The following is a 72,089-nucleotide window of genomic DNA, read 5'->3' on the forward strand; positions in this document are numbered from 1 at the left end:
ATATATTATTCCGATAGGTAGAATATGCATAGTTGCGGTATTTGAGTAATATAAAAACTTTTCGTACATTTTACGACATAAGTGACCCAGGAGACACTATTAGTTGATTTTAAGGAAAACCAAAAAGGATCTCTTTATTTTTAAGTTAAAAGAAGCAGAGAGTTTATGTTCCTTTATATAATAGACGAATATGTATTTCGATTAAATGAAGTTTTATTTAATAAATCCCGGGTAACCCAGGGGACACGTTTTTAGACAGCACAACATATTTAACACCAAAAGTTGTCAAAATAATAAAATTTGTGCGCGGCCCGTAATCGCATACAAAACTTTAATCGTTCTTGTACGCTAAATGTCTGAAAAATAATCATATTTAAAAGATTTATTTTTTAGAAAAAAATCTTTCTCCATGACATGAAAAAGTTGATCGACCCCAGACGATGATGAAGACTTTTGGCTGTGTACTTATGTTTTTGAGATCTTATAGATACACACTTTTCTCAAAATATTGTCTTTCTTTATGGCGATAGTTACTCATGACATCAGTAAACGATGTTTTGGGTGCCATGCTGCGGTATATGGCATTGACATGGAGTGTGGTGGGGGAGGCTTGTCAGGCTTGTCCAAAACACCTGAAATTCGTGCGAATATCATTTTTTTTCATTAAATTATTTCGTTTCATGACTAACATGTAGCAGCGTACATTTAGTCAAGTCCAATGAGAACGTTAATGGGTGCCGGAAACGCCTAAGTGTTGTAACTAACCCTACGACAGAATTCTTAAAGCTAAAATACTATGCTAAGTGCTAATACGAATAATATATACTATTCTAGTAAATGTAAGATTAATTTGAAAGTGATAAAGGACACATTCTCATATGGATCTACCTACACTTTGTACCTGTACTTTGTTTAATTTGTAAAAAAAGAAGGTTTGTTAATTGTAAGATAAGATAAGATTTCTTTATTGTCAAAGCTGTGTTGGTACATAGGTCTTATAAATATTACAGAAGTCCATCAGCTCCCTTGCTTGTGCTTCAGCTTGTGTATCCCTTTTAATGCATTTTATTTTTAATTTTAATATTTTTTTTATCATCATATTTTTACTATTTTGTAATGTGATGCTGATGTCATATGGGTTTTTAGGACCTGAAATAAATAATTTTTATTTTATTTTTTTATTTATATTTATACCCCCTACCTACTACCCCCATATTTGTCTAAGTAAATATTCTAGAAGTACACCATGCTTTTTAGAGTTCCGTCCCAAAGGGTAAACACGGAACCCTATTACTAAGACTCCGCTGTCCGTCTGTCCGTATGTCCGTCTGTCCGTCTGTCTGTCACCAAGCTGTATCTCATGACCCGTGATAGCTAGGCAGTTGAAATTTTCACAGATGATGTATTTTTGTGCTATAACAACAAATCCTAAAAACGGAATAAAATAAATATTTAGGTGGGGCTCCCATACAAAAAATGAGATTTTTTTTGCCTTTTTTTGCGTAATGGCACGGAACCGTTCATGCGCGAATCCGACTCGCACTTGGCCGGGTTTTTTTTATCATCGTATTTTTATTATTTTATAATGTGATGCTGATGTCACATGGGTTTTTAAGACCTGAAATATTTTTTTTCATTTTTTTATTATATTTATACGGCCGTATTTGCCTAAATATTTTAGAAGGAAGCTATGCCGCTCTTTTCCACTCACGGAAATGGCTTAACAGACTATAGTTAAACATGTAACACAGTTTTGATCTATAATTCAGCAGGGTTTTTTTTTAAACTGGCCAGTCCACGCGAAAGACATCAAAATATAACATTTAATATTATGAGCTCTAAATAGATGATTTTATTGATAAATACTAATTACAACTCATTTGTGGCGACTTTTAATAGCACGTGATATTATAGCATTTTGATGATGCCATATGCAAAATTTTACTTGTAATGTGAAAATTAATGAAGTGAATAATTATGAATATAAAAGCTGTAATTGTGGATGTGCGTGCACGCATAACTAAACCTGCCAAGTGTAATTTGGACTTGCGCCCTAGGGGTTCCATACCATCACACAATATTTACAATGTTTTTTTTTTCGTAAGTCCGAATCACGCTTGACATGTCTTTATGATTTGCTAATATGTAGGGTATTTTTCTCTATTATCATCATCATCATCATCATCATGATTGGACCCATTACGGTTCATAAGATGACTTACTTTTTTATAAGCCCCGCCCCATATCATTAAATTAATTTTTATTTCTATTATTTTATATTAGAGCAGCAATAGAAAAAGACTCAGAGAAAATGTCATGGCCAACTATACATATAAAAAAATCCTCTCTCTGTGAAGTACAAGGGCAACACTAAAAGTTTTTAGAATAGAAAAATTGTAGTGGGTAATGAGATAGTCAATATTTTTTATTAAATGCTTGCTTAAACACTTTTGACCCTGAAACCTATACCTGAAATAGATAAACCAAAATTCGAAATATTGCTATCTGCATCTCTATATATCGCTCCAGTCCTGCATAAGTATTAGAGTGATAGAGAGGCGGATAAAGAAATTACGATTTTCGTTTTTCGCAGTAGGCCCTCTGACTTTTCAGTTATGGAACCCTGAGAAAAGCATGAATTAGCGAGGCCAACAACACTAGAAAAACTGCGGTACAGATTATTTCATATTTCATTTGACTATTTAGTGGATAAATGGCCACCACCATCACTGCAGCACTGGCAACGTTGACGTTCGGACACTTTCTGATAATAGCCCTAGCCCTGGTTGGGTTCCTTTTGGTCTGTGTTATAATTGTAAGAGATGTGGTCCATGTCCATGCTGCTTATCGTTGTTTATGCAGCAATGTTCACCGCCAAGGACCTGGTCAGTAATTTGTATATTTGCCTTCTCATGGAGATACTGTAAAGTAAAGTACAATAAACCTTGACGGGTATAGTTTGCTTCATAAGAGCTGGATGTGGCTGCGCTACGCGTCGGTGACATTGGCAATCAATCGCGCTTATTGGGGCTTTACAAAGTTAATATCAACGCCTACATTTTGCCTAGCGCCGCCACTGAGACCGGGCCGCGTAGCCAACATGCCAATCGCTTAAGCTCCGTAGCGACCGAAATGCAACTGTCATTGTCGCACTAATGGACTAATATGAAAAAGTGATAGAGAGACGCAAAGCGTTTCGTTGTCGAAGCGATAGCGATTGTAACCTTGGCTAGGCTGGCTAGCACGAGATGTACAGTGAGCTGAGATATTGGATAGAGAAATTATGAATGAATTCATGGATAAAGACACCATGCATTTTTACGGCTGATAGAACATTGAAAGGTCATCATTTTCATATAAAATCCATGTCGGCTTGCGTCGATCTATCTATACGGCCTTATTTGCCCAAATATTCTAAGCATTTCTTGCTTTAACATCGGAAACGAGAATGACGCTGCCATATATTATTCTGCACAAATACAGCTGAGTGTGATGCTGGGATCAATGGTTACTTTTATTTTTGTGCATTAGTAACCTTTAACAAAAGGTTATAACCTTAAAGGATTAGTGTCTTTTAACTTTTTTTCAGAATCTTTATTTTGTGTCAATTATTTACTTATTTTTTTCTTGTAACTCTTGTTTGTTATAAGTCTTATTAACTTTTATTTTTATAGGTATACTACTTTGACTTTGAGCATCCAAACGTTACGTACTGGAATCGTAAATACATGGAGTACCTGAAAATTACTGCCCAGAGATACAGCCGTCGAGACCCCATCCATTACGTAAACTTTCATTTAAAAACCTTAACTGTTTTTGGGAACGACATTGTAGTAAGTTGACTTTTATTTATATGTCTGCAATCGCTACGATATATAGTTACAAGTGTATTAGCCGGCATTATAGTATTCCAAACGTAACCTTTAGGGCTGATTTAGACGGCGCGCGAACTCACATGCGATTTTAGTTTCATTGCGGACTGTAGGTTACGTCCAATTCAACCGACCAATCAAAACACGCAATGTATTGAAACTCGCATGCGCACCGTCTAAATAAGCTCTAACGTAAACCTCTTCAGACGTTGTGGGTTCACGATGCTGCGTTTCATTCAATTCATTCAATGTTGCGTTTCAAAAAGAGTTTTTATGATTATTTACTTTACAGATGACTATGAATATGTACGAGTTTCTGAGCAATGAGTACCGTCCCAGCATGTTCGTCATGCGTTTCAAGATTTGCGATTGGTTTACAGATCCTAAATACGACATGTTTAAGCCTTTCTCCATAAAATTTTTTAATGCCTCATCTTGTCCGTTTCCAAAGGTGACGTACCTCTTTTATTATGTCATAAAAATCTCAGCCACTTACGCATCATACGTAAAGGGGCCCACAGATTACCAGTTCGCCGGACGATATCAGCCTGTCAGTTGTTCGGAGCCGTCAAATTTTGCTTTTAACTGACAGGCCGATATCGTCCGGCGGACTGGTAATCTGTGGGCCCCTTAAAAATTCAGTGGCGAGCGTCCTGGGGCGCTTTAAGACCATATCGTTAATAATAGAGACAACTTTACGTAGCCTTTTTTTCTGGTATTATTACAGCTCCATACAAAACTTTGTTTACGGAGCTTTTATGGGATTAGGTCTTGCAAATCGGTTCAATGCGTTTTTCTCAAAGTCCGCTTGTCAAAGTCAAAGTCTAAGTTAAACTTCCAAGGGATTTGATCAGCGTCCAGTAAGGCCGCTTACATACATTTGCATTGTTTAATATAGACGGCGCACACTTCTCTGATCGTTTCACTCGAGCATTCACTCAGTTAGCACTCATGGTAGTGTACTGTTGACTTCAGCCGATATTTTAACAGTTATTTATCTTTCAGGGAGAATATAATTTCTTGAACTTCTCCATTCCGAATCTGCCGATGCTCTCGACGTTCCCTTTGCAGAAGGGCCGCTTATTCATGAGTATGGTGCGCGGTGGCGAGCAAGTGGCAGAAGCATACCTTGATGCCATCATCAAACATAAGTTCCTATAAATTTTATAATAAGTCCACGGCCGATTTGGCCACGGCAACTGCTTTCAACTCCGTTGGTGTCTCTGGTGTGCTCGCAAGTGGCTGGCGTAGCCGATCTTGTTACTAAGAGTTCGCGAACATTGCGGGCATGTGAGAACACCATTTATGTATTTGTGTAAAAATTATGTATTGCCGCGGGTGGTCTGGCTTGCTTAATAAATACTTACCTACTTATGATGTATATCTATATTGTTAGGTTTAGTTTTATGACATTGATTGTGTGTATTTAATTTTTACAATTTAATAACGAAAATAAACTACTGCGTAAGAATAAATAACTTCAAAGTACCTACTTAACTATATACCAAAGAAAAATATTGTTAGCCACGTGCCACCTTACATTGTAACGCACTTGAGTAAATAAAATAAATGACGTATTTACTTTATCACGTTGTATAAATTGATATAGAAATAACATCGGTTCCATGGTGTAATGGTTAGCACTCTGGACTTTGAATCCAGCGATCCGAGTTCAAATCTCGGTGGAACCTGATTTTTTGCACTATTTATTGTCTTTTTAGATTACGGTACGGGAATAAGTTATAAAAATATTATTATTATTTAATAAGCAGGCATCAGGCAGTTATAACGACATAGACAACTAAGTAATATGGAACTTATTTTATTTGAATTTTTTACAAATTTATAGTTTTCCGATTTTCCCTGTACTTGTCGTGTAAGACGATATTAACTTGCCAAATTTCATAGTTTTAGGTCAACTGGAAGAAACGTCGTAATTTCATAGAAGTTTGACGTTCAGAAACACTTGCACGTATGTGCTATAAAAACTGCTGCAAAGTTATCTTGGTCTGACTCTACTTCTACTACAAATTGGCTGATATCCAGAGTATCCCAAAGGTCTATTTAATTGGAAAACCTAAACAAGAAACTCAAGAAATCCTTGTGCTGGAGTCACACAGAAACTTAGCAGCAGAAGTTGCTAAGCGGTCCAGGTGTTCAAAATAATCTTGACGCGACTTTATTGTTAAGAGAATAAGAGCGTGTCAATGTAATTTTGAACATCACGCCCCCTTTACTTCCAAATTCTGCTGCTAAATTTCTAACGTACATTTCTACGTTCTTTCGTTCCAAAAACAACAAAATAAGTTTTTGGCAAAAATTTCATTTTTGGTACAAGCTTTTATCACTGACTGTACTTTTCTTACGACAGACAACTAATATTCATCGAGACAATTCTAAAAACCCCTAACACAATTAGGTTGCGTTGTTTCATCACAGAGTTCCTATGGCCACCTCCTGTCTCCATCATCAGATCAGTTCGACAGTACCATATTATTGTATTGTCATCAGAACTATATACAGCTGCCAATTTTCATGGCGCTACGATCCTTGGAAGATGGTTAAATTAGTTACCTTAGAATCCGTTACATAGTTACATACAGGTCGACGTTCCTATGGCCACCTCCTGTCTCCATCATCAGATCAGTTCGACAGTACCATATTATTGTATTGTCATCAGAACTATATACAGCTGCCAATTTTCATGGCGCTACGATCCTTGGAAGATGGTTAAATTAGTTACCTTAGAATCCGTTACATAGTTACATACAGGTCGACGTTCCTATGGCCACCTCCTGTCTCCATCATCAGATCAGTTCGACGGTACCATATTATTGTATTGTCATCAGAACTACAGACAGCTGCCAATTTTCATGACGCTACGGTTCTTGGAAGATGGTTAAATTAGTTACCTTAGATTCCATTACATAGTTAGTTACATACAGGTCGACCTAATAAAAGCTTGTTAAAAAGCACATGAGTCACGAGAAGCTTAAGCACATAATAATTTTATAAAATGTGCTTACTTGTGTACATACTTAACATTTTATCAGAATCTAGAATAGGTCAGCAAATTTTTCCATGCATATCTTCTGCATGGCAATGATTATCATTGATATGCAGCAATAGCACAGAACCTAATGGAACGCCAGCAGTAATGTCCACACCAGGGATGTTGCGGATGCAGATTTTTTGACATCCGCGGATGCGGATGCGGATATTTAAAGCCTCACATCCGTGGATACGGATGCGGATGTCATGATTTGGTACTTAAAAAACGTCAAATATTACATTTTTTATTTAAAAAAACCGAAACGTTTAGTATTTGAGCAAGAATATAGGTGCGTTTTATTTAATAAACAGTAACTTGGCCGAATTTTCGGGATCTAGACGATTTCGTTATATATGTCGCAGTAACATAGATAAAGCCGTTATATAGTTATAACCCTAGGGATATAATTATATGTCGTAACATAGTTATACGAAAGCGATTCATTACTATCTTACTAGGAATATAACTATAATATGTCTTTAGTTTAGTGATATAGTTATATTACTGGATTAAGTTTAGTGAAATAATTATAGATACCTAGGAGTGCGGCGGTGCGGCGGAGGTATAGTTATATCCCTAGGGATATAATTTTATGCCGTATAGTACGTATTATAATCATATTCCTAGTAAGATAGTAATTTGTAGGTAAATAGGAGTGCGGCGGTTAGGTGCGGCGGAGGCGGAGGTCTAGTTATATCCCTAGGGATATAGTTATATGCCGTATACTACGTATTATAATCATATTCCTAGTAAGATAATCATATCTTACTAGCGGGCGCAGCACGGTTCCATTTTTATCGACTATCACTATGCGCGTCCCTTTCGCACTAACATACTTGTTAGAACGTGACAGGCATGGTGATAAGGGATAAAAACGCGACCGTGCTACGCCGCTAGGAATATGTATACGTTTCTTTATGTATATTATAGTAATATACAATATTTTCCGTAATATTGCTAAAAAGTATTACAACTAATTGCAACCAACAAAGTTGATTTTGTAATAAAAATAAAAACGAACATACTTAGTGTTTTCTTTAATTCCCTGGCAGATTTATAGCCATTTAACCACAGTAGTTTAGTGAAATACCGTATTATAATCCTACTCCTAGTAAGATATTACTAGGAATATGTACTTACTGTATCTTACTAGAAATTCCTAGTAAGATATTACTATCTTACTAGGAATATGATTATAATACGTACTATACGGGATATAACTATATCCCTAGGGATATAACTATACCTCCGCTGCACCGCCGCACTTCTCCCAACAATTATTTGACCAAATTTAATCCTGTAATATAACTATATCACTAAACTAAAGACGCCCATACAACCATTTCTAGTCGCCGTTACGACGCGGTGTTGACACATCTTGTGTCGACACCGTCTGTTTCGGTCACAATTCCAGTCGCAGAGTCGTCGCCGTGTCGACACAGTTACCAGAAATGGGGAAGGGTCGACACATGACACAAAGTGACATAAAGTGTGGTCGCCGTGTGCACACATTGTTTCGGGTTTGCGACTACTTTATGCCAAAATCATTCGTTCATTCGTTCATTTTGTTCCTGTCAAATGGAAACTGTCAGATGGAAAAATGCTTAAATAAAAATAAGTGACATTAATACGCCATCTCTGAAACGGATTACAAGACGTAATTATATATTGTTTGCATTTATATTACAATGGGACTTAAATTATTATGGGGAATTAAACTGCTCGAGTGATTTGATAAACTAAGTGTAATATAATCAACGCGCCACCACATTGTTTTAGTTTAGCCGGAAATGAAATTGTTTACTTCTCAGTGCCTGTGACATAACTATATTATTTGATGCATTTTTAGTACTTCGATGCGTATACTATACTTAAATAACAGAAATAACGCTTTACATACTACGAAACTTGTTAATTATGATGTATAAATATGGTTTAAGGCTGAGAAATATTGCAGTCACAAAGTAGTCGCAATGTTTCGACTTTGTGTCGACTCTGTGTTGACACATGACACGCGCTGTCAAAAGTAATAACAAAGTTACTGGATTTGCAAAATGGCTCCTTGTGTTCATTCGTTTTCAGATATTCTCAAAGTGTAAGAGCCATGCCGTGGAATAAAAAAAAGTTAATCCTCATATCGCGATTAATTTAGTCGACCTAACATAGATTGAAATTGCATTAATCTGAATATTAATCGAATAAATTATCGATTAAATCTCGATTGAAAGTTGACAGGGGGACATTTTTGTACGTAAATGGAATAGGATTTGCATGTAAATATTTCCCACCTTTTCGGGGCGGGGACAAATGGGAACACACAATTTTTGGATGTATTCCCATTTATTCCCGCAGGGAACAGATGGAATAGGATTTGAAAGTAAATATTTCCCATTTTTTCCCTCCTTATCGGGCTGGGGACAAATGGGAACACACAATTTTTGGATGTATTCCCATTTATTCCCACAGGGAACAGATGGAATAGGATTTGAAAGTAAATATTTCCCATTTTTTCCCCCCTTATCGGGCTGGGGACAAATGGGAACACACAATTTTCGGATGTAATCCCACTTATCATTTATCCTCGCAGGGAACAGATGGAATAAGATTTGCATGTAAATATTTCCCAATTTTCCCACCTTTTCGGGGTGGGGACAAATGGGAACATACAATTTTCAGATGTAATCCCATTTATCAACACAGGGAACAGATGGAATAGTATTTGCATGTAAATATTTCCCATTTTTTCCCACCTTATCGGGGTGGGGACAAATGGGAACACACAATTTTCGGATGTAATCCCATTTATCCTCGCAGGGAACAGATGGAATAGGATTTGCATGTAAATATTTCCCATTTTTTCCACCTTATCAGGGTGGGGACAAATGGGAACACACAATTTTCGGATGTATTCCCATTTATCTCCGTAGGGAACAGATGGAATAGGATTTGCATGTAAATATTTCCCATTTTTTCCACCTTATCGGGGTGGGGACAAATGGGAACATACAATTTTCGGATGTATTCCCATTTATCCCCGTAGGGAACAGATGGAATAGGATTTGCATGTAAATATTTCCCAATTTTTCCACCTTTTCGGGGTGGGGACAAATGGGAACACACAATTTTCAGATGTAATCCCATTTATCCCCGCAGGGAACAAATGGAATAGTATTTGCATGTAAATATTTCCCATCTTTTCCCACCTTATCGGGGTGGGGACAAATGGGAACACAATTTTCGGATGTAATCCCATTTATCCTCGCAGGGAACAGATGGAATAGGATTTGCATGTAAATATTTCCCATTTTTTCCACCTTATCAGGGTGGGGAGGGGACAAATGGGAACACACAATTTTCGGATGTATTCCCATTTATCTCCGTAGGGGACAGATGGAATAGGATTTGCATGTAAATATTTCCCATTTTTTCCACCTTATCGGGGTGGGGACAAATGGGAACACACAATTTTCGGATGTATTCCCATTTATCCCCGTAGGGAACAGATGGAATAGGATTTGCATGTAAATATTTCCCAATTTGCCCACCTGTTCGGGGTGGGGACAAATGGGAACACACAATTTTCAGATGTAATCCCATTTATCCCCGCAGGGAACAGATGGAATAGTATTTGCATGTAAATATTTCCCATTTTTCCCCACCTTTTCGGGGCGGGGACAAATGGGAACACACAATTTTAGGATGTATTCCCATTTATTCCCGCAGGGAACAGATGGAATAGTATTTGCATGTAAATATTTCCCAATTTTCCCCCCCTTATCGGGGTGGGAACAAATGGGAACACACAATTTTCGGATGTAATCCCATTTATCATTTATCCTCGCAGGGAACAGATGGAATAAGATTTGCATGTAAATATTTCCCATTTTTTCCACCTTATCGGGGTGGGGACAAATGGGAACACACAATTTTCAGATGTATTCCCATTTATCCCCGTAGGGAACAGATGGAATAGCATTTGCATGTAAATATTTCCCAATTTTCCCACCTTTTCGGGGTGGGGACAAATAGGAACACACAATTTTCAGATGTTATCCCATTTATCCCCGCAGGGAACAGATGGAATAGTATTTGCATGTAAATATTTCCCATTTTTTCCACCTTATCGGGGTGGGGACAAATGGGAACACACAATTTTCGGATGTATTCCCATTTATCTCCGTAGGGAACAGATGGAATAGGATTTGCATGTAAATATTTCCCATTTTTTCCCACCTTATCGGGATGGGGACAAATGGGAACACACAATTTTCAGATGTACTCCCTGGCGTGACAATGTGACGTAACGTGACAGGTGCGACATTTCGACAAGTCTCATTGTTGCTGACGTCACAGGCATCCATGAGCTCAGAGATGGGCAAAATGTAATCGACTAACGATTAACGATTAAGACTACAAGAATTAATTGCGACTGACGATTGAAAACGACGACTGATCAATCGTAGTTGTATAGAGTGCAACTAATTTAGTTGCAACTAAATTAGTTGCCGATTGATTACGGACAACTAATTTTTGTAATCGACTAATTAGTTAGACTATTTTTTCCGCGACTAATGTTAGAAGCAAATTAAATGGAAAACCTCGGTATGGCTATGTTGACAGCCTGCAGATTAGGACATCTTAACGCATGTATAAAAATGAAATAGCACATGTGCTACTTGCGATATTTTGACCATTTTTATGGAGTGTAAAATTTCTCTTATCTAAGGGTAAATAAAAATTGGGTACTTTGTGCATTGACAAACAAATTAGACGGCATAGATAATAAACAACATACAGATGTCTCATGCAATAAATAGAACGTGTTTTTTTTTGCATCAAAATGCAATAAACAACTTCCAGGTAAGTAGGATTATCCCATTGTTTTGTCGCCGCGTGTAACTAAAAAGAGTTTTATTATTGACAGCGACAGCAGAATATTGATAATTTCTTTGTCTAAGATTTACTCAGTACCGTAAAACGGGGTGAGTAGGTTTTGCGGGGAGAGTTGGTTTGAGAGGGGGGTGAGAAGGGATTTTAAGGCTACTGCTACAAAAATAATGTATTCCAATTTAAAATGGGGCTATAATACGCATAATAAAAAAATCGATCTAACAATTTTTCAAAATCACCTTTGTATGAAAAACCCTCTCACCCCAAATACGAGGCACTACGAGGTGAGGTGGGTTTTCCTCTTTATCGTCAAAGTTATGAAATGGAACTACCCAAAATAAAATACAAACTAAAATACAAACGTCCGAATCACATTATATACACCATTCAGTTTTCACATGTAAAAGTAAAATTTTATCGAGGTTTGAAAGTCAAATTTCACCCAACTCACCCCATTTTACGGTATCGTGTACAACTTAATTATTAATAATGCACCAATCTTCATTATTGTTTGCGACTTGTAAACATTGCAGTTTTTCGCTATTTATCTTTATCTGTATCCATAATATAACGATATATACTACACATATATCGTTATATTATTGCCCATAATATTACATTGTCATTCAAGCATTTTAAATTAAACGTGTATACATAATTTTAGCTCAATCGGTTGAAGGTATCTGCTTCGAAAAAAGCTGCAAGATTCTACCCAAACCAACACAGGTACAACATATAAGTACCTCCAATGTACATACATAGGTACCAACTTTTAGTTACATATTTCAAGTTAAATAAAAAATGCAAAAACCAGCGATGACATAGTTTTAATATAGATTTAACCGTGAAATTTAGTCGATTGAAACTAGAACTAATTTAGTTGTTAGTTGTACATTCTTACAACTAATTTAATCGCAACTAAATTATGACGATTGATATTTTTAATCGATTGATTAGTTAACTAAAAAAATAATCGATTAATGCCCATCTCTGCATGAGCTACGGTTATCGCTTACCATCGGGCGGGCCGTATTCCTGTTTGTCACCATCATTGTATTATTTTTAAAAACTTTATTATATCGGCAAAAACAGGTATTTCTTTTGCGATGTTTATGATGATAATGATGGAAATTGTCACAAGATTTCAAAGAACTTTCGGTAATTCTTGAGTTCTGTGTCGGAATTTCGTGACAATTGTCGTATTTCTTGTGACAAATGTCATTAGCTTCGCAAAATAAGTACTTATTAACTGGCGATATAGTGGAGTTTTTTTTTAATAAACATGTTGGTGGCAAACAACCACACCGCCCGTCTGATGGTAAGCGATTACCGTAGCCCATGGAGGCCTGTGACTTCAATTACTGTGATGTAGACAATAGGGAATATTAGGCAAAGCTCTGCGTAGGTGGCACTAGTAGTACACATACAGTAAACAAACATGCGTCACTACGTCACTCACATATCGCCTATCGTGAAACACGACAATCGATTATCGAGGGTTCGGTTTCTGCCTCTCTATCACTCTCGCATATTCGAGCGATAAAGAGGCGGATAACTAAATTTCGATTTTCGCGTTTACCGGTAGGCACTTGTTAACAAACCGCCTTGATGCATCAATGTCATATTTTATTGTCTTTGAAAACTTGTCAAAAAACAGTTTAAGGCACAGTATGTATAAGTTAGTCTATGAATTTACTGAGTCGGTAGTGCTGCACTCTGGCGGCAGAACATTGCAGTAATATACCCTATTGTTGGACCTGTCACGTCCTAAAACCTATAAAACAATATTCATGACGACTTTTATGACAACATGCGTAGCCGCCATCTTGGATTATAAAATGGTCATCATTTTCGAATTCTGCACTCCCTAAAACCTATAAATCGACATCCGTGACGACGCAAGTTATCTTTATTTTCAGATCTAACCAATTGCTACAGAATACAAAGGACAAAAAAAGAAGCAAGGAGGTAATGAAACAAGCAAAAATACTGATGATTCCTCGACGCAATTGGATGATTCTTAAATTGTGTCCAGATTTTCTTGTCATAAAAGTTTTTATTTTTCACATATAACTCACACAAGCTCCGTGACATTTCGACCTTGTAATTTTTTTTATGTTTTTGTTTATATATGCGTATCTCACTAGAATAATATAATCCAGGTATGTTTATGTTTGATGGTTGAAATAGTAACTCTAAAAATTATATTTGTGTCTTATATTCCTGCCGAAGACTTTTATTTTTCCTTTTCCTTCTACACAAGTTAGGCCAAGTAATAAGAATTTAGGGCTCTCAATTTTATCTTGACTTCTACATCAGTAAAGCTACGAGGCCATGTTTGGTATCGTTTTCGTATAAATTCACAGTACCAAATTTAGTTATGGTATCACATTGACACCATTCCGAAGTAAAAACATATAAACTTATTAAAATACTTTCTTTTAAACTCCTCTTCACGCTTAAACTGCTGAACAGTTTTAATTTAAAGGTACACATATATTTTGAGTCCCGAGACAGGACATAATAAGTTATGTCAAAAATCATCCTTTAAAGGTGTGAAATGTGGTGCAGGGGGGAATTCAGAATTGAATTCTCGAAGTTAATAATTACTGTTTAAGTTTAGGTTTGAAGTCATGTTTTTTTATCATTTTCAACTAAATCAAAGATGTAGGATTGTAGACCATCCCAAATTTCATATAAATCGGTTCAGCGGTTATTGATTGTCCGTACAAATTTTCACGCCACTTTTCACACCTTCAAAAGATGATTTTGGTTATAAGATCTATCCTATGTCCTGTTCCGTAAGGGAGAAGAGATCAAAATAAACAAAGGAGTACGACAAGGGGATCCTCTTTCTCCAAAAATATTCTCTGCAGTGCTTGAGGGAATATTTCGTAATCTTAAATGGGATGGGAATCCCAAATACGGACTTAAAATTAATGGTACTACCCTTACACATTTACGATTTGCAGATGATCTAGTGCTGATAGCAAAAACAGCTGAAGACCTGCAAAATATGCTAAAGGAACTAGCTTGCGAGAGCGAGGCCATGGGGCTTCGAATGAATGCAGAAAAAACAAAAACAATGACCAACTCCAAAAAGACACCTATAGTGGTAAATGAAGAAACCATTGAGTATGTCGATGAATACATATATTTGGGACAAACAATATCCATGGATAACCAGATGGAGAAAGAGATTGCTAGAAGAACAACAAACGCATGGAAACGGTACTGGTCACTGAGAGAAGTAATGAAGAATAAGGAAATTAATATAGCCACGAAGAGGAAGCTATTTAATACATGCATTTTACCAGTCTTAACCTATGGCAGCCAAACTTGGACTTTAACTAAGAGCAACCTAAACAAACTACAAGTATGTCAAAGGTCCATGGAAAGAAGTATGATTGGAGTTAAATTGAGAGATAGAATTAGAAATAAGTTGATTAGATCTAAAACACGTGTAGAGGATGTAACCATTAAAGTTAAATCACTCAAATGGAGGTGGACAGGACATATGATCAGAGGCAAAGAGAAATGGAGCAAGAGAATTATATGGTGGTTCCTGAAAGATAGAAAAAGAAAACAAGCACCACCAAAAATGAGATGGGAAGACGAAATTGTAAAATTCGCAGGGAGACAGTGGACTAGACTAGCGAGAGACAGGGAAAAATGGAAAGGGATGGAAGAGGCCTTTGCCAAACGGCATACAGACCAAACCGATGTTGTCTGAAATAGTAATGAGTTAAATTATATATTTTGATAAGTTATGTACAATAATATGTAAACTCTTAAACTGTAATTTGTCTGAATAAAAGGCTTATATTATTATTATTTGTATGTCTTTTCCATATCTCGGGACCATGGGGTCCCGGACCTTTGGGAGGCGTACGTGGGGCCGAAGCCAACAGCGCAGAGGCCCTTTAAGACACTTTAATCTAAAAGCAAGGGATACACGTGGCGGATACCATCCCCGAACGCACAATGTGATACATCAAGAGATGGTCCCCGCCAGGTGCAAAGACTATTGCAGTGCAGCACTTTTGTGCTGCGATGGGAACTAAGGTCATGGGCTATAGATTTGAAAGTTGGATGGACTGGATAATGGGCTATGGGAGAGACTAGCGGACACCTGCCGTGACAATCAGTCTCAAAATTGTATAAGACAGGTGGTGACTCGCCAACTCATTGAGTGGGCCCCGCAATGGCCGCACGCACAGTGCGACAACAGGGCAACACTTTGGAGCGGCTGTGAAGTTGTCGAGAGGTGAGTCTGCGGTAGCCAGATCCCGGTAATCCGTTCAAGGGCCGCCGGCGTTATGACATTTTACACTTCCAACCTGGAGCATAGGTCCCGCTCTTGCGACTCCACTCTGGCCGGCCAATCAAGGCAAGCACAGAGGCGAGGGCCAGATGACAGGGCCCTCTGGAATAGGGGTCCGCGGTGTCGCCACTCACCGTCAGCTCGCCACAAGCTGCCCCCGCGGGGTTATTATTATTATTATTATATGTCCTGTTCCGGGACGCAAACTATTTCTATACCAAATTTCAACGAAATCGGTTCAGCGGTTAAGCGTCAAGAGGAGTTTAAAAAATACCGGCCAAGTGCGAGCCGGACTCGCGTATTAACGGTTCCGTACATTAAGTCCGCCTCGCGCTTGGCTGCACATTTCTAATAGGTTTTCCTGTCATCTTAATAATCGTGATAGGTAAAGGACTATTTTGTGTATTTTTTTTCAAAATTTAAGACCTAGTAGTTTCGGAGATAAAGGGGGGGGCAATGGTCATTTTTTGGGTATAAAATCAATTTGTTTACGTTATATGTCCGTCTTTGGGTCCCTAATTTACATATATGTACCAAATTTCAACTTAATTGGTCCAGTAGTTTCCGAGAAAATAGGCTGTGACAGACGGACAGACATACAGACGCACGAGTGATCCTATAAGGGTTCAATTTTTTCCTTTTGAGGTACGGAACCCTAAAAAAATTGTTTTTAAATTTTGTGGAACACGGCCTAGCACCTTCACTGATGTAGAGATCAAGATAAAATTGAGAGCCCTAAATAAAGTTTCAAGAGCGGATATCTCAAAAACTATTCAATATATGGAAAAAATTGACAAAATAAACTTGTAACAAATTAAATTAACTTTCATTTTCTATAAGTGGCCATGTCGCTACGATGCATAGTTTGCGAGATATAATCGAAAAACCGGAAAATGGGACCTTCAAAGCCCCCTCTCTCCCCCCCGCTCAAAGGCTACGGCCGAGGACTTTTGATATGTTCACCTCCTAACTTGTCCAAACCAAGTTAAGGAGCCAACAATTGTGTTCCGAGCATTTCCCTCTACAACTTTATTGAGCATTCGTTGCCTGACCTAGTAGCGTATTGCATTTCTTTAAAAACTTTTCTGTAAAAGGTTGACGGGTGTTGGGTGTTTATATGGTTTTGGTCGATTTTTATCATTCGCATCGCTCATGATGACTTACTAGAATTACGAGCACACGAGACACTAATAGTAGTTTGACAAACCTTGGTTTTCAAGAGGTATTTTATATTGACATTTGCTGTCACAAATTTGCTGTCAGATTAAGTCGCAAACCGCACGCAAAGTGCACACAAATGTGTCGACAACTTGTTACGGAAAAGTGTAGACACGGCGACGACACTTTGTTTCGAAACAATTCTAGACACATTGTGTGGACTCTGTTACGACACATCTGACATTTAGTTACCACTTTGATGATTCTGCGACTGGAATGGTTATATGGGCGTATTATAGTTATATTCCTAGTAAGATAGTAATGAATCGCTTTCGTAAAACTATGTTACGACATATAGTTATATGTTATATCCCTAGGGTTATAACTATATAACGGCTTTATCTATCTTACTGCGACATATACATGACAAAATTACCTAGCACTTACGCCGCCGGCGTCGCCGCTAATACGTTCCTGTTACTGACTTGGTCGACATCCGCATCATGCGGATGCTCCGCATCGATTTTATGCGGATGCGGATGCAGATGCGGATGTTGAAAATAATGCGGATGTTCCGCGGATGCGGATGCGAATATCCGCAACATCCCTGGTCCACACTATCGGAGCAGCGTCCGTCCGTCTACTATACGGCTCATATGCTCTACCGGACAAAAAACTAGCGATCCATTTTTATAGCATAGTTCCTCGAACAGACTCGATGCCAGACCCGACCGAACTCCTTAGCTATATCCAGCCTGACTGTCAATGCCTCACCTTGATTCTCAATGGCCAAAATTCAGCGGTACCCACCGGTCACTGATCAGATCAGGCAAATATAACGAGGTCGCATCGTCATTGAGTGACAAAAACGGCCCATATAATATCTGTATGTATTTGCAAATAATTGCACACGTGTAACCTTGGGCAGTAGATGCGAAACAGATTAAAATAAAACATTAATTACCTAAGTACTAAACTCACATTATGCCTATTTTAATCATTATGTGCAAGCAGGCGTAACAAAACTGAATATCTATCTGCTTTCAAAAAATGGCTATGTTCGATTCGGACCTGTGCCCTATGGGTTCCATACATCACACAATATTTAACACAGGAAACACTATACAGAGATTACAGAGAATAGAGAAAACAACATAAAGAGAAAAGAGAAAAATAAAAAGATGGGAAAGTAAAGTTGCCACGAAATGGCCTCATATCAGCATGATGCTGGTGACTCCCAGGGTGGATCTGCCGATCAGACCGTTATCAGATATCATTATCACACTTAGGTAAAAATTAACTTGTGTTTATGTGTATCTTTTAATTAATGTTATTAACTTAATCAACCAAATAAAAAACTGCCTTAATCACATAATAAATAATAGTACTAGGTACAGAAGACTCACTCTCTAACAAAACGCGTCTGTTACGATCAGCACAGATATGGCCGATAGGTGGCGACAGCGCCACGCGCGGCTTATGGCTTTCCCCAAAATTGGGGTGGAACGGATGTACTTTTAGCTACCTGTAGCAAAGCGACGAAATCGCGGAGTGAGCCACGCCTACCTTAATCCGTCCGGCCGTCCGCTCCGGCATAAAAAAAATTAAATTGTTCATAAAATAGAGCCCCCTGACAGACGAAGAGACGGACATCGTATTCTTAGCAACAGGGTTCCGACTTTCCGACTATTACCTTTCAGGTAATTGAACCCAAAAAGCACGGAACAGTGCGGTCACGGTCACTGACACTAGAAACAGTTCGGTAGGTACAGATTATGTCTGATTTCATTTGATTACTAGGTGCCTTTACCGAATGGAGTGAACACAGAAAACCCTGACGACTGGAAGCTTTCCGACTAGCCCTAGCCTTGGTTGGGTTCCTTTTGGAAGACTAATTATTTATGACTGTAGAAGATGTGGCTGCCGCTGCTAGTCGTTATTTACTCCGCAATGCTCACCGCCAAGGAACTGGTCAGTAATTTGTACTATAACTACCTATGAAACAAAAAATCTTTATTGTCAGGCAAGAGGCAACTATTGGCTCATAGATAACCATTTTGCCTAATAGCGCCGCCACTAAGAGCTCAGAAGGCTCAAGGAGTACCTATTCCTGTTTTCGTGGATCTACCTACCTACACTTTGTTTTATAAGTAGGTAGCTGTACTTTGTTTAATTTGTAAAAAAAATAGATTTGTAATTGTGTATCCCTTTTAATGTACCTATTAAATTTTTCACTTTTAATTAAAAAACATATTATCATATTTTTATCATTATGTATAGGTAAATATGATGCTGATGTCATATGGGTTTTTAAGACCTGAAATAATAACAATATTTTTATTTTATTTTTTTATGTATATTTACACGGCCCTATTTGCTTAAATATAAGCCAAGCTTGTTAGCATCAATGATCAGTTTTATTTTTGTGGCTTCAACAAATGTATGACTTTTTATTTTGTATGTTAATTACACAGCATTGGATGCATTGTGCATAAGCCCTTTAGGGTAGGCATTAGTGTCTTCCACGTCTGTTACCAGGATCTGCAATATTTGTATTTTTTTCCTCGTAACTCTGTTAAAAATCGTAATAACCATTTTTGTTCTTTTAGATATACTACGTTGACTTTGAGCATCCAAACGTTACGTACTGGAATCCTAAATACTTGGAGTACGTGAAAGTTACTGCCCAGAGATACAGCCGTCGAGACCCCATCCACTACGTAAACTTTCATTTAAAAACCTTAACTGTCTTTGGGAACGATATTGTTGTAAGTTGACTTTTATTTAGCCTTTCATCTGCCAAATTCCCGAAGAAGGAAATAAAATGGCCTTGTCTGCCAGCCTCCATTTTTAGGGTTCCGTACCTAAACGGAACCCTTATAGGATCACTCGTGCGTCCGTCTGTCACATCCTATTTTCTCCGAAACTACTGAACCATTTAAGTTGAAATTTGGTACACATATGTAAGTTTGTGACCCAAAGACGGAAATGCAACGTAAATTAATGAATTTTAAACATTTGGGGGGTAAATGAGATAATTAAAAAACAAAGTTTTGTAAATTATATCGTGTTATATATCGGATGAAAGAGCTTATTATAAGAATCACAAACATATTTTTTTTATAATTTTATGAAGCTAAATAGTTTAGAAGTAATTTAAGAAATGATAAGAAAATCAAATTAAAATAATATAAAAAACAGAAAAATGAAGTAAAAAATAAATAAAACATTTTTTTAATGTCGTTGTATCGTTGTTAACACCGACTGAGTACAGAACTTGACCACACACATTGCTAATTTTTGACAGGAAGTATCGTTTGGAAAATTTTGATATTTGGGCAAGTAGTAGGCCAATGTCTGGCCTACAACTAGAAAAAAAATTAGAGGTGTCACTACACAACGACATTAAAAAACCCGGGCAAGTGCGAGTCGGACTCGCGCACGAAGGGTTCCGTACCATAATGCAAAAAAAAAACAAAAAAAAAAGCAAAAAGAAAAAACGGTCACCCATCCAAGTACTGACCACTCCCGACGTTGCTTAACTTTGGTCAAATATCCCGTTTGTTGTATGGGAGCCCCATTTATATCTTTATTTTATTCTGTTTTTAGTATTTGTTGTTATAGCGGCAACAGAAATACATCATCTGTGAAAATTTTAACTGTCTAGCTATCACGGTTCGTGAGATACAGCCTGGTGACAGACGGACGGACGGACGGACGGACGGACGGACGGACGGACGGACGGGCGGACGGATGGACGGACAGCGAAGTCTTAGTAATAGGGTCCCGTTTTACCCTTTGGGTACGGAACCCTAAAAATGTTTCATTTATTTTTTACTTAATTTTTCTTTTTTTTTATATGGCAACGGTTATTCGTTTTTTGAGTATCGATGCATACCTAAATAAAGAACACTATTTAAAAAAATTAAGCAAATCGCTTGAATACATCCCGAAAAACAATACATTAAAGAAAAAAAAAAATCATAAGTCAAAAACTGCCACTAGTAGGATGTTGATACTCAGTAAAAATATCCTTTACCATAAGAGGTACCTACTCACAAAAATAAACCCGAATCAAATTGATTTAAGGGCCAACTTACTATGGAAAATCGACTATGGCCTTTTGTTTTCAATGAGAAAAAAAAATTTTTTATGATTACCTACTTTACAGATGACTATTAATGTGCACGAGTTTCTGAGCAATGAGTACCGACCCAGCATGATCGTCATGCGTTCCAAGATTTGCCATTGGTTTACAGATCCTAAATATGTCATGTTTAAGCCTTTCTACATGAAATTTTTTAACGCCTCATCTTGTCCATTTCCAAAGGTAAAGTACCTCTTTATATTATATCATAAAAAATCTCAGCCACTTACGCATCATACGTAAAGTAGCCCACAGATTACCAGTTCGCCGGACGATATCAGCCTGTCAATTGTACGGAGCCGTCAAATTTTGCTTTTAACTGACAGGCCGATATCGTCCGGCGGACTAGTAATCTGTGGGCCCCTTAAAAATTCAGTGGCGAGCGTCCAGGGGCGCTTAAAGACCGTATCGTTAATAATAGAGACAACTTTACTTAGCTTTTTTTTCTGGTATTATTAGAGCTCCATACAAAACTTTGTTCACGGAGCTCTTATGGGATTACTTCGGTCTTGCAAATCGGTTAAATGCGTTTTTCTCAAAGTCCGCTTGTCAAAGTCAAAGTTTAACTTCCAAGGGATTTGATCAGCGTCCAGTGAGGCCGCTTACATACATTTGCGTTTATTAAATATAGACGCCGCACACTTCTCTGATCGCTTCACTCGATCATTCAGTCAGTTAGAACCCATGGTAGTGTACTGTTGACTTCAGCCGATATTTTAACAGTTACTTATTTTTCAGGGAGAATATAATTTCTTGAACTACTCCATTCCGAATCTGCCGATGCTCTCGACGTTCCCTGTGCAGAAAGGCCGCTTATTCATGAGTATGGTGCGCGGCGGCGAGCGAGTGGCAGAAGGATACCTTGATGCAATCATCAAACATAAGTTCCTATAAATTTTATAATAACTCCAAGACCGATTCGGTCATTCCGACTGCTTTCAACTCCGTTGCTGTCTACTGACTCTGGTGTGCTCGCAAGAGGCTGACGTAGCCGATCTTGTTACTAAGAGTTGGCGAACATTGCGGGCATGTGAGAACACCATTTATGTATTTGTGTAAAAATTATGTATTGCCGCGGGTGGTCTGGCTTGCTTAATAAATACTTACCTACTTATGATGTAAATCTATATTGTTAGGTTTACTTTTATGACATTGATTGTGTGTATTTATTTTTTACAATTTAATAACGAAAATAAACTACTGCGTAAGAATAAATAACTTCATAGTACCTAGTTAACTATATACCAAAGAAAAATATTGTTAGCCACGTGCCACCTTACATTGTAACGCACTTGAGTAAATAAAATAAATGACGTTTTACTTGATCACGTTGTATAAATTGATATAGAAATAACATCGGTTCCATGGTGTAATGGTTAGCACTCTGGACTTTGAATCCAGCGATCCGAGTTCAAATCTCGGTGGAACCTGATTTTTTGCACTATTTACTATCTATTAAGATAGCTACGGGCTTTAAATAAAAAAATAATACATATCATGATTTATTAAGTAAGTAGGCAGGCAGTTATGACAACTAATATGGAACTTATTTTATTTTTATTTTTTACAAATTTATAGTTTTCCGATATTCCCTGTACTTGTAGTGTAAGACGATATTTACTTGCCAAATTTCATAGTTTTAGGTCAACTGGAAGAAACGTCATAATTTCATAGAAGTTTGACGTTCAGAAACACTTGCACGTATGTGCTATAAAAACTGCTGCAAAGTTATCTTGGTCTGACTCTACTTCTACTACAAATTGGCTGATATCCAGAGTATCCCAAAGGTCTATTTAATTGGAAAACCTAAACAAGAAACTCAAGAAATCCTTGTGCTGGAGTCACACAGAAACTTAGCAGCAGAAGTTGCTAAGCGGTCCATGTGTTCAAAATAATCTTGACGCGACTTTATTGTTAAGAGAATAAGAGCGTGTCAATGTAATTTTGAACATCACGCCCCCTTCCAAATTCTGCTGCTAAATTTCTAACGTACATTTCTACGTTCTTTCGTTCCAAAAACAACAAAATAAGTTTTTGGCAAAAATTTCATTTTTATCACTGACTGTACTTTTCTTACGACAGACAACTAATATTCATCGAGAAAATTCTAAAAACCCCTAACACAATTAGGTTGCGTTGTTTCATCACAGAGTTCCTATGGCCACCTCCTGTCTCCATCATCAGATCAGTTCGACAGTACCATATTATTGTATTGTCATCAGAACTATATACAGCTGCCAATTTTCATGGCGCTACGATCCTTGGAAGATGGTTAAATTAGTTACCTTAGAATCCGTTACATAGTTACATACAGGTCGACGTTCCTATGGCCACCTCCTGTCTCCATCATCAGATCAGTTCGACGGTACCATATTATTGTATTGTCATCAGAACTACAGACAGCTGCCAATTTTCATGACGCTACGGTCCTTGGAAGATGGTTAAATTAGTTACCTTAGATTCCATTACATAGTTAGTTACATACAGGTCGACCTAATAAAAGCTTGTTAAAAAGCAGATGAGTCACGAGAAGCTTAAGCACATAATAATTTTATAAAATGTGCTTACTTGTGTACATACTTAACATTTTATCAGAATCTAGAATAGGTCAGCAAATTTTACCATGCATATCTTCTGCATGGCAATAATTATCATTGATATGCAGCAATAACAGCACAGAACCTAATGGAACGCCAGCGGTAATGTCCACACCAGGGATGTTGCGGATGCAGATTATTTGACATCCGCAAATGCGGATGCGGATGCGGATATTTAAAGCCTCACATCCGTGGATACGGATGCGGATGTCAAGATTTGGTACTTAAAAAACGTCAAATATTACATTTTTTATTTAAAAAAACCGAAACGTTTAGTATTTGAGCAAGAATATATAGGTGCGTTTTATTTAATAAACAGTAACTTGGCCGAATTTTCGGGATCCAGACGATTTCGTTATATATGTCGCAGTAAGATAGATAAAGCCGTTATATAGTTATAACCCTAGGGATATAATTATATGTCGTAACATAGTTATACGAAAGCGATTCATTACTATCTTACTAGGAATATAACTATAATACGTCTTTAGTTTAGTGATATAGTTATATTACTGGATTAAGTTTAGTGAAATAATTATAGGTACCTAGGAGTGCGGCGGTGCGGCGGAGGTATAGTTATATCCCTAGGGATATAATTTTATGCCATATAGTATTATAATCATTTTCCTAGTAAGATAGTAATTTGTAGGTAGGAGTGCGGCGGTGCGGCGGAGGTCTAGTTATATCCCTAGGGATATAGTTATATGCCGTATACTACGTATTATAATCATATTCCTAGTAAGATAATCATATCTTACTAGGAATATGTATACGTTTCTAGTTTAGTAATATTATAGTAATATACAATATTTTCCGTAATATTGCTAAAAAGTATTACAACTAATTGCAACCAATAAAGTTGATTTTGTAATAAAAATAAAAACGAATATACTTACTGTTTTCTTTAATTCCCTGGCAGATTTATAGCCATTTAACCACAGTAGTTTAGTCAAATACCGTATTATAATCCTACTCCTAGTAAGATATTACTAGGAATATGTACCTACTTACTGTATCTTACTAGAAATTCCTAGTAAGATATTACTATCTTACTAGGAATATGATTATAATACGTACAATACGGGATATAACTATATCCCTAGGGATATAACTATACCTCCGCTGCACCGCCGCACTTCTCCCAACAATTATTTGACTAAACTTAATCCTGTTATATAACTATATCACTAAACTAAAGACGTATTATAGTTATATTCCTAGTAAGATAGTAATGAATCGCTTTCGTATAACTATGTTAAGACATATAGTTATATCCCTAGGGTTATAACTATATAACAGCTTTATCTATCTTACTGCGACATATACATGACAAAATTACCTAGCACTTACGCCGCCGGCGTCGCCGCTAATACGTTCCTGTTACTGACTTGGTCGACATCCGCATCATGCGGATGCTCCGCATCGATTTTATGCGGGTGCGGATGCAGATGCGGATGTTGAAAATAATGTGGATGTTCCGCGGATGCGGATGCGGATGCGAATATCCGCAACATCCCTGGTCCACACTATCGGAGCAGCGTCCGTCCGTCTACTATACGGCTCATATGCGTCTACCGGACAAAAAACTAGCGATCCATTTTTATAGCATAGTTCCTCGAACAGACTCGATGCCAGACCCGACCGAACTCCTTAGCTATATCCAGCCTGACTGTCAATGCCTCACCTTGATTCTCAATGGCCAAAACCCAGCGGTACCCACCGGTCACTGATCAGATCAAACAAATACGAGTATAACGAGGTCGCATCGTCATTGAGTGACAAAAACGGCCCATATAAATCTGTATCTGTATGTATTTGCAAATAATTGCACACGTGTAACCTTGGGCAGTAGATGCGAAACAGATTAAAATAAAACATTAATTACCCACTAAACTCACATTATGCCTATTTTAATCATTATGTGCAAGCAGGCGTAACAAAACTGTATATCTATCTGCTTTCAAAAAATGGCTATGTTGGATTCGGACCTGTGCCCTATGGGTTCCATACATCACACAATATTTAACACAGGAAACACCATACAGAGATTACAGAGAATAGAGAAAACAACATAAAGAGAAAAGAGAAAAAGATGGGAAAGTAAAGTTGCCACGAAATGGCCTCATATCAGCATGATGCTGGTGACTCCCAGGGTGGATCTGCCGATCAGACCGTTATCAGATATCATTATCACACTTAGGTAAAAATTAACTTGTGTTTATGTGTATCTTTTAATTAATGTTATTAACTTAATCAACCAAATAAAAAACTGCCTTAATCACATAATAAATAATAGTACTAGGTACAGAAGACTCACTCTCTAACAAAACGCGTCTGTTACGATCAGCACAGATATGGCCGATAGGTGGCGACAGCGCCACGCGCGGCTTATGGCTTTCCCCAAAATTGGGGTGGAACGGATGTACTTTTAGCTACCTGTAGCAAAGCGACGAAATCGCGGAGTGAGCCACGCCTACCTTAATCCGTCCGGCCGTCCGCTCCGGCATAAAAAAAATGAAATTGTTCATAAAATAGAGCCCCCTGACAGACGAAGAGACGGACATCGTATTCTTAGCAACAGGGTTCCGACTTTCCGACTATTACCTTTCAGGTAATTGAACCCAAAAAGCACGGAACAGTGCGGTCACGGTCACTGACACTAGAAACAGTTCGGTAGGTACAGATTATGTCTGATTTCATTTGATTACTAGGTGCCTTTACCGAATGGAGTGAACACAGAAAACCCTGACGACTGGAAGCTTTCCGACTAGCCCTAGCCTTGGTTGGGTTCCTTTTGGAAGACTAATTATTTATGACTGTAGAAGATGTGGCTGCCGCTGCTAGTCGTTATTTACTCCGCAATGCTCACCGCCAAGGAACTGGTCAGTAATTTGTACTATAACTACCTATGAAACAAAAAATCTTTATTGTCAGGCAAGAGGCAACTATTGGCTCATAGATAACCATTTTGCCTAATAGCGCCGCCACTAAGAGCTCAGAAGGCTCAAGGAGTACCTATTCCTGTTTTCGTGGATCTACCTACCTACACTTTGTTTTATAAGTAGGTAGCTGTACTTTGTTTAATTTGTAAAAAAAATAGATTTGTAATTGTGTATCCCTTTTAATGTACCTATTAAATTTTTCACTTTTAATTAAAAAACATATTATCATATTTTTATCATTATGTATAGGTAAATATGATGCTGATGTCATATGGGTTTTTAAGACCTGAAATAATAACAATATTTTTATTTTATTTTTTTATGTATATTTACACGGCCCTATTTGCTTAAATATGCTATAATATTATATTACTTTGCTCAAACATAAAAGCCAAGCTTGTTACCATCAATGATCAGTTTTATTTTTGTGGCTTCAAGTGCTTCAACAAATGTATGACATTTTATTTTGTATAATTTATATTAATTGAACAGTATTGGATGCATTGTGCATAAGCCCTCTAGGGTAGGCATTAGTGTCTTCCACGTCTCACATAGGTCGGAAATCACGATTTAGGCCGCCAAAAATATTTTATTGCATTTTTGCGCTTTATATACGATTTCGAACTAAGAAAACATATTTTTAGATAATTACAATTATTATTTTTAAATTTAAGCCCTTTTTTCCAAAAAATGGTGATTTTGCTCCTCCTCGCTTGATTATTTTATATATTAATGATATATATTATAGTAAATAAATATGTATTTTCTTTAATTGAATATATAAATAATAAAATACACATGTATTTATACATATATATTATATTTAGGTATAAGAGTAACATATGTATTACAGAAACTAATAGAAATATACAAAGGTTGTTATCTAATATTATTACGATTGATACATTTGCTCAAAAAGATTAACATAAATAAATAAAACCCTCGCCACATTTAATCATCATCATATCTTAAAGAAAAATCCGCCTCATCGCTTGGGTAGCATTGATCATTCTCCGCTCTCGCCTTATGTGGCTCAGCAGAAATCAATAGTTGCATAGTTTCTGACACAAATAATTTAACTCGAGGTTTCGTTATCTTTCTCGTACTGCTGATAAGCGGATCGGAGGTCAGAAGCAACTTATGGTAAATGTCCAGATTGCAGTATTCTCTAGAAAACTTTCGGGCATGATATGGCCGAAAGTGTTTGTTTCGGGCTTCTGCAGCTTCCTCCGAAAGTTGTCCAAAGGGAACTATTAAGTTTTCAATAATACATATGTAATTCTGCCATGGATCAGTATTTTGTGCATTGTCGGTGTCATCGGATGCCACTCATATAAATTTATATAAAGCTTTGCCGTTTCCAGAGCGTATGAGCGGAGCGGCGGAGCTACTTTCCAACCAAGATTCATTAGATATCAGAAAATTTTCCACAATACGACGTGATCTAATCCATCTCTTTTTAAATTCTTATTCAAAATGTGAAATTTTACGCTTCATGTTCTTTTTTTCTTCATCTCCGTCACCTGAGCGCATAAGGAGATAATTTTCCAAAAAGTCCAATTTTTCAGCTATTGACTGAAAATTCTGTTCATTTAACTTATCAGACAGGTATTTTCAAGTCACAACTTTTAAACCAGAGGCATTTGATGAACCTAAAATAACAGAAAAGACATTTTAACGCTAATGAAAAAAAAACATAATAATTTGCTATTTCCGAAAAAATATTTTGAAACTCGATATTTTACAAAGTGCCCAAAAGTGCCCTCCAATTTTTTCATAAAATGTAAAGATATGTTTGATTTATAGAATGACATAAAAAATATCACTGGGACGGGCCCGGAAGTATAGTATTTTCACAATTGAATATGAAAAAATAACAAAATTTTCATCAAGACAAGGGTCATGTTTAGTGGGTTATATATATATCATAAAATAAATATTTCTAATTCAAAATAATTGAAAATAATAGAAACTTACCTTAATTTTTGATATCCATCACTTTCACTGACAAATAAACTCTACAAAAATAAATATTGGCTTAGAAATGTTTGCTTCGGATAACAGTGCTAAGAACCGCGCGTGCAATGTATGTGATGACTGAGTTTTGAGAACCTGGTAGATTACCTACGTAACTAATAAGGGTGGTGGTGGGGTGGGATTAATTCCGTGATAGTGTGGTGTTATTCGAGAACTAATTAGTTTTGCGATAAGCCGACTTTTAGAAAGTTGACTTTTGGCGGCCTAAATCGCGATTTCCAACCTATGTGCGTCTGTTACCAGGATCTGCAATATTTGTATTTTTTCCCTCGTAACTCTGTTAAAAATCGTAATAACCATTTTTGTTCTTTTAGATATACTACGTTGACTTTGAGCATCCAAACGTTACGTACTGGAATCCTAAATACTTGGAGTACGTGAAAGTTACTGCCCAGAGATACAGCCGTCGAGACCCCATCCACTACGTAAACTTTCATTTAAAAACCTTAACTGTCTTTGGGAACGATATTGTTGTAAGTTGACTTTTATTTAGCCTTTCATCTGCCAAATTCCCGAAGAAGGAAATAAAATGGCCTTGTCTGCCAGCCTCCATTTTTAGGGTTCCGTACCTAAACGGAACCCTTATAGGATCACTCGTGCGTCCGTCTGTCACATCCTATTTTCTCCGAAACTACTGAACCATTTAAGTTGAAATTTGGTACACATATGTAAGTTTGTGACCCAAAGACGGAAATGCAACGTAAATAAATGAATTTTTAACATTTGGGGGGTAAATGAGATAATTAAAATACAAAGTTTTGTAAATTATATCGTGTTATATATCGAATGAAAGAGCTTATTATAAGAATCACAAACACATTTTTTTTATAATTTTATGAAGCAAAATAGTTTAGAAGTAATTTAAGAAATGATAAGAAAGCCAAATCAAAATAATATAAAAAACAGAAAAATGAAGTAAAAAATAAATAAAACATTTTTTTAATGTCGTAGTATCGTTGTTAACACCGACTGAGTACAGAACTTGACCACACACATTGCTAATTTTTGACAGGAAGTATCGTTTGGAAAATTTTGATATTTGGGCAAGTAGTAGGCCAATGTCTGGCCTACAACTAGAAAAAAAATTAGAGGTGTCACTACTTCACAACGACATTAAAAAACCCGGGCAAGTGCGAGTCGGACTCGCGCACGAAGGGTTCCGTACCATAATGCAAAAAAAAAACAAAAAAAAAAGCAAAAAGAAAAAACGGTCACCCATCCAAGTACTGACCACTCCCGACGTTGCTTAACTTTGGTTAAATATCCCGTTTGTTGTATGGGAGCCCCATTTATATCTTTATTTTATTCTGTTTTTAGTATTTGTTGTTATAGCGGCAACAGAAATACATCATCTGTGAAAATTTTAACTGTCTAGCTATCACGGTTCGTGAGATACAGCCTGGTGACAGACGGACGGACGGACGGACGGACGGACGGACGGACGGACGGACGGGCGGACGGATGGACGGACAGCGAAGTCTTAGTAATAGGGTCCCGTTTTACCCTTTGGGTACGGAACCCTAAAAATGTTTCATTTATTTTTTACTTAATTTTTCTTTTTTTTTATATGGCAACGGTTATTCGTTTTTTGAGTATCGATGCATACCTAAATAAAGAACACTATTTAAAAAAATTAAGCAAATCGCTTGAATACATCCCGAAAAACGAAACATTAAAGAAAAAAATTAATAAAATCATAAGTCAAAAACAGCCACTAGTAGGATGTTGATACTCAGTAAAAATATCCTTTACCATAAGAGGTATATACCTACTCACAAAAAAAAACCCGAATCAAATTGATTTAAGGGCCAACTTACTATGGAAAATCGACTATGGCCTTTTGTTTTCAATGAGAAAAAAAGATTTTTTATGACCTACTTTACAGATGACTATTAATGTGCACGAGTTTCTGAGCAATGAGTACCGACCCAGCATGTTCGTCATGCGTTCCAAGATTTGCGATTGGTTTACAGATCCTAAATTTGTCATGTTTAAGCCTTTCTACATGAAATTTTTTAACGCCTCATCTTGTCCATTTCCAAAGGTAAAGTACCTCTTTATATTATATCATAAAAAATCTCAGCCACTTACGCATCATACGTTAAGGAGCCCACAGATTACCAGTTCGCCGGACGATATCAGCCCTTAGAGGCTATAACCAACGGAGAAGCCATGTCTAAAATTTTCGGTACAAAATAGTCTGCCGTTTTTTGCGGGGGAGGGGCACATCAAATGTCACATAAACACGACGGCACGGCATGTCAGATAAACGTCAGTCCATACATATGGTTGACATGTGGTTGACCATTGGCCGCCTATTTTCGACAGAGGGGAACGCCTATTAATGGCGGCTCCATTGTTAATTACTCCGAGTATCAGCCTGTCAGTTGTACGGAGCCGTCAAATTTTGCTTTTAACTGTCAGGCCGATATCGTCCGGCGGACTGGTAATCTGTGGGCCCCTTAAAAATTCAGTGGCGAGCGTCCAGGGGCGCTTAAAGCCCGTATCGTTAATAATAGAGACAACTTTACTTAGCTTTTTTTTCTGGTATTATTAGAGCTCCATACAAAACTTTGTTCACGGAGCTCTTATGGGATTACTTCGGTCTTGCAAATCGGTTAAATGCGTTTTTCTCAAAGTCCGCTTGTCAAAGTCAAAGTTTAACTTCCAAGGGATTTGATCAGCGTCCAGTGAGGCCGCTTACATACATTTGCATTTATTTAATATAGACGCCGCACACTTCTCTGATCGCTTCACTCGAGCATTCACTCAGCACCCATGGTAGTGTACTGTTGACTTCAGCCGATATTTTAACAGTTACTTATTTTTCAGGGAGAATATAATTTCTTGAACTACTCCATTCCGAATCTGCCGATGCTCTCGACGTTCCCTGTGCAGAAGGGCCGCTTATTCACGAGTATGGTGCGCGGCGGCGAGCAAGTGGCAGAAGGATACCTTGATGCAGTCATCAAACATAAGTTCCTATAAATTTTATAATTTTAACTCCAAGGCCGATTCGGTCACGACGACTGCTTTCAACTCCGTTGCTGTCTGCTGTCTCTGGTGTGCTCGCAAGTGGCTGACGTAGCCGATCTTGTTACTAAGAGTTCGCGAACATTGCGGGCATGAGAGAACACCATTTACTTAATGTATTTGTGTAAAAATAAGTTTTTGCCAAAAATTTCATTTTTGGTACAAGCTTTTATCGCTGACTGTACTTTTCCTTCCACAAACAACTAATACTCATCGAGACAATTCTAAAAACCCCAAACGTAATTAGGTTTCGTTGTTTTATCACAGAGTTCCTATGGCCACCACCGGTCTCCATCATCATTGTCAACCGACTTACGTATGTATACAAAATTTCAGCTCATTCGGAAACCGGGAAGTGGATCAAATTTAACTTGCAAGATTTGATTACATACCGACAACGGGACAAGTGAAACTAAATAAAAGCTTATAATAATGTATTGCCGCAGGTGGTCTGGCTTGCTTAATAAATACTTACCTACTTATGATGTACATCTATATTGTTAGCTTTAGTTTTATGACATTGATTGTGTGTATTTAATTTTTACAATTTAATAACGAAAATAAACTACTGCGTAAGAATAAATAACTTCAAAGAACCTACTTAACTATATACCAAAGAAAAATATTGTTAGCCACGTGCCACCTTACATTGTAACGCACTTGAGTAAATAAAATAAATGACGTTTTACTTGATCACGTTGTATAAATTGATATAGAAATAACATTGGTCCCATGGTGTAATGGTTAGCACTCTGGACTTTGAATCCAGCGATCCGAGTTCAAATCTCGGTGGAACCTGATTTTTTGCACTATTTACTATCTGTTCAGATAGGTACGAGATAGGTACGGGCTTTTAATAAAAAAATAATACATATTATGATTTATTAAGTAAGTAGGCAGGCAGTTATGACAACTAATATGGAACTTATTTTATTTTTATTTATTTTTTAAATAGCTTTCCGATTTTCCCTGTACTTGTAGTGTAAGATGATATTTATTTGCCAAATTTCATAGTTCTAGGTCAACTGGAAGACACGTCATAATTTCATAGAAATTTGACGTTTAAAATTACACTTGCACGTGTGTGCTATAAAACTGCTGCAAAGTTACCTTGGTCTGACTCTACTTCTACTACGTCGAGTTTCGTATCTTCGCCTGGGTTTTGACACTTTTCCCAAAAAATCTCTCAAATTTGAAAGCATTTTAATCGGCTAAGGCGAAAAAACGTTTTTTAGTATTCCTAACTATGAGTATACACCACTAAAACTTTCAATTTCATTGGTTAAGTTGGTAATAAATGGCCCCAAAGGCAATAGGCGATGTTTGGGTATTTTTCCCAATTTTCGCCTATGGCATGCCTTGCCGCTAATACTTACTTTTCTGTGACTTACACATGTTAAGTCGTATCTCCTTGGAATGTGCTAATATACTATGCACCTTAACTACACCAGACGAGGCATATATTTTAAAAACGGGGTAGTAGGCGAAGTTTGGCAACGGTTTGAAGTTGTTTTCATACATTTTCTATAATGAAGCTAGGGCTGCCAAAAATGTACCAACATGCCAAATAAAGGGGAGTAATGGTTTATAAGTAAAAAAATAATTATTTTTAACAAAATTGTTTTATTGTTGCAAAATTGTTGTTATTATCTTAATTGATATCAAATGAACCCTATTTACACAAAGTGAGACATAAAAGTGAGTGAGACATTGAGTAGGTACCTATTCGGTACCTACTCAATATCGGTAAGAGTAGAAATAAACATTTGCATATAGCGTAAACTAAATCACCAAACATAAGAAAATAAATAAATTTGGGAACAAGTAATGTCATCCACCAATGAATGTGGTACAAAAAATTTGTCAACCCTAGGGGTAGGCGAAATTTGGCAACAAGATGGACGCAAAGTACCCTCACCAATGTTTTATCCAATTGTGACTTCTAAACGTAAGCTAGTCATTAAATAATAGTTTCATCTGAAAAAGAAATAGTTATAGGATATAAACATGTAAAAAGTTTAACATTACCGGGTGCGTATCACCGTTTAAAACTGAAGTTAAAACAATGATTTAAAAAAACGTGTGGTCGGCGTCGCGAAAAAACCTCACTAAAGGTCAACTGTGTGAAGTTAGCCGCAGAATGTTCGAAGAATGTTGACACCCGTAAAAAATACTTTGTATTTAGCTGTTTTATGTAAGGCTTACATTAGAAACATTTTGTTAATGGCAACTTATGTCAAACTAGGCGAAAATAGGTAGGCGCAGGCAAAGATACGAAACTCTACGGTACTAAGTTGCTGATGTCCAGAGTATCCCAAAAGTCAATTTAATTGGAAAACCTAAACAAGAAATTCAAGAAAACATTGTGCCATTTAGTAGTCACACTGAAACTTAGCAGCAGAAGTTGCTAAGCGGTCCAGGTGTTCAAAATGATCTTGACGCGACTTTATTGTTAAGAGAATTAGAGCGTGTCAAGGTAATTTTGAACACCTCGCCCGCTTAGCAAATTCTGCTGCGGACTGTAACTACGTCTTATTCTTATATCGAGCAGTATAAAGAGTTAAAGTGAAGCATTCATGATATCAATCATGTACAAGCGAGCATGTTTCATATTGCCGCCTACAGTGTACTTATCTTAGTCCGAGAGCCAGGAACTTTTTTAGTCATACCTTACCTAGTTTTACCTTTTAATTCGACAAAACGGACAACTTACATAATCTATTAAATTATTTTTAATAGATATAGTAAAACGCATCGTACGACTGATAACGTATCTATTATACCTACTAACAATTACAACGTAAGGACTATCCAATCAAAGGATTCAAAATATAACTAAAGATACTAAAGAAATATATATTTTTTTCTTTTATATTACGACGGTGGTGCTGACGGACAACTTACATAATCTATTAAAACTATTTTTAATTTTGTTGCGTGTTTTGTTGAATTGTAAATGATGTTACTAAATATTGTTAGTAATATACCGGGTGTGGCCTGTAATATGAGCAAAAAATTTAACTGTAGGCTGTACTCCTCATACTGATCAACATTTGTTCAGCGACTTTTGAAAATAACTTGTAGTTTGATTTTTAATACACTTTAAAGGTTATTCAAAGACGCAATGTATTGCGAATTTTGTTATGTTTAAGGCTTGACAAGCAACGTCAATCACAATGATATGGCGTGGCGATGGCGTCCATTGAAGATAATATTTATTTTGTATGAAAAATAGGAACTCTAAATACTTCATAATTTTTAAAAGTTGTTGAACAAAAGTGGCACCGTTTGAGGAGTACAATCTATGTTTTAATTATTTGCTCATGTTACAGGCCACACCCGGTATATCATTTACAATTTCTGTCAATTTACCTCAAGTTACTAGTACTCACAAGGTTGTCCTTGTGATTACTAGAAACTTGTGGTAGATGAACTGTGGGATTATATGTAGGATTGATCGACGAAATTATGAACAAGCAATATGGTAGAAAAATATTTAAAAGACTTATCCACTACGCCGACCAGACGCTGACAGTGGCAAGTGAATCGTTAACAAATAGTTATTAATTTTTTTTTATACAAAAATAGACCTAGTTACATTGTGTAACTTGTTTTCTCAAGTTGAGAGATACTACGTTACAAAAGAGTAATGAATAAAAATCTTAATTTTTAGGCAACTATTGGTCCATAGTTAAATACCTACCTTAAAACTAATAAAATATAATCTTAAAACGAAAAACACACAATTCTGAATGTGATGCAGTCCATAATACTCCATAATCCCGCAGTGTCAGTGATATTGCGTCAAACTATAAGTTTTGCATCAGGCCCATTTAGTAGGTATATGTATATATATATATATATATATATATATATGTCGGACTCGTTCCCTGAGTCGACGCCGTCGACGGAGCCCCGCTACGCGGGGCTCCTATTTCTGGGCAGTTCCCAGCAAACATTTTTGGTCAATATTCCGAAAAAGGCACCTATTTTAGGTCGCACAATTTAGGGGACCAAAATGAGGCACGTCGAATCGACGTCGTCGGCACGTCGAGTCGACATAAATGGGGAAAAAACGCACGTGCCGGTGACGTATTTATTGACGGTAACTTAGTGATTACAACCATTAGGTCAACACTAGGTCATGTTCCGACGTGGATTCGACGTTGCCACGACGTGCCGCATTGTTGAAATGTACTAATTTGGTAATCTTTACCACCTTTAGACGTGATGGTGACATATTTTTATCCATATAATTACTCTGCGAGGCAATATTTAGATGAGACGCGATGAAGAGAAAAAGAGACACAAACATTACGCTTATAAATATTCTTTTCACTCAGAAACAAAATGTCTAACAAGAAAACAACTTTAAGTTGTGCAATGATAATGGCGGCCACTAAGTCATGTAAAATAATTTAGGCCGATTACGCAGATGAAGAACGATGAAATCTAGTGCACAGAAATTTTTTTCGTGCAGTATGTTAGGTTTACATACAAAACTATCGATGGGCTTTTGAAATATTTAAGTTTTAACATTTTATAAAATCACAATGCATATATTTGCTTGTAATTGAGTGTTGTAATTGAATATTTGTGTGTGTGAGTGTATTGACTGGATCAAAAATATTGTTTTATTTTGAATATTATTAGCACAAGGAAGTACCGTGCGATGGCACCATTCAAGATATAATAACTTAAATTATGCAATTTCATATTTAGCATCTCGTTATAATGAAAGATAATGGAGGCACAACCTTATGGTATTGATAGTACTCTACAAGTGATTTTAACTGTATGGTCGCAATTTGGTATCTATTTTAAGTAACATTTACCTAAAATTAGTAGCTAAATCGACGTAAAATCGATGACCTAAAGGTCTCCTTATAAGAAATAATTACGTCGCAAATACACCTAAAATGTCTTATTAGTATATTTGACCTATTGGTCAGACTTTGCAGTTAATTTTACCTAATATTTCGACTTATTTTCAACCATTAAGTCCCTGACTTCATGGTCCCCGTATAAGAAATAATTACGTCGCATATACACCTAAAATACCTTATTAGTAGATTTGACCTATTGGTCAGGGTTTAAGGTTAATTTTACCTAATATTTCGACTGATTTTCAACCAGTAAGTCCCTGACTTCATGGTGTATTTATGAAGTGAAATTTACGTTTTATTATCCCTATATTTTGACTTGGAAGTAAAAGTGTACAATACGTAAAATAATTGGTGACTTAGGACCTATTTTTTACTTATATTGGTAAAATCTTCTCGAGCCTAGGAAAAAATACTTAAAATGTTTGCTGGGTTTACCCTTCGGGCATCTGAAGCAACCTAACGAACCTATCCTACCTATCAGTAGCGGAGCGTCCATAGAACTCGCTTCCCATCAGCTTGTCTGATATTCAGGGTCTTGGGCCATTTTCTTTAAACTTGTGAAGAAGGAAGGGCAACTCAGCTATGGCTTGCCTACGAACAATCTTAGACGCGCCGCCACTGCTACCTATATATATTGCTTTAATGTGACTATCGTCAAAACATTACACAGGAACATTACGATATGCCTGATCTTACGATCGGCGGCCGACATATACATAGTTACCCCACCCAGTTGCCTACTTAGTATTGTACAGTCTCTGAGGACACTGAAAAACAATAAACTATTAATAAGGTAAGAGACAAACACCATTCATGTTCAAACCAACTAATTAAATAATACGTCACATGTTTATTAAATCATTTGTAACTATACCATGGGTGTTTTTAATGAGCAATTAACCGGCTCCATGGTGTAATGGTGAGCACTCTGGACTCTGAATCCAGCGTTCCGAGTTCAAATCTCGGTGGAACCTAAAAAATTGTAGGTCAGTTTTTCCTTAATTTGCCTCTTACCTTAAGTTATAAATGAGATATCAAACTTAAAATATAGGTAATTAGGTACCTACAAGAGGTAAATTCATCGGTAACAGTTTGGTACAATAAAATTGAATTTGTGATAGTATAAAATAATAGCATATATTCTCTGAAATGCTGAATATGCCACTCTCTATTTACATAGACCTCTTTCGCCTCGCATCGGATCCTAGTTTTCTATTTACTAATACAAAATAACATATTATATTTGTTCCTGAGTCATGGGTGTTTTCTATGTATTTAAGTATTTGTATATTATATATATCGTTGTCTGAGTACCCACAACACAAGCCTTCTTGAGCTTACTGTGGGACTTAGTCAATCTGTGTAAGAATGTCCTATAATATTTATTTATTTATTTATTTATTTATTTATTTATTATTTATAACATAAGTAAAGGCAGTCAGCAACAACAAAGCGGATGAGATTTACCCTAACACCGTCAAAAGTATCCACTACAAGACAACAGTACGGTTACCATCAGTTTGTCACTGACATAAACGCCGTCGAGAACGTAATTTACTTTCTATACCTCCCGTTTGTACTAATATGCGAATGCGAGCGAGATGTATAGAAAGTAAATTACGTTCTCGACGGCGTTTATGTCAGTGACAAACTGATGGTAACCGTACAGTTTGTATCACTTACAAAAAGAGACAAGTCTCTATACATATTACGTTAGTAAAGCAATTAGAATGTGATAGATATTTTTAAACGTGGGCTGTACAAATATAGGCCGATAGTGTCGGCGGCCGATCGTAAAATCAGGCAGATCGTAATGTTCCTGAGTAATAATTTGACGATAGTCACATTAAACCAATATATAGGTAGGATAGGTCGTTAGATTGCTTCAGATGCCCGAAGGGCAAACTGCCCAGAAATAGGAGCCCCGCGTCGCGGGGCTCCGTCGACTCAGGGAACCAATCAAAGATTTTCACGTTTCACGATATGCCTAGGTATTTCACGATCTGATCATACGATCGGCCGCCGACATCGGTATCTCGATAGATTTGTAAAAGTATTCGACGGTGGAAGATATTTCATACGTGTGGAAATCTGTTACTTGTACTGACTAGATATAAATCTTTGTATTTGATTAACTGCCGTATTCGAACTTCAAGATATTCACAAGAGACGACACGTACTAGATCCATTCTAGATACGTTATAGTTTAGATATCAACTAGTTCTCTTTTGCAGCGCAATTCGGGCAACCAATGTCACTTTTACGTTAGATAGAGTAACGTATATATTAGATGTGAATTGGATCTCTAAGTCATATCCAGTGGAAATCGTTCAAGAGTGTCTCCAGAATCGTGCAAATGTCAGATTTGACAGGTTAGATCTTATACATATCGTTACCGTATCTTGGTGATGTCTAAAAGATGTCTAATAGATGTCTACTTAAAAATCCGAATCGGGCCCTAAGTTATAACAAAAGCCGACCAACAAAATAAAATTGTATCAATAAAATGAACTACTCTTGGCCTATTCGGGCGGTGATACCCGTCTCCCCCGGTCGGAATATTGGCAAAAAACAATATTTTATACCGGTCGCTAAGCGTTTGCCGCAAATGTATGCCGTGGACGATACACGGGTTGACTTGTACGATATATCTAGTCCGGGATGTGTCTTGAGATAACTTATTTTGATAAAAAACAAAAGAACGGAATGTTAGTATTGGACAATTTAAACTCAGCTGGTGAATAGCACCGGCGCGTTTTTAAATAAACGTTGAAAAATTACTTACAGTTATAAGAAAAAGTTTAAAATATATATGAAACTTTTAATACAGTAAGTTGTCACAAAAAAATAGCGTTCATGGGTATATTATACTTGGAGATCATTTAAAAGACGACTGTTTGTGCGCTGCCCTCATCCAGTGATAATACATTCCAGGCCGTCTATTTAGCAGGAGTTGCGTTCTCGCGTGCGAGTCCATACTTGAAGTCTCATTAGATGTATCAAGTCGCGCGCGAGAACGCAACTCATGCTAGCAGGTCTGATGGGTGTATAGGTTTGGTAATGTAACATTTTACATATTCCATGTTTTATAAAGTTATATTAATGTAGTGTAGAAGCTTCACTAGACTATTTTTTTTAAATATTGTTACAAAATTCAGGCCGAATTTTTTGTCATATTTTTGCATTATTTTTAAGAACGATTATTTATGCTCTATAATACAGCACAACCGAGGTTAAAAGCCACGACTTTTGACCACCACCCACATATGAAAGGTTATAACTTGAAAAGAGTTATAACCTTTCATATGTGGGGATCCTGTCTTGGGATATTATAGATACCTATCTCCGGATACCTGACTCTACCGCATCACACGCCGTCCTGGCATCACATTAAATATTGACAATATAAAAATGTAGACATCGAGTGCCCGTACTCCATTTTGGAACGTTACCCGCCAATAAATATCTTATCGAGTTACAATGGGATAAACTCGGGCGCCTGGGGAACGTGTGTCGAGCGCCTGACATAATATCTCTGCATTTAGATATGTTCTGAATACGGTCGAATCTTTAAGTTGGCGTTTTGAAGTGAAACATCGATTGGTTGAAGATTAATAACTAATAATGGTAATTACTTATATACACACAAAGTATTGTGTAGGTACCTATGAGAGTACACAAATTACAATGAAATGTACCTATGCTATAAAAAAAAATACAAAAAAAAAATATAAATACATAAGACGAGAAATAAACCTCTAAATATTTAAAAGAAATCGAGTACACGAACTAAATAGGATTCTGCGAAATCTTCAATAAAGATTTGGCTCTGAGTTATTAAAGACAATATATATTTTATATGAATTCCAATAACAATCTTTTGGAAAAATAATGCTCCCATGATTTCCTCGAACTCGCTGAAATTGGAACATTCCCAATCCCAAATATTCTTTAGATCGAATCACAAATTCAGTTTAATATATAACTAAAGTTAATATTTCGGGGATTTTTAGCATTTGAAGAAATTCATGGATTTTTATGTTGTCTAGGTACTCTACCGCACCGCAACCACGATTAGATAGCTGACCCAATATTACAGGGTTCTATGTTTCACTTTTATCGAACTGAAATTAGAACATTGTCATAGTGACATTAAGTCGGATTTCAACTATCTTGAAAACGTAACATAGAACCCTGTAATATTGGGCCAGCGTTAGTGGTTAGGGCGGGCAGATACCTAAGTAGTGTAGTAGTGTTTAATGGTTTTTCTGAATTAGATTTTTAATTGCGCAGTTCTATCTTTTTCTCTAGTCCAATAAAGAGCTTGGAAAATGGACCACTTTCATGGAACATCTAAGCATAAAGCGCTACTCAGTCTAGACAACAAAATAAACTAAAAATATAACCACAATCATTTTATTTCATCGTACGTGTAGTATTATCTCCTGCATATGCAATGATATTAAGATATTTAAATCGATTATAAATGCGAAAATTAATCACTTAACAAAAGAACAGGTTCCACCGAGATTTGAACTCGGATCGCTGGATTCAGAGTCCAGAGTGCTAACCATTACACCATGGAACCGGCTGACCGACGTGCGAAATAGAGGCATCTCTTTTGGCACGGCTGAAAATACTTTCACCCGTAGATGTTGGGTATAGGTAGGTACATAACATACATTAGCGTGACACACATTTATCGTGAATTTGGCACGTACTCAAGTTCAATCGTGCCTTATAATAGTTGTCTATTATAAGGCATTGTATGTTGTTATAATTAGAATATTTGTAATTCTCATTATTTATTTAACCTTTATTGCACAAAAAACCTTACAGTACAAAGGCGGACTTAATGCCATGAGGCATTCTCTAACAGTGAACCTTTAGGCAGCGCAGAGAGATTGTGGGCGGTGCTTTAACAACAACAACTACTTATATTAATTATAATAACATACCATACATACATATAAATATCACATACTTATATTACTAACTATATTATACTTATCCATAAATAAAGACAGAACATAATTCATAACATAATGTGTGTACCTACAAGCTTTAAATCTAGAGCTTGTACATATTTTATGATTTTTTCATTCCTCTCATCCTCTCATTATCCTCTCAGAACATCATAAACTAGACATTTTTTTTTTATTGATAAAAATGTTTACATGACATTACAGTTAAACCAATGCGTCACGAAACTTAGACTAAAAACAATAACAATACTTATAAAAACACCAATTAATTATTTTAACAACAATAATAGCACATTACATTAGCATAGACATAGACAAATTATATTGGAACAGTTGAGCACCTAGCATCCATAGACATATGTAGGTACGACTTAATAAGTATTAATTACTTGTTGATTAATACCAAAATTATTATTTCATACAGTAGATGCCTACACTACAAATAAACGATAAGTAGATTATAAACATAAAGGAAGTTCGAAGTTTATTTGTTCAAGTGTGTTTAGTATTGCATCCTTTCAGAGTTCTACAAGTTACTTTAAATTTTGGTGATTTTAACAAACGGTTTCATGGTGTAATGGTTAGCACTCTGGACTTTGAATCCAGCGATCCGAGTTCAAATCTCGGTGAAACCTGTAGTTTTAGTTTTATTGTATTCTTAATTAGCATCACGTGGTCAGTCACGTAGAAGGGAAGAGAAATAAATAGAGGAAGAGCGTCTACAACATGGCTCTACACGATGGGCCAACGTTGGCCACTCCAAGGGACGCATTTATCACTTGCTCCCTAGTGATATTGCTTTCTCATTCTACCGCATGGCTGCGTCCCTTGGAGTGGCCGGCGTTGGTCCATCGTGTAGAGGAGCCAATAGACATAGTAAAGTCATATGCAGGACCCAAGGCCCCGGCTTGCCTGCAAATGGCGCAGGATAAAAGTGTCGGGAAGAAAGTTGGCGTTGGTAATCGCCACCCTCAGCTATGAGGATACGACTGGAAAGAAGAAGAAGAAGCATCGCAAATATATTACTTCGAAAAAAATTTACTACCAGACCAGTAACTAGGTACAGTCGCCATCAGTTATATCGGAGCGGCCAAGGTGCTCACAAATATCTGAACACGCATCTATTGTCAAGGCGTTAGAGTGCGTGTTCAGATATTGTGAACACCTTGACCGCGCAGATATATCTGATGGCGACTCGACTGTACATACTATAATTTCAAAAAGTTACTTCTAGGAGCAACCAAAAGCAGGTTCCAGCAGTGGGGAGACACGCCTGACTTCGGTCGAACTCGGCTCCGCTCGGCTCAGCATTGCTCCGAGCATTTTTAGGGTTGGCACCACATGACTTCCTTTTCAGTGCACGACCACAGATAAGATAATCACTTGATTTTTGACAACCCTAAATAGCCGAAAGGGATGGTGCCATGTATTACAAAGAGATAGCATGATTCGACCCTGAACCGCTGTCAAACTTCGGGTTTGTAGGAAGTGTCCTTTCTGTAGGGTAGTACTATTAATTCTTCTTTGATTCCAGCGATTTGAACTCGGATTGCTGGATTCAGAGTCCAGCCAGAGTTCTTACCATTATAAATGCTTTGATTGATTGATTGATGGATTGATTATGTATGTACCTACATCATCACATTCATCACCAAGATACCCTCTACGTGTATACCGATAGCACCGCGTTTTCGGAACCATACTTAATAACCCTGGTGGAGAGTTTTAATCCGTAGGCAGCTGGAGCAATCCCAGCTGAGTCGGACATGCTGCCAAAACCTGGCTGGCAGTATTCAATGAATTCATAGCGACTGGTCGTACAAGGAAGAGTGGAGGGAACCAGATCGCGCGTCAGATCACCTATGCGCTGGACTGACCAAATAAAATCCGCAGTGGGAAACCGCGTATCTGACTGTGCACTGTGCCAGACAGTCTGCCAACAGGGAGAGATGGCGGGAGATCGTGCGAAGAGCTGCCTCTACTACCGATGCGGACGCCTCAACGTGACCACGACGGCTTTGTCAAGAGCGATACGACAGAGAAGAAGAAGAAATATTCAATGAATAATTGAATATTACCTTCACCACTGACAAAAAAGTCTCGTACATGATATTTTCAATGACAAAATGTGGCTATGTTAATGCCTCAATGAACATATGACATTTATAATGACACTTCCTTACTTAATTATATTCAAATCGGTGCAAAGTTAGCTTAGACGGCGCAGTATTTAGGCAAACTACCGCCATTATGGATTTGCCCCATTATTCCGTGATACAAAGATTATTCAATCCTCTGGCGGTCGCACTATTAGCATTTAAACGACACACCCCTATTAACTGATTAGTTAATTAAAAACACTAACTCTTTCGCTACCGGCCCATGGGACGACGAAATCTAAGGGCCGGTGGTTTAATTTAAACTGAAGTTAACTTTTATATTTTGGTCTCATTAGTGCATACAGCTCATAAAAATTGTACTCAGCGAGCAGATATTTTAAAGCAATATATTTAGTATTTATTTCGTTAGATTCTAGCTACACGTAGACTATTCTAAGTACAATTATCAGTAACAATAGTATAAATAGCTAAACAGGCGGGATGTCGAATATGGCAGATCATTTTGAACTCCTCGCCCGCTTGACTAAGACATGCTTCATTTAAAACCTGACTATAAATCTAAAGAAACACCTAAGTTAAGAAATCTATAGGTTTACATCTCACAACTTTCATCTTATAAAATAAAGCATAAGTAGTTGGAAAGAGAAGAGTCGTGGAATGTATTGGGCCCCATACATTCCACGACTCTTCTCTTTCCAAACAGACTATATCTCTATTTACCCTTAAACAACCAACCAACATATATATTCTCAAGCAATTAAAAACAGGAAAAGACTCACCGGACTCACGAGACCGATGGAGACTATAGTTGACGAAATCAAACAGAGTCACGATCCTCAGCAATGAGGGACCCTTAAACCTACTCGAATAAACCATGAGGCCGATTTTTGAATTTCTATCGCTCGATTTCGTCACTCGAAAGTCGGTGGAAAACGGCGAAATGCAAATTTTTGAAATACGAGCGATCGAAATTTGGAATCTAGTGGTATTAACCACTCGATCTCAATTCTATTAGTAGAATTTAAACGCCTACTACTATTACTACTACTATTTAAACGTCTAGTACTGGAGATATTATTTAACGAAATACATGAAATCGAGTGGTCGAAATTCAAAAATCGGGCCCCATATCATCAACTATTAACGGTTCCACCGGCCTCAACCCTTCACTGCCCAACCCCCACATATATCTTTACCTAAACATTACCTGTGAATTATTATTTCTGATTAATAAATTGCGTCCCTTGCGTCACCGCTGGCGATACCATCAATTATGGAATTTGATGTTTTTTCATTAAACCCTATAGAGCTCTGGGGAAAGGCGGGGCTAGTAGGTTAGTTGGGTATTTTATTAGGGTTACGATCACGAGTACCTATGTTGGGTTTGGGTATTTTATAAAATATGATAACGACATACAAAAAATACGGTCAAATTTATACCTTTTGAAGTTGGTTTAGACTAAAACCGTTTAGTCAAAGTCGATGTCAAATATATCTACTTTATTCATGTAGGCCTAGCAACAAGCACTTATGAATGGTAAATTACATATATATTATCTTAAGCTAATTATCAGAGCAATTTATTGATGTTAATATTATTTCATAGTAATATTGGAAAAAGTTCACAAAAAGCTCAAAACATAAAAAGTCAAGAACAGCGCTGGCTTTGCCAGCAACATGCTGAGTTGTGACCCTTTTATGGCATTTTTCACTAAATGTTATACATTGTATATTTGTCAACATGTTTTTGTCATCTGTGTTTGTTTGTCATAAATACCTAAATGTTTTTCTATTGTATTTCTATTCAATCATAACAAATATAGTAAAAATATTGTAATAAAACAAGAGATAGTTTCATTATAGTTTAAAGAATGAGTATAATCATAATTATAGGTATATCGTAGTATAACCTTGGGCACCCCATGACAACGAAAAACATAATTAAATATACCTAGGTATATACCTTGAGCTTTAGATGGTTCTAGTGATAAATACTAATGGCAAATTAATTTATGCCGATTTAAACATGTAAAGGTAAAACAACATTTTGTTGATTTTAAATTAAATGGTTGCACTTCGGGGAGTGTGCCCAAGAGTTACACCAGCTTATTCCACCGTCCCCATTCTACCATCGGACTTTTAGACGCACGGCCAGTTTCCATCCTTACATGGTAGATATTCCACCAATTCGCACGAAGCGCTTTGCTTCTACTTTCCTTATGCGCACTGCCAAGGAATGGAATTCCTTGCCGGCGTCTATATTTCCGTGTTCTTATAACCCAGCAACCTTCAAATCAAGAGTGAACAGGCACCTTCTGGGCGAGCTCGCTCCATCGTAGGCCACGTCTACGCCTCGGCTAGTCTGTGGCCATGAGTAAGCCCATTCATAATAATAAAAAAAAAAAAAATCAAATATGCAATGTGTTTAACTCAGGCGATTGGTAATTTATTTCTGGTCAGCTACGGTCTGGGACCTATTGAATAGGTAATAAAATTCAAGTTAATTATTAATAGTGATTTTTCACACAAAATCACAGCCATCTTTAAAAATAAATACCCTTCCACTTTACTCCATACCTTTGGCCTATGCTCGTGTAGATAGCGACACTTTAAGACAGCGGACGGCAACCTTTTAGCAGCCAAGGGCCACATACTCGTAGCAGTCAACGAAGTGGTCGCGGGCCGCACTTTGTTAATATTTATGACTTTATCAGACATTGTCATTTGTCAATATTACATACAAAATAGCCAGAGAGGCTCGCGGGCCGCAAGTGAGAGGTTCGCAGGCCGCATGCGGCCCGCGGGCCGCTGGTTGCCGACCGCTGCTTTAAGATATTGATCAAATTTAACTCATATCAGTAAAAGAACAAGGATCAAAATCAAATTTATTCAAGTGTCGAAAGATGCCAGTAAATTTACTGTGGCTACAAAATTTACTTTGACAATCCACTTCTATACTAAATTCTCTTTGGTAATACCTACAGTTCCCTTATAAAAAATATGAATCAGAGAATTCTTTTAAATGTCCATGTCAAAAATATTAGGGGAGACAGAGCTTTACTCGGAAAACATATAACAACTCAAAAATGCGCATTTTTCCAGAGACCTAGCTAGATCGATTTTTCGCCCCCGAAAACCCAAATTTAGCAAATTTCATCGAAATCGTTAGAGCCGTTTCCGAGATCACCGAAATAAAAGAATTGCTCGTTTAAAGGTATAAGATACAATCAACTGAATTTATGAAGTGGAGATAGTGACCTACAAATGTATTTTTTTTAATAAATATTTTAAGAATGTTTAAGAATCAATAAAAGAATAAAAAAACCATCACATGGTTTAATTTAAATTAAACATGCCATTTGATGGTTAAAAACAATAAAAATATAAAAATAGGTATACTATTTCTAATCAAATAATAAAAGCATGTAGAATAAAGACAAATTTTAATCGTCAATTTCGTGCTTTAACCCAAACTGTCACAATTCTTATACAACCACACAACAAAATAATCAATTATTGATTAAAAAGAAGAAAAAAAAAGAAAAAGTACTTCAAGGTTCCACCGAGATTTGAACTCGGATCGCTGGATTCAAAGTCCAGAGTGCTAACCATTACACCATGGAACCGGTGAGTGGGCCGCCGAATTTACCGACTAGCTGCCGCGCGCTCTACGACACGCCTAGAATGTGACGTCATGTTCTATTTACTCAATTCGATAGAGTTCAGGACTTTGTGATTGATTTAGATCGAATCTAGATCGAATCAACCATTTAAAACGATATATACGTATTTAGAACTATAATGGAATAAAGGTCATAGTAATAAATAATTCATTGTTTTGTAATAATATAAAAAGACTAGGCAGAGATTATAAATATCTCTACTGTCTGTACCGTTACTTTTTGCACTATAAAAAAACAGTTTAGCCATCTGCACTTACGCAACTGTGGCGTCTCTCAGGGGACTTCCCATGGCAACGCGCGAAGGTTGACCTCAAACTAACCGTCTCACAGGTCAATTCGAACGTACACTGACATCAAATGATATTTGAATCAAGTTATATTAGTTATATAGGTACTTACGTACTTACGCCTCTTTCTATTGGTTGTACGGGCGACAAAGTACATCTAAGTAGCGGCTATAGGACGCATAAGTAAATATGTATTGAAGTGAAAACTTCTTTAGCGGCGCTGTGCACTTTTTGTGATGGGAAAAAAAATTTAAACTCGCGAGAGCGTAAGACGTAAGACGCTTCGTAAGACCTGATCGAAAAACTGTTACAATATCATTGTGTTTTCACTTCTGCCGGCACTCCCGGAGTTTTTTGTTAGTAGTTGCTTATTCATGATATCACTATAACCTAGCTAATTTATGATATCAATTACCTACCGTAGCAACAAAACAACGTTATCTACGTATTCATAGATAATGGGACTGTTTTGGCAATAGGCATATTGTGTTTTATCTAACCCGTGACCATTCCATCGTCAATTTTGTACAGTCGCTACCACATGTGCGGAATAAATAATTCTTAATTTATATCATAAGCGAACTCACAAATAAAGTAGATGGTAGAAAATAGGTTTTCACTATCGTCTACTTTGAAACACAATCATTCCTATTGTATTGTAGGTATAGTTTTCAGTGTTCCGTACAAAACATTGTTCACGGAAAACTTGTTTTTATTAGAATCCCTTTTCATTTTCAATTCTAGCACCATACAACAGTTTAAAAGTTAGATTTGCCCTGCCCTATTTATTTTAACCGTATGGTCTATATTACGATTTTTGGGGCAACATTAAAAGTTTTATCGAAAGAGTTACTTAAGTACCTACCTACCTAATTCTTAAGAGTTGTTTGTTTGTTATAAAATGAGCGTGTGCGCAATTACAAGGCACCATGTTTCTAGAATACGTATCTAAAATAACTTTTCCATAATCAACCTAATAGGACTAGGTAGGTATATGCGGGGGTTCCTGCCAGAGATGTCATAGAAACATAATGATAATGCACATCATTATAATGATAATCATAGCAAAATGTAGCGCTTAGAGCAATGATCGTCTTCCGCTTTTAAAATGGTTGTACAATACATTATCATTTGAAAAATGTATGTCTTCTATTGTTTAAAAAAAAACTAATTATAGGTATCTTTACGAAATTGGTGTAAAACTAATTATAACTTTATGCAAACAGCAAATGACCACTTAATTTATTTGTTTAGGTACCTAAACTATTGTTTTATTTTGAATGTCGTTTTCCTAGCAGGCTGAATGGAATAACAGATGCATAAACAAGAGTTTTATGGATACCAAATCCTTAGTTTAGGAGTTTACTTAAAAAATATTTCCTCTTCTGCCAATTATAAATATTAAATATAAGAGAAAGCTTTGTTATAGGTCTATTCATTTACAAAAAACTCTATATAGGAACCTATTTTTTGATTTCCTAAAATGTCGATGAAACATTTTTGTACGCGATTGTATCAATCCGCAGGCAATTTTTGTAGTACGCTCCAAATTCAGGGCTCGTCCTCCAAGTGGTTTTCACCCATTTACCTAATGGCCACTCTTTGACTGTAGGGTGACCACACAATCAAGTTTTAAGAGACATTTTATGAAAAAAACAATAGAGACAGTTTTACAGACTCTTCTTTGATAATAAAATAATTAAAGCATTAGGCGATTAAAAAATATACAAAAAAAGTTTTTAGTAAGTATATTAAAATTAGATATGCATGTTTGTCTGCTATTTTGTAGGTGAGTAGGCAAGTATATGACATTATGTTAGAACCTATAGGGAAGTCCCTTTTTCACTTCTCATATGCATAAAAATATTGACTTTTTTTTGTAAATATGAATACAAGATAAGGTGAAGTGAATTACACTCCACTTGTTAGCTAAGTAAACTTTGAAATGGAATTTATAACTTTTTTAGTTTATTTGACTTTATTGTTCTAAAACATAATATTATCCATACTAATATTATAAAGGCGAAAGTGTGTCTATTTGTAAGTCTCTCTGTGTTACCTCTTCACGCTTAAGCCGCTGAACCGATTTAGTTGAAATTTCATATAGAGATAGTCTAAGTCCCGGGGAAGGACAAGAGTGCAAAGGGGGGTGGAATTGAAAGAGTTAATGTATTGCCTAATAATTGAAGTAAGCAATGCGCGAATTGAATGACTGCTATTAGCATTATCCAGGCGCTATACCTACTTTAATAGCTGCTGTCACTAATTCCATGCAGACGAGACGAAGTCGCGGGCAAAAGCTAGTATTTCTATATTAAACCGCTTAACTGTCTCGTTAAGTAGTGTGTACCTACATACTTTTATATACTTCAGCAAATAAATGTTAAATAAATACGTAAGCCAACATTTACTATTGATATAATTACCTACTGTGACTGAGACCACCTTATCTAATCATCTACGCCTGTTTGCACTATTATTCACCAGTATTTTGGCCGTTAACAGGAAACGACTGACTCAACACCTTTCTTACCTTATAAGGGCATGAAATTCTTCAAAATTATCAATCTTACGTCAAAGAGTTATCATCAAGTTCTTGTGAAGTAATGTTCTAATTTTCAAATCCAAGTCCGGAATAGAAAGTTTAAATTTAGAATGGGGTTAAACTAGTCAAAGTATCAGTTACATGAAAGTTAGGATGCTAATCGTATTAGTGTTTACATTTTCTATGGGGTTGCGACTACAGATTAGTAAAACTAAACTAAAACCATTACGGCAGCTATTTTTGACCTGAGTTTGGCATCAAACTACTACTACTAACTAGATAGAGTTTAATATACCCCCGTATAGTACATATTCAAATAAATAATAATAATATATAATAGTAATAATATATGCGTCCCATGACACGGGTAAGGGCAGCATCCGCTCGGTGTACCCCTTACATTTCATTAAAGTAAGGGGTACACCACTACAGCTCATATTCAATAAATGTTTAAAAGAAGGAATTTTCCCCCAGAGATGGAAAGTGGCAAACGTGACCCCTATCCACAAATCCGGCCCGAAAGACAATATTCATAATTATCGCCCTATGCCCTATATCAATCTTGTCGTGTATCCCTAAAGTATTTGAAAAATTAGTTCACTCCCGGGTTTATGAGTCTGTTAAAAATTCGATACTGGTCGAACAGCATGGTTTTGTTACAGGTAAATCTACATCTACTAATCTCATTATTTTTACTGATTACCTCTTTCGATCTTTAGATGAGACACAGCAAGTTGACACAATATATACAGACTTCCAGAAAGCTTTTGATAAAGTGGATCATTTGATGCTTTTGAACAAGCTATCCTACAACGGCATAAAAGGGAATCTTCTTAGGTGGTTTGCCTCATATTTACAGAATCGCACCCAATTTGTTGTAGTGAATGGGTTCACATCGTCACCTACAGCCGTAACGTCTGGTGTGCCCCAGGGGTCAATTTTAGGGCCCCTGCTATTTGTTGTATTTATTAATGACATTTCGTCCTGCTTTGAACACAGTCACATCCTATTATATGCTGACGATCTCAAAATCTATAAAAGGGTGCAATGTCATGAAGACACCACCTTACTACAAGATGACTTAAATAAGCTTTATGACTATTGCAAAAAAAATAAATTATTTCTAGCGTTCAACAAATGTAAACATATGATATTTACAAAAAAGAAAAATATAATTCATAACTCATATCATATAAATCAACACCGTCTGGAAACTATTGAAAGCACTCGTGATTTAGGTATGCACTTAGACTCGAAATTGACCCTTGATGTACACGTAGATAGCATTGTAAAAAAAGCGTACCAGATGCTCGGCTTCATTATACGTACATCTAAACCATTCAAAAAACAGGACACTCTCATTCTACTGTATCAATCACTTGTAAGATCGTATCTAGAGTATGCTTCAGTAGCGTGGAACCCATACTATCAAATTTACATTGATAAAATAGAGATGGTGCAGAAGAAGTTCTTACGTTTCCTAAATTTTAAAATGAAGAGTCCACGTTGTTCATACGCTGATCTTTTGATCAAGTATAACATTCTGTCTCTGGAGGACCGACGAGCCGTTGCTGACGCAGTGATGCTGCGCAACATCTGCGTAGCCGATGTAGACTGCCCGCAGCTCCTCGCGGCCCTACAGTTCCGCACTCCGCAGAAGTTGACCAGGTCCAAACATTTATTTAGTTTCCCGATTACGCGTTCCAACGCAGGCAAACGGGCTCCCATACACAGAATTTGCGACCACCACAACAAGCTACTCTCTAATGTAGATTTATTCTCATGCTCCCGCGCCTCATTCAAGGCTGCTGTCACAAAATTGTACAAAAAAAAAACACAGTAAGTACACAGTAAGATAGATATTTTATGGATCGTAACTTTCATAATATACATTATTATGTTTAACTGTAAATTAAAGTCGTTTTAGTAGTTGTAGTTAAAATAGTTAAGTGTCTGCATGTTACTAGGTTTACATTTTAATACCACTTATGTTCTCGGTGAGATATGTTTAAGGAAACAGCATAATCTGTATTGTACTAGTTACGTATATTCTATCCATATTGTTCTTCACTTGCATGCTTCTGTTCTATCTCCTTGTAATAAAATAAAATAAAAATAAATAAAAGTGTCAAAAGGGCCTCTACGTGTTGGCTTCGGCTCCGCGCACGCCTCCCAAAGGTCCGGAACACCATTGTTCCGTGATGGGAAAGACATATATAATAGACTACAAATATATGATGTAGCTAGTTTTAGCTACCATGATTGCTGTTATACCTATGTATATACGCCAGCTGAAGAAATATTGAAAGGTGGGCCAGACATATTTCCGAATTATTTTCTAAAATAATTTTGATCGTAATATATCCTACGTTTTAAACACGTTGGTTTAAAAATGGCGTACATATTAAAAACAATCGGGTCAAAATTAAAGTATGATTCAAACCGGTAATGTGTAGACGTAGAAGATATTATTTTCCAATATGAATCTATTGCTATTAGAACGAATTGCGGATATAAGCCGGACGTGCATCGTCATAACAAGGACGGGCCGGGGAAATCCGGACGGAGCGAACTCAAATAACTACTCACATGTCCTTATTTCCTTTGGCCTTTATTATATAAAACATGTTACAGGCAAACAGCATTTGTCAATAGGGGGTTTTACTGCAATGTTCTGCCGCTAGAGTGCAGCACGAAGCTAGCTAGTAAACCATAGAGTAACTTATACATACTGTGTCTTAAACTGTTTTTTGACAAGTTTTCACAGACAACAAAATATGACATTGATGCATCAAGGCGGTTTGTTAACAAGGGCCTCCCGGTAAACGAAATTTAGTTATCTGCCTCTGTATCGCTCGAATATGCAAGAGTGATAGAGAGGCTAGATAACGAAATTTCGATTTTCTTGTTTTGCGGTAGACCCCCATTGTGATGGATAGTGATAGTGGCGCCCACTACGCAGAGTTTTGCATAATATTCCCTATTACCATCAGCTGATTGCTGATTTCAACCGATACAAGCGACACGAGTATATTTTTTTCGAAAAAAAACTTACCTATATTTTATAAATGCTGTGCTCTTCATTGCAGATATTTACATAATAGCACGTGCTTGATAGTTTTATTTACAAATATCATTTACCTTGGCACGTTTATAATGTTCATATGCTCTAGTTTCGCTGAAGTCTTCACGGTGCATTAACAGGAAAATTCACACATTATTGTTTTAAAGCTTCCTGTAAATGAACTTGGCACGAAATCGGGACATTACTCGTTACTTCCCAGTCCCACGTCCATATCCATAACACATTAAGTGTATACTCTGATCATTTGATTATGTACTCATTGATAGAAGCCATAGTGTTGATTTTTGTTTGTGTTAAATTCTTGGATGTCGTCAAGGATGTACGCAATCGGGAATTAAAATTCTCGGAACTTATCTATGTAAATTGGGTTGTTCCCGTTTTTTACAGAGACAATACACAGAAACGGTAGTTAGTGAAGATTATGTATTTTCAAGAATTACTGCAAAAATACAAAAATGATAATAGACTTTCAGATGATCCTAATATTATTTAATTTCTTATTACAATTTAAGACATTTCAAAACATAACAGCAAAATAAAAACATAGAACACTAAATTAAGTATAATCAGTTCAGATTATCTATCTATTAAACTAAAAGTTTCAACCTACTTATACTTGATAGACTCAATCCAGTTATTTCTAATTATTACTCATGGTTAAACCTGTCAAAACAGGAGAATAATAAAATAGCATATTTGACCGTATCCGTCCCTTCGATTTATTTATATACACTAAGTAATACATTTTTAATATTTTTAATTTCTCATTTTTTTATATTTTAGATAATCATTTATTCCATTTATTTAAAATATGAAACCACAAAATACAAAAACAAATACATTTCAACACATTGATATAATATCTAAAATTCACCTTATAAAAGAAATTACAATTAAATAAAACTAAATTGACAGTATGAAAGTTCAATTATATTGCCCCAATTTGTTCAACCGGTCTGTAATTTTACTATAAAATTGTTACAAAAATAGGATAGGGTAGTAGTTTGGCCAGGACTCTCAGTTAAATGTCAAGAATCAAGAGAAAATTAGAGCATGTTGAAATAAACTGACATTTGATCATACGGGACTTATCCCCAAAAAAATCCAAATCGATGTCACCCTGCGCAATTATATGGTGAAGTTATGGTATGGTAATTACAGCAAATGTGTTAACTAGAGGCCAAACTACCGGCAGTCACGGAATGTCTTTATCCGTGTACACTCAGGGCTGTCACCGATTCTGATAAGCATCTAGTTGACCGAGCGTTAGTGTAGGTCTCCGCTTCAGCTTGGGCAAAAATGCTTTCGTGTGTCCGAATGTTCGCCTCCACAGGTCGCAATTCTGAATCGATTTTCGAGAAATTGAATGGGCTAATTCAGTAATTAAATAAATTTTGTCGATTCAGGCCGCGTAGCCAAGATGCCAATCGCTTACGCCCCGTAGCGATCGAAACGCAACTGTCACTTTCGCACTAATATGGAAGAATGATAGAGACATAAAGCTTTTCGTTGTCGAACACCTGCTTTTGCTGCTGGAAACTGTATGCTATAACGTTAAAAGTAACACAACAAAAGTTACACTCATAGGAGTCATTGTAATAGGTATTATAACTTATGACACTTTTTACTCGTAGGCCGCCTTTACACCTGTAAGTTTTACTTACGGAAGTCACTTACGTAAGCGACTTACGATATTTTTTCAAGTGTAAACAGTTATTGTAAGTGACTTATTGTAATTTCTCACAGCTTACGTAAATTGGAAAATTACAGGTCTAAACACGTTCGAGTTTGTTTACGGAAGCGACTCACAGCTTATCGAACTAAATTGATAAGTTGAGAAGAGTGACCATAAGTTTCTCAGCTGATGAAATAATAGCCGGTCGAAAATGAGTATCATTTTTTTTATGATTGGTGCAACTTTTTCCAAAAGATATTCAAAAGTCGTAGAATTCATTCTTATAAAATTGAAAAATTGGTCTCGGTCTTCCAGTCTTAACTCCTTCAAAAGATTTTCAAATGCACCTCACCTCATGCCATTCTTCTTTCTAGCCATGGTTTTATCCAGCATTTTCTTTTTTTTTGCTTTCGACTATTGGATAAAATTATGTATGCAGCAGCTGCTTGATCGTGGCGACTGTGAGAAGGCATTTTATTACTGATTTGGGAAGCATAATGTAAATGGGCGTGTAATATTTTTTGCAAGTTTAAACTTACACAACTTACGTAAGCATTATTTACGTAAGCATTTATTGCATTTACATGCAACCGTAAGTCAATTATGTAAATATTACGCAAGTAACTTACAGGTGTAAAGGCGGCCGTAGTGCAAGTAATCAATGTAATCATGAAGACTGAAAAAAGTGCGTCATATTATGTATTCATGAATGAAATATTTTGTCATAGTGAGTAAGTAATCTACTAATCTATTATCTATCTTTTGCCAGCCCTACGTAACATTGTCACCACTCCTTGATGATTAATAATTGATCTAATAGAGGCATGTGGGTTTTTGGGGCTACCGATAGGTACCCTGTATGATATACGATTAAGTAATACATATATAGGTACCCATCTTGTAGTTATAACGTTAATTCATATGGTGCTTAAACTAAATCATACTCATACATTGGTTTATATACAAACATATTTGTGACGTTCCACGGAAAAAGGTACCTTATGGCAGCTGGCGCTTACGTCGCAAAGCGCCGCAATAATATTGGAGCGGCGTTAATGATAGCGTAAGCTCCAACTGCCATAAGGTACCTTTTCCGTGGGACGTCACATTTAGGCAATTTAAGTGTTTAGGTAATTTAAGTGTAAAACACTTAAATTGCCTAAATGTGACGTCCCACCTACCTAAACCTATCTAAATTAGAATAGAACTAAAAGGTATAATGTAACAATAAGGATAAATTTAGTCCATCGCTTTCACCCAATAACCTCCGCTCGGTGTAGGTACCCGTTACATTTCATTCAAGTCTCAAAAGGGCCTCTACGTGTTGGCTTCGGTTCCGCGCGCGCCTCTCAAAGGTCGGGAACACCATTGTTCCGTGATGGGAAAGACATACAAAAGGATAAATTAAATAATAAAAGTAAAAATTGCTCTCATTATTTTATTTTCATATCATCTCTTTTTTCAAACTTTTGACAAACATTTAAAAAACAGATACTAAGCAAGCATTTAAAACAACACAGTTTTCAAAAACATAACGTAATTCCATTCTAAGCCCCAAATAAAACAAATCCAGAATGTAAATTTTACATTCATATGAAAAAAGCGGCCTCCTTACAAACTGATACTAGGAATCACCTGTATCCGGTATCAAAACTTATCAAATCACGCACCGGCCGACGGCACAACGCGTCACATATCGAAAACAACGCGTCACAGATAAAGCACTGAGCGGCAAAGTTCAATCACATAACTAAGTCTCATTTCTTCAACGCATGACGAAGGTGAAGATAGACTCAATAACATCATCCAAATTCTTGCTGAACGGCGAGAGTTGAGCAGAAAACGGCTCAAATGTTGCTTTTTCTTTCCCATCCACTAGCAAATGACAGGAGGCACCAATAAGTTGAATGTCATCGTTCTTGTAACGTCTAGAAACTGTCACTAGACCATTGGCTCCGACTAGGTTGATGGTCCCAAAGTTGTCAACAACGTTAATCTTGCAATCGCTGCCGATGACTTCGATGTGACCTTGGTTGCTTTTGACTATTATGACGCAGCCGTTGCCAACGACCTTTAGACGCGTGGCGTTTGTTTCCATGGTGACTTTCTTCTTGTTGCCGACGATCGAGTATTGCTTCATTTTTGAAATTGGAATGTTTTTCTTTTTCAAGAAAGAAATGGCCAAATGTTTTATTTGTTTGTTTTTTAGTGATGATACTGGCTGGAGAGAGTTTGATTGCCTCTCACTGGCTGGTTGTATCAAGAATGATTCAAGCTGGCCGCGTGCGCTCGTTTTATAGGCCGCGCCGGCGTGTGCGCAGCCCCTCCCCGCGGAGGATTCCCCTAGTAATGCGTCATCCATTCATCGAGTTTCGGATATTGTAATTGTAGAGTTGTTATTCCCCGACGAATTCAGGCAAAATTTTTTTGTGTTTGATTACTTTAGATGTTGTTTTGTTTTGTATTTAGTCTTACGCTACTACATCATGTTTACATTTTGTTACATTGGTTGTGTAAATGTGTAACTTTGCGTATTCTGTTATCATAATTCAATAAGTTCAGATGTGGTAAACAGAAAAGGTATTACTTTTCAATTCTCATGCTCTGAAAGTGGCTCATTGTTTATCTGTAAAGCGGGTTAAAAGTGATACGTTTCCGTCCTAGGGCGTTTTTCCTTTTCCTACGGTTATTATTAGGTAAGTACATTTTTTTACGATAGCAATGACAATTCGGTTCTTAATGGATTTGTAGTAATGATTTCCTACCTACTTCGTATTGTTTTGATTCTCTATGCATTATATGGTAATTTGTCTCTTTATGTACAGAGTACAGATAACTAGAAAATAATAATACCTATATGATAAGATGTTTATTAATAGATACTATATTTAAACTCAAAACAAAGTCTTAGTTTTTTGCAAACAATTATTATATTATTCACCAGTTAGTTATATTATGTTTTTAATATTCTTTACCGACTGTATTTTTTGTATCCATTATGATATAATTATGCTCGTCATTATGTTTTTTATTAGTGCCTACCACATAACCACAGAATAACTAATAGTAGGTACACATAACTGTAGTAGACAATTGTTGCTTAGGTAGGTACCTACATATTTTAAATAATAAATACGTAATAAAAATAACTATTACATAACAAAAACAGGAAAAAGGCAGTAATATTGATTAAGTGCCTATACCTGCCTAATTAATGTTTGTATCTTGGCAGATTCATGACCGTGGCATTTAAAATTAGAAGTATATTTTGATCAGGTTGAGTCATTGACCTACTGTTGTGAATGTGACTTTGGACTTCATCGAGGCTCTTCCTCTTGATGCCTATTCGATATTTACTTCCTCTTCATCATCATCATCTCAGCTATAAGACGTCCACTGCTGAACATAGGCCTCCCCCTTGGACCTCCATACGTGCCGGAAGGGGGGTGAATGCCATAATCGCCACGCTTGGCAGGCGGGTTGGCGATCGCAGTCGAGTACACCGAATTTGAGGGACGCTGCTGCCCGTCCAGTAGTTTAAGGACATACCCGTACTTCCTCTTATCACGGTAGAATGCATCTAGCTATATCAAACCTTATAACTTCACTTATATTACTTTATAAGTAGGTAAGTATAAATTAAAATATCTTCTCACCCGTTTCATTGATGACCGCAGGGCTGGCTCGTTCCTCGCTCAGCACATTGGTGTTGCCATCCAGCGAGGAAACGCGGCCAGGCCAGGCCTTGAGGACACACTCCACACTCCCAAGTGCCAGGGATATTTGTAGATATAATTTAGACCCCATAGGTTATGATAGGTTTGGTTGTTTTAATCCTAAGTGTGTGATTATTGAGATTCTACATTTTCGAATAAATGAAGTACTTATAATTAAAATAAAACGTAAGTAGCAAGTCCATATCTTTATTTATTTATCTATATTTATTGTATAATGAATAATAATGGTACAAAAAATACGATTCGATTACAATTGAATTGATAGCGTAATTCTTAGATAATAAGAACAAATCAAATGTATGCTTAATAGTTATTTTTTCGTACTTTTAATTTTTCTTGCACCTATTACTACTTGTTCTCTGTTTGGCCCAAGGGTTAACTGGTAGAGAATGCCTCCTGGCATTAAGTTCGCCTTTTGTAAAATTTTTTACTGTGCAATAAAGTTTAAATAAATAAATCTGAGTACAATTTAAAAGAAAATCCAAATTAAAAAGGGAAATTTAGTGTTTTATAATAATTATAATAGGTAGGTACCTACTTTAGAACATACTAAATAATTTACGGCAGCTCAAGTATTGGCATTCGACATATTCGTAAGGAAAATTATTTTGTATGCCCGAGTTTGTTGTATTCAGATAAAATGATAATGACTAAAAAGTGAATTCCCAGGTTCGGGCAAATTTACAAAATTCCACGAAATAATGTCATTTTCAGTGAAATTCAGTGCACGTGATAAGATTACAGTAGGTATAAGTAGGTACTACTATAGTAATAATATAATATTCGTGGGTTTTTCAGAAATATGATATTACTTATTTCGTGAAAGTTGTTGTTTTATTTACCCACTTAATGACAAAGATAAAATCGATGACGTAAAATAATCAGAAGCAACATATTAGTAAGAGTTTAAAAAAGAAAATTCTAAGAAGGAAAACAAAAAAAACGTAGAGGAAAAACTTTGGTTGCAGTGTTACGCAAAAATATCATTGGGAATATAATATTTGGTTACAAATTATATGTATAAGTATACTGGATTATATGTATAATTATACTGGATTAACGAGTAAAAACTGCTTCCGCTACGTGGCAGGAGGTCCCGGTTCGTATCTTGGTAAGGTCATTAATTTGTGTGTTTATCAAAACTATTTGTCCCTCAGTTATATTCTATGTATGTACATGTATTAAGTATTTACATATAATTGTATACTATATTGCCATGTACTATCCAGACTATCCATGTCACGAGGCTTGGGTACCTACTGCCGTATTCGAACTTCAAGATATTCACAAGAGACGACACGTACTAGATACGTTATAGTTTAGATATCAAGTAGTTCTCTTTTGCAGCGCAATTCGGGCAACCAATGTCACTTCTACGTTAGATAGAGTAAGGTATCTATTAGATGTGAATTGGATCTCTAAGTCATAATCCTGTGGAAATCGTTCAAGTGTATCTCCAGAATCGCGCAAATGTCAAATTTGACAGGTTAGATCTTAAACATATCGCTATCGTATTTTGGTGATGACTAAAAGATACCTAATAGATGTCTATTTCAAAATCCGAATCGGGCTCCTACTGTGAGACTAGATCGATCTGAGTATAAAATGTCCTATAATATTTATTTGTTTTAATATTTTTAATGCTGAATGCTGACCTGTACGGATATGATGGTCGTTCTTGTCTACGTGACAGCGTGATAAAACGGTGTCCGCCACTTTCTAAATATCCCGCGGTATTAAAAAGTGACAGTTATTTTATCACGTGGATAAAACCATCCATAATACGCCGGCTGATATTGCTGATAGCACAGATGATAGGTGGCAATAATAAGCTCATCAATAATCAGCAATCAATATTCATTAGAATCATTAGACAGATTAGACATAATGTGCATTTAAACATAGCCAGGGAATCACCGGAGCAATGATCTTTATCAAAACAATCATTATTAATTTATTAATGTAATCCGATCAGTGCGTAGCCAACATGCCAATCGTGTACAGTCGCCATCAGATATATCGGAGCGGCCAAGGTGTTCACAATATCTGAACAAGCACTCTAACGCCTTCACAATAGAGGCGTGATCAGCTATTTGTGAGCACCTTGGCCGCTCCGATATATCTGATGGCGACTGTACCTACGCTCCGTAGCGAACGAAACGCAACTGTCACTGTCGCACTATATTTCGTTCGCCACGGAGCGTAAACGAATGCACGTTGGCTACGCACCCAGTTCAGTTTATCGTAACGTGAGTAACGTTATGTAGGTAATAAGGGCCCCCCCACATCTGGCGTCTTTCGAGCGTCGGCGTCTACTATTCTATGGCCGACGTCGACGCAACGTCGACGCAGCGTCGACGCAACTGCGCAGCGACGTCATTTTCCATAGCGCTGGACCGACGCCGACAGACGCCGACGCTCGAAAGACGCCAGATGTGGGGGGGCCCTAAGTAGCTATATTTTTTTTGTTAGAACGTGAGGAAGTACATTACTTCGTCAATGAGCAATACATTGTAATTTTTCCTCGTAGTAAGCCTTCCCTACATATATTATCTTCAATGCATTACTCCTAGCTACCTATTAAATTCTGCGCAATTTTATCTTTATATATAGTAACAGCACCAGTCATGGGACATTTAAGAGGAAATTTGGAGTATTTATGATATTTCCCTTATACATGTAAATGGTCTACCGCTTAGCGTGTTAAAAGATGAAAGTCCTATCCGTCTTTCATGTTTTAGGCGTGTTGTATCAAAGATACTGCAATTAGTTTCCACATATTTAACAAATTAAAACTATGCTGTTTTTCTCCAGTCATGGACACCAAAGTTCCAGTAATGGGCCCCCGGTAATGGACGTGGATCCAGTAATGGGCCCCCTATAATGGACATTGCTCTATCAGTATAAAATATTGAAATGGGGAATAAATTACGGCAAAATAAAACAATTTTTGGTATAAGCTTTTATCGCTGAATGTATTTTTCTTTCCACAGCCAATTATTATTGTATTAGATCCATCGAGACAAATCTAATATACCCTAACACAATAAGTTAGGGTTTAATGCGATAAAGTTCCCATGGCCACCTCCTGTCTCCATCATCAGATCAGGTCCATGTTATCATAATATTGCATTATCATCCGATTTGCATACTTAATTACGTACTTACACAAAATTTCAACTGAATCGGAAATCGAAAAGTGACTCAAATTCAGCTACCAAGATTGGACCCACACTAACTAACAGGGCAAGTTAAATAAAAGTTTGGAAAAACGATATTAATTTATCCGAAGTCCGAGAATACCTCCTAATTGACATATTTATTAACTACATTTTATTTCTGTATTGTTTAAACATGAAATTATGGCATAGCAAGCATCATTCTGTCATTTGTCCCATCATAGGAGGTACGCAGTTTTACAGCTCCTATAATGGGATTGGGCCAAATACCACTATTTTTTTACATCTGTGGAGTCATAACATAGTGTGTTGTATATCTTATCTCATGGTAAATGCAATTAACAAAGCACATTCTAGTTTTCATCAAGTATTAATTAATTGAAATTTAATAAATTAACTCACCTCTCTTAGCGAAGTTGTTAAGAATTCGTAGTGGTATTTTTTTTCAGTGACACGACAACTTTTAGATTGACGCCAATTTCTTAAAAAACAACCAAATTTAATAAAACTTAAAACTGAAACAGCTCTAGGACTCTTGTTTATGATAATATACAGCCAGTGTTTATAAACTACTTTTAGATACTTATTTTAGAGGAATTATGTTTTTTTGTCCCATTACTGGTTCCACGTCCATTATAGGGTCCACTACTATATATAGGTAGAGTTAGTGATAGGCCTAACTAACGAAACTAGCCCAAAATTGTCTCTTAACTAGCAGCAAAAAATTCATGTAGTTTAAAAAAAATATCGGTTTTAATTTAAATAATAACAATATAGGTATACCTATTCAGCAAATTCTTTAAAAATTTAGTATAATCTTGGTAAGTAAGCATAGTTTTGATAAGTGCCATTTTATTTCGTGTAACCTATAATTAATAACTTTAAAAATAAACAGGTATTTTATAATGGAGATACCGCTCTTGTGCTATGCATATAGATAGATATTTAATGTCGGTGATATAATATAGCCTCCTTGTACCTAGATAATATTACGTTACGTAGCGCGTAAATTCCATTTTACTCGTATTATGACAATTATATTTCATGCGCATTTATCAATAATATTATAAACAATTCAATGTAATTTGCATTTCTTATAAACGCTCATTACTCATATGTATTTAGAATAGCGTGATTTCAAGAATCTGAGCTACATATATCTAATATGCATAATCTGGATTTCTGATAGCGAATCTCAGAAACGGCAGTTGGTAATTTTGCTTCACCTGCCAAGTTCTACTCAGAATTATTTACTTACTGCCAATCCATAACATTGATTTTGTAAGCGTTATTTTTATATTCTAGTAAAACTAGGTAAATTAAATATACCTTTTATCTTTATATTATTTACGCTTGGTGACTGTTTTATCGTAGCCAATTTAATTGTTTGGAAATAGCCTACCTATTTTATGTGTCATAGAGTAAACATTCATTAGTAATTTAGATATGCTTACTAGCAGCACAGTTTGAGGTAAATATAGCCACTTATTTTATGTAGGTATGTGAGTAGATTAAGTACTATGTAATCAATTACGATTATTGAACTCAGCAACATGCACTTCATGTGAACAAACTATAGGCGCGATTCGAGAAATGAATAAAAGATTCACTAGATATGAAATAGTAAAGATATGTGACGCTCCACGGTAAAAGGTACCTTATGGCGGCTGGCGCTTACGTTATTATTAACGGCGCTCCAATATTCAGCCGGGGCAATGGTACCTTTTGACGTGGAACGTCATATATCTTTACTATTTCATATCTAGTGAATCTCTAATTCATTTCCCGAATCGCGCCGTATATTTGAAGCACTTATTTGTCAGGGCTTACACAACAGTTAGAATATTAGTTGCGAGAAACAGTCAGTCCAATCGGGAAATAAAGAATTTTATTAATACGGAAATAAAAAATACATAATTATTATTGGCCTATTATAAGTACACTTTAAACAAATTTTAAAACAGAACAAACAAAGAACAACCAAGAGACAAGATTAAATCACGTGCAAACTATCTATATGAATAGGTATTTCTTAGAAGTTGACATTAAAGATATAAGATATATGTGATTTGGATATGATAAGGGCAACTAAAATAGACATTTCCACCAAAAATAACTTGATCAATGATTGTACGACAAGTGGCATGGAAAGTTGGAAATCCCTCTAAAGTAGACTGATGTAAGATTAAGATATAAATACTAAGATTATTTACTCGCAGTCTGTCATATTTTTGATCGCATGAGGCTCATGAAGTTTCCATTTCACCCGTTTATAATTTACAATCAATCAATTATATAATTTATATGTATTCATACTTAACTTTCAAAAAATATATTGCGTAGAATAAAAACATGAATGGATGTTGATCAAAACTGAGTCGATATCCTGCACTGTGCGATCTCGACACCCGTGGTGCAGCAAATTCATCTTGTTCTGTGAAAATTGCTTCAACTTCATTTACAGCTGTTAATGCGGCATTTTTATTTGTGGACACTTCGTTTACACCTACAGGTACCACTTTACCTGCTTCTAAGGACTGAGTTGGAGCTATATCCGTCGAAACTGACACTTCTTCTAGTTGTTTGTATGGATCCGTTGAGGTTTCGGTCAGTATTGACGCTTTATTTTCTTCTGTAGATAATTCGACTCTCCCTAATACTGTAACTAAATCTGGGCCCAAAACCGTGGCAGTTTTAGTCGGTGTCGATAATTCGCTTCTTTCTGTAGACTCTTCATCTCCACCTGACCCTGTAACAGCAAAATCTAGATACGGAGCACTGGCAGGTTCAGAAAGTATTAACGTGTCGCTCCTTTCTATATATTCTTCGTCTGTTTCTGTTACCGCGGCGGTTTCTCCTGAAAACTGACCAATGGTAGGTTCAGACAGTATCGATGCTACGCTTCTTTCTGTGGATTCTTCGTCTTTACTTGACAATGCTTCAATTCTTTTAGACTCTTTATCTTTTTCTGATTTCACAACGACAGGTTCAGTCGGAATTAATGATTCGTATAGGTCTGAGAATAATGCCCCTTCATTGCTTGTAGATTGTGTAGATATTTTGTTAGTAAACACTTCCATTTTTAAAGGGAGTTCTCCATTCTCTATTGCGGTTTCATTAGTAATTGTAGTATTATTCTGGTCACTCTGGTCTGTGGTTGTCGTTTCCGGTGCCAAGGGGTCATCTGCAACGGTTTCTTCTGGTGTTGGGTTATCCAGGACCGACGCGGTGGTTGGCGATTCAAAAACAAATAGTTGTTCCATTACGGGCTCATTTTTCGATGTCAGAAAATCCAGGCCCATCGGGATAGGCGTGGTTGACAGTTTTGGTTCCGACAGGTGCTCTGTCACGGGTTCTTCTGTTACAGTCGGGGTATCCAGAACTGAAGCGTAGGTCAGCGTTTCCAATTGTAGTGGTTCTTCTGCTGTTGTCGGGGTATCCGTATCTGGCACGATGGATATGGTTGTTACCTCTGGTTCCAAAGTTTGTCCTGTCACGGGCTCTTCTCTTGATGTTAGGATATTTTGGTATAGAGCGACGGCTGTGGTTGACGCTTCTGGTTCTAATGAGTAATCTGTCTCGGGACCTTCTGAGACTATCGGGGTGTCAAATGCTAATACATAGATCGAGGTTACCGATTCTAGTAGTTCTTTTACTATTGTCTGGTTGTCTGTGTCCAGGATGAAGGATATATTTGTGACTTCTGATTTCAAATATTTATTTTTGTCCATCGTTGACATTCCTAGTTCTGAAGGTTCTTCTGTAATGAGCTCTCCTGCTGTTATGTTGATTAGATCCAAAACGATAGGTGTGGTAGATGCTCTTGGTTCTTTAGATTCATCTATCACAGGTTCTTCAGATGTCGGCGAAATGTCCTGGTCAAGAAGTTTAGTTGATAGTGTTGGTTCTGTATGATGTTCTAACACACGTCCTTCTGTTCTTATTGGATTAAACTGGACCGACTCTACGGGTGTTGTTAACGGTTTTAGTTCCCGAGAATCTGCCTCGGATTTTCCCAATGAAGATGTATAGTTTTGGCCTAACGTTATAACTGTAGAGTGTTGTTCTGTTGATGTCGAGATCTGAACATTCTGAACTGATATTATGGGTGTAGTTGTCTCTTCATTTTCCACAGACCCATATGATAAATATTTTAGTGCAGCTGTTGAATTGCTATGTATAGTTATGGCAGTGAACTGCCGTGCTTCGTCAACCGGTGGATTGTTTATTCGAACTGAATTGACATCGTGCTTGAGCACGGGAGGAGTCGCACTTGTATCGACAGCCGAGCCCCAAGGGTTGAGGTACGTGACCCATCCCCAGAGTCTTGACAAAATCCCAGGAGCCACGGCTTGCTCATCTAAAAGCGATAATAGAACATTTGAAATATTAATTAAGAAATAAAATAAATTGCCGACAACTCTTCATATCTCCACAAAATCTCATTTTTAACCGACTTCCAAATCTCAAAGAAGGAGGTTATCAATTCGGTTGTATGTTTTTTTTTATTTTTTTTTATGTTTGTTACTCCATAACTCCGTCATTACTGGACCGATTTTGAAAATTCTTTTTTTGATTGAATGTATATGCATACAGATTGGTCCCGTTTTTGTCAAAATCCAGTTCTGATGATGGGATCCATGAGGAATCAAGGGAACTCCTCAAATCTTAAAGGCATGCGTATAGAGATTTTTGTATTTACATCAGAAAATCAAGCATTTTCATTAAAAACTGTTGCATTTGATGAAGTGGAACTGCTGATGATGATCAGAACAGAACTCTTAAACGACGCATAGTTCACGTTTGGCGATTTTTCATTTTCGTTATGTTCGTTAAGCAAGTTAAGTTTTTAAGCCACATTTTTGTCAAGCTCGAGTTCTGATGATGGGATCCATAAGGAATCGAGTCCTCAAATATTAAAGGCATACGTATAGATTTTTTTGTATTTTCATCGTAAAATCAAGCATTTACATTAAAAACTGTCGCATTTGATGAAGTGGAACTGCTGATGATGACCAGAACAGAACTCTTCAATGACGCATGGTACACGTTTGGTGATTACGAATTTCGATTTTGGCTTGGACTGGGACCCGGACTCGGACTCATACCCGGATCCGGTTCGGACCCGGACCTGGACTCGGATCCGGATTCGGACCCGAACTCGGAACCGGACTCGGACCCGGACTCGGACTCGGACCCGGTCTCGGACCCGGACACGGACCCGGACTCTGACCCGGACTCGGACCCGGACTCGGACCCGGACCTTGACCCAGAAAACCACTATGATACCTTAACTAAATAAACAACTATGATTACCTACCATAAAATTAATGTAGGTATAAAGTACGATGATGCCAATCTTACTAGCCCCTCCCGCTTAAACCCCCGTACACCGCACGGCATGCGCCATTAAGTGGGTTAGGTTAGGTTTGAACTGCGATCCTCACAGAACCAAACAAGGATTATTAGGTTAGGTTAGAACTGCGAGCCTTACAGAAACGAAATGCTACTTGAAAAGTGGGTTTGATTAGGTTCGAACTGCGATCCGCACAGAACCGAACTGCTATCTGAGGAGTGGGTTAGGTTAGGCTAGAACTACGACCCTCATGGCTCCTCTTCACGATGGGCCAACGCCGGCCACTCCAAGGGACGCATTTATGCGTTAGAGGGAGCAAGTGATATTGCTATCTCATTCTACCGCATGGCTGCGTCCCTTGGAGTGGCCGGCGTTGGCCCATCCTGTAGAGGAGCCATTATACAGAAGCGAAATGATAGTAAAAAAGTGGGTGGTTTTACCTCCTTTTCTACATAGTGTACCATCTACAATAATCTTTCATCGGCCCCCATGGAAGTCGGTTTTTTTTTCTTAAAAATTATTATCCATCATAGTTTTTCATACTTGGATCTTGTCTACATATATCTGTACATACTCATAGATCTACAGGACGCAGTCATGAGTAATGACGTCAAATTAATTAAAAATGAATGAAACTAACAATATTTCAACAACGATTGGTGGACTTTATATCTTTGCCATAAGGTTTAAAATTATACGTTAACTTAACAGTGGGTGACAGTGTCATTGATGATTTCATACAATAAATATCCCCTATAAAAACGTGAAAAGTATTACTTACCGTAAGCTGGCTTGCAATAAGTTCCCTTAACACAAAACACTAATAGAAACACGAGTAAATTTTTAAATACGACCATGGCACAGTGAAGCTGCTCCCCATTAGCTAATGTTTAAACAATACCTTTCTTTAAGTACCTGCCAGGTATATCTCGCCCTCAATGAGCAAAAATGACATTCCGACTAACGTTTTTATGAGGATCTTTCCGCCGTAGATAAAACAGTCCATGTTGGAGATTCCTTAAGTTTGGGTCGATTCGTACTAACGACCGTATTCCGTACACTGACTGAGTGTTGTTATACTTTTAAAAGACTTCGATAAGTGAGTTGACCTACTGACTTGACAAGACCTAATTGCAACTAATTTCATATTTCATTAGCCAATTTACGAGTAATACTAACCAATCGTTCTGTTTTTGTACCAATATAATACTGAATTATGCGACCGCAGAGCGCTAAGATTTGATTGATGAAATTAGTAATTTTGTCAAGAATTATATGGTCATGAGAGAGTCCGACCAAGCTAACCCTGCATAGCATTTACATCCGTTTGTCTCGGTGTCTAGACGTTTATTCACGGGTTTTTCTCATTGCCTCATGTTCGAATATTGACATAGGCCTGGCTGGACTTGACCCATGCAGGTCACACTATTAGGAACATATAGCATTGATTTCATTGTGACATATGAACCAGACACAATTATTAATAAATATTTCTACGCTTAGAAAATGTCCTATAAGTAATATTTATTTCATCACACTTGCTCAAAAAATACTTTATTTCATGCAGTATGTATACTGAAGACAAAGCCTTAAGTATGTTTGCTCCCGCGGGATTGTGAGTAGAATTTTAGAATTTTTTTCTTGCTTCGCGGTAGGGCCACATGCAGATGTCGCAGTAAATCCCGTATGTATTCCGAACCCCTGTATATATGATGTACCTATATGTGTTCCCGTATATGTAGCTTAGCTTAGTCTGGACCCCAGCAAACTTGCCGCATACCGACGCGGGCGCATGACGCATGACTCACCGACTCCGGGCTCTCACGCACCAATTCGGTGAGATTGAGATGAGTCACCGACCAAGATAACTAGACCCAGGGAATCTATGGGCTATCTTCTGTGGCGGGTCTATTTGTCTTGGTCGGAGATATGAGTCAATGGCCGAGTTAACTAGACCCAGGGAATCTATGGGCTATCTTCTGTGGCGGGTCTATTTGTCTTGGTGGGAGATATGAGTCAATGGCCGAGTTAACTAGGCCTAGGGAATCTATGGGCTATCTTCTGTGGCGGGTCTATTTGTCTTGGTCGGAGATATGAGTCAATGGCCGAGTTAACTAGGCCTAGGTAATCTATGGGCTTGCTTCTACGAAGGGTCTAGGCGTCTTGGTCGGTGGAAGGACAGGACGGGTTATGTCATATGAAAAACCTGATAGCGTTACTGTAAAGGCCCCAGTACACAATGGGCCATCGCCGGCCATTCCAAGGGACGCATTTATGCGTTAGAGGGAGCAAGTGACATTGCTATCTCATTCTACCGCATGGCTGTGCCCCTTGGAGTGGCCGGCGATGGTCCATTGTGTACTGGGGCCTTATTAACATGGTTGAATCATTACTCTTATGCAAAGATAAATATATTAATGTTGATATTATGATAGTATTATTGTGATATACTATAATCATTACATCATCTAGCCGCCCAGAGGTATATGTAGGTATATAAGATCATTTAATTAAATTTTATTCTAACTCTCTCTCTCGCTTCCTGACTATCTATCCCACATGGTGGTGGGGTCAGCTTTCCTGCTTAACCTTCTCCACTTCGCCCTGTCCACGACACCTTCCTCTGATAACTTGCACTCACTCATGTCCTGTAGCACTACATCCTTCCATCTTGACCTGGGATGGAAAGTTGTAGTTCCAAATTTCCTATACACGGCTCGATTCGAAAAATGAATTAGATTTCTACTAGACTTCAACAAGTTACGATACGGATAATTTAAAGATATTTTTAAGATAGATATGTCAAATTTGACGTTTCCGCGATTCTGGAAGGCCTCTTGAACGATTTCGACAAGTTATGACTTAGATATCCAAGTCACATCTAGTCGATATCTAATGTAGATCTAGTTGATCTCTAAATCGTCTCAAGATCTTGTGATTATCTCGAAATCCGAATAGGCCTGATAGTCAGAAGGCCTTCTTTTTACGTGATACCATAATTTTTATTCTAACTATTCCTTGAATTAATTTGTTGAATCATATAACACACATATGTTTCCTAATAATGGAAATACTACGAAAACAATCGATCATATCGCCATATAATTGTTTGTAAACAAATTAATCAACGACAGGTCAAGCGATCATATTACACGACAGTGTTTTAAAATCGTGAGATTATATAATCGATACATCACATACGCTTTAATGGAATCACAACATAAGTGTATAGAAACTCATATGCACTTACGACATTTTGACTTTTATTTGAACTCGTCTCCAAGGTTCAGCTGACTCATAAGAGTCATGAGTATGTACAGAAAAAAAAGTCGCATTCAAAATTGAACCGTATTAACCGTGAAATAGATGGCTTTCTGGAATAACTATTAATTAAGACTTACGATGTTTCACGCCATTTATAAAATAGTATGTTTTTATTTGCACTGTGAATCAGAGCGTTATGACTTTTTTCTCGCGATTTTAGTTTTTGTTGTATTGTGCAATAAATATCGCTATGAAAGTGCATTCTCAGTAAAACCATATGAGTGCGTGACACAAGACAGGCCACTAATATTAAAATAAGTACCTACCTACTTACGATATATTGAAATCTTTATTTAGGTCACTCACTTTAATATTTTCCGGAATGAATGTGTTGCCTAATTGGCACAAATAAAATAATGTACCTAATTCATATTCAAAATTATTTTTTTCATGTGATTTACACACATAGATTTATACCAACACCAGAAGGGTTGCAAGTGCATTGCCGGACTTCAACATGGGAGCATGCTCTTATCTTGAAGGTCGTATCAGTCCGGAAATACCGTGGCCGGCAATCAGTTCATTCCACATTTTAGCTGGGCAGAAAGACAATACTTGCGATATAGGTGGCCACTGGCCACTTTGGTTATTATTATAGGTGTACCTATATATTTGATGCTCACAAGACGCCGGCGACTCAGAGCGGCGCCAGCGACTCAGGACGGCGCCAGCGTCGCGGCGCCAGCCATCACCAGGCTGCTTGCCAACGCGTTTGTCAACCAAACAGGTCATCGGACGCGTCATTTTTGAATTGGGCACATTGCCCTACAAACTCTGTTATACAGTCCCTGCCCCCCCGCACTGCCCAGCCTGCTTCTGGCCTGCTGCTGGCTGCCTGCCTGCTGGGTCATGGCGCCGCTTCAAAAATTAGTGCTAGGGTAGATAGCTGACACCCGACGTTGACGTTGACGTTGACGTTATTGATGAATAAGGTGTAAGTACCTAGTAGTAAAAATCTTTCTATTTCACATAAAAAACGAACGAACTTCAAACAAGTGCGAGTCGAACTCGTCCACCGAGGGTTCCGTACTTTTTAGTAGGGTTCCGTACTTTTTAGTAGGGTTCCGTATTTTAACTGTCTAGCCTATGACAGGGATACAGCCTGGTGACAGACTGACAGACAGACGGTTAGACTGCCAGTGGAGTCTTAGTAATAGTCCCGTTTTACCCCCTAC

General features: G+C 37.0%; 1 protein-coding gene and 7 non-coding genes across 8 annotated transcripts; 5 read left to right on the forward strand and 3 right to left on the reverse strand.

Annotated features, from left to right (window-relative positions):
• The first annotated feature begins 5,491 nt into the window (after window positions 1-5,491).
• On the forward strand, window positions 5,492-5,563 carry Trnaq-uug (transfer RNA glutamine (anticodon UUG)). The gene has a single exon. It is a non-coding gene; the product is annotated as a tRNA-Gln (tRNA).
• Window positions 5,564-22,801: 17,238 nt separating this feature from the next.
• On the forward strand, window positions 22,802-22,873 carry Trnaq-uug (transfer RNA glutamine (anticodon UUG)). Its single transcript has one exon. It is a non-coding gene; the product is annotated as a tRNA-Gln (tRNA).
• A 9,905-nt stretch (window positions 22,874-32,778) lies between these two features.
• Trnaq-uug (transfer RNA glutamine (anticodon UUG)) lies at window positions 32,779-32,850 on the forward strand. Its single transcript has one exon. It is a non-coding gene; the product is annotated as a tRNA-Gln (tRNA).
• Window positions 32,851-37,840: 4,990 nt separating this feature from the next.
• On the forward strand, window positions 37,841-37,912 carry Trnaq-cug (transfer RNA glutamine (anticodon CUG)). The gene has a single exon. It is a non-coding gene; the product is annotated as a tRNA-Gln (tRNA).
• Window positions 37,913-41,454: 3,542 nt separating this feature from the next.
• Trnaq-cug (transfer RNA glutamine (anticodon CUG)) lies at window positions 41,455-41,526 on the reverse strand. Its single transcript has one exon. It is a non-coding gene; the product is annotated as a tRNA-Gln (tRNA).
• A 960-nt stretch (window positions 41,527-42,486) lies between these two features.
• On the forward strand, window positions 42,487-42,558 carry Trnaq-uug (transfer RNA glutamine (anticodon UUG)). The gene has a single exon. It is a non-coding gene; the product is annotated as a tRNA-Gln (tRNA).
• Window positions 42,559-47,597: 5,039 nt separating this feature from the next.
• Trnaq-uug (transfer RNA glutamine (anticodon UUG)) lies at window positions 47,598-47,669 on the reverse strand. The gene has a single exon. It is a non-coding gene; the product is annotated as a tRNA-Gln (tRNA).
• Window positions 47,670-56,763: 9,094 nt separating this feature from the next.
• LOC134664120 (uncharacterized) lies at window positions 56,764-57,660 on the reverse strand. Its single transcript, XM_063520709.1, has one exon. The coding sequence runs from the start codon at window positions 57,456-57,458 to the stop codon at window positions 57,084-57,086; it is 375 nt and encodes a 124-aa protein (XP_063376779.1). The 5' UTR covers window positions 57,459-57,660; the 3' UTR covers window positions 56,764-57,083.
• Between the last annotated feature and the right edge of the window lie 14,429 nt (window positions 57,661-72,089).

Source organism: Cydia fagiglandana, chromosome 4, assembly GCF_963556715.1.
Source record: "Cydia fagiglandana chromosome 4, ilCydFagi1.1, whole genome shotgun sequence".
Lineage (NCBI taxonomy): Eukaryota > Metazoa > Arthropoda > Insecta > Lepidoptera > Tortricidae > Cydia > Cydia fagiglandana.

Excerpts from the sequence above, each read along its gene's own strand:
- LOC134664120 (XM_063520709.1), bottom strand. The coding sequence starts at position 57,458 with ATGAAGCAATACTCGATCGTCGGCAACAAGAAGAAAGTCACCATGGAA.